Source organism: Lissotriton vulgaris, chromosome 11 (genome assembly GCF_964263255.1).
Source record: "Lissotriton vulgaris chromosome 11, aLisVul1.2, whole genome shotgun sequence".
Taxonomy (NCBI): domain Eukaryota; kingdom Metazoa; phylum Chordata; class Amphibia; order Caudata; family Salamandridae; genus Lissotriton; species Lissotriton vulgaris.
In genome coordinates this window covers 264,307,734-264,379,822 of record NC_141699.1, presented here as the reverse complement: position 1 = coordinate 264,379,822, position 72,089 = coordinate 264,307,734, and positions in this window count along the sequence as shown.

The following is a 72,089-nucleotide window of genomic DNA, read 5'->3' as shown; positions in this document are numbered from 1 at the left end:
TTAGGACTTCTGATTGTCTGATCAATGCTGTAGTTGTTGCCAGCACCAACCAACCCCTGAGGGGTGGATTACACTACCCAACACCCATCCAGCACAGTCATCACTTTACATGTGACCCTGGCAATAAAAGGTGCCGGGCGCACGTGCCCGTAGCCAGTTCCACAAATTATCTCAGTGTGTCTGTGTGGTCATTATATATGCATTGTGCTGTGTACAGTGGGTGCAACTTTGTCACCTCAGACAGTGGGGTAGACCTGGGACATGTAGCTGTGTCGGACCCCCTGTGGGCGTAAGGGAGTGGACCGGTGTACGTCATAGGGGTGTGGCCATTTGACACGTGGCTCTGGGCGGGTCTGAGTTTATGCCTTGACAAAGAGGCAACTGATGTGTGTATCTCTGGTGTAGTGTCTGCGACTACAATGTGCAACGGAGTGCGGCCTCGGACGAGGGGTACATGAGGGTGTACAACCCCACCCGGGTTCCTGGATCATACATGCCAACTGTTGTGTGTCGCTATTTCCGCAGCACGAGCCAAAGGTCTACCCTCAACCGCATGGCGAGTTCAGCCAGGCATGAACTCTACATCTGTGTCCGCTCTGTCCTTACCATAGGCCTACACACACGTGGCCGCCCACCTTCAGCGCACAAAATCACTGTGTCATTGTCAGGCTGTGGACAATCGCAGACAGGCATGGCCATGGTGTACCGTAGGGGTGCAAGTGATACAACTGCTCTGCGCTCAGTAGTGAATAGACTCGGCGGGAGGGGGGAGCAGCAGTGATGCTACCTAGTAGACATTGGTGGTGCTCATTTGCAACAAGCAGTACATTTCATACAGGAATCACAAAGTCACACATATCACACACCAATGAACCAGTGAGCCTGCCAACACATCATGCAGAACCAACAATTGACTTATGTTTCTCTGCACTGTCACAGGTGACCAGGGATATGCACTCTGCTCTTAGATGATGACAGCCCTCCGAACCCTGAACACACAGGCCATGAGGCAGTACAATGCTGCCCACAAACGCACCAGGGGCATCCTGGAATGCACATTTGACCTGTTGAAGTCACATTTCAGCTGCCTGGACGTCACAGGTGGAAGGCTCCTGTACAGCCCAGACATCGTGTGTAAAATAATCGTTGCATGCTGTGTGTTGCACAATATATGTGTATGCAGCAATGCACCATGGATACCAGTACCAGAAGCACTGGACGACGATGATGAAGATGAGGCAGGTCGACCACACCCCATTGCAGCCGCTGCAGGAATAGCCAGCAGGGACACCATCATTGCGAATTTCTTCAGATGATCATGTCACATTGTGACAGTCCTTGGCAATCATGGGACAGTACAAAATGACCACAGGCACAGCATGTGCAAATAATGCATTCCAAAATAGCATTCCCTAAGTGCATCTCACTCATCTGTACAGACACATCACTCAGACAAGTGTGGGTGCGACATCTATTGCTAGAGATTTTGTGACTTCTTCATGGATGGTGGGTGTTTCACCTCTGAGCAGGGAGGCTGTTTGTAGTGTCACGTATTGGACCTTCCAGTTCTGTGTGCCACAGTTAGTGGGATATCCCAATCTTCGGCGTTTCACATATGCCCGGGATCATTCCATTTGTGCTGTCATTTGTGACCAACAGGTGTCAACATGGCTCCTTTTGGGGTCAGTTATGTGCCACCATGATGCAGGGATGCCCCCTGTCACTCAGGTCCCACAACATGGGCAACATGTACGTAAACGAGAATCACTGCCCCAACATTCGTCCACGCTGTCATACTTGATTGATCATGGTCATGACACGTATGTGTGCAGGAGGGGTTGCTTGTCCATCTGCAATGTGACGGTGGGATGAGGTTTTGCAGTGTGTTCCAAGCATGTGTCAGCATTGGTGCCTTTCACATGCAGACTGCATTTCATTGTACATTGTGACTGTGATGAGATGCCTATGTGAGGCGTGACACTGGTCATTCGTTCTACATCACTGATGTGGGGTTGTGCTCGTACATTGTCATCTCATTGTTTTTGTACTCTGCTTCTATGTTGCTTTTTTTCCCCGCATGACGGGTGGGATTTGCTAGCCTGTCGCTGGTTTTCGCTTATTTTTGTATCGGGATTGGCCTCATCGCAACTTTTTTTGTGTTGGTGTTTCACATTTTTGATGGGTTGTATTGGTTTTAATGCTGTCATTTGATGCGTTATCGTGGGACTATCGCATAATGGCGCCGGCTTGAGAATACGACGTTGATACTGTGTTATTTTCCCGCAAAAGACTGCGATGTGAAGTGTGTCGTTCAGCTACTTTTGAGGTAGTTATCACACGATCTTGAGAATATCCCCCGTAAAGTTTTAACTAACATTATCAACTTACCATAACATCACTTTAATCTTTGTTTTTTCAGAATATATATATATTTATATATGAATATATGCACACACACACGCACACATACACACCTGTCCTGTGATCTCCTGTGCCTCATTACCAACTAATGTGCCCATATATTCTGCCTGGCAAGTTCTGTTCGTTTTGGTTCGATACCCACCCTGTATTGGAATGACTCTCAAATGGCCTCTCTTGGATTGGTGGAGTACATCCTACCCCACAGATTCAGAGCTGTCATCCCTCAATATATTTTCCCAACTTCCACTATGTCAGAAAGCTGTAAGTACCATTTCTGCAGTTTGCTGAAGGCCACAAGCCTGAGGTCTTCACAGCATGAAGCCAGTATTTCTGATTCCAGTTGAATAGCAAGTTTAGAGAGCCGCTCTCCCAGTGTATGACTGGCCATGTCCTCGTGCCATACTGCAAATGGAGACCAGATTCTCTGATGCTTTGTGAATTGTAGCAATGTCACCCAAAGAGCAGGCTCACAGGTTTGCGGTTCAGAACCAGACTTAGGGCCTTATTATGAATTTGGCAGTCCATAGGACTGCCAAACTCGTGCTAGCAGTCCGACCAACGGCACACTGCGGGCCCACCCAAAGCATTATGAGTGTGGCTGTCGAACTGTCACAGGACAGCTGGGTATCAAAGATCTCGTGGCTGTTGTGCATCTGTCAGGAGCACTAGCGGCACAGCCAAGCATATTAGGAGTTGCCTGTTCACTACTCTTTTCATGGTGGTGAAGAGGCAACTAAAGTTGCCCTAACAGGGTCCCTGATGCTATTTCACCTAGGGATGCATGTGGAGGGCACTACCTGGTTTTGCATTCCCAGTTCCTGCACAGTGTGGTATGTATGTCACACCATGCAGGAAGATGCAGTCAGCACTCTGAGAACAGTGGTCTGCATGTCAGGCGTTTCAATGAGCCTGACAGACCCCCACACCCCACCCGCCAGACCGGGATTTAATTCCTAATCTGGCAGGCGACATCACCACGGCTACGTCGGTCCTACAACAGATGGTGCATTCCATTGTCCGTTGTAGGACCGCCAAAGTCTTAATAAGGCCCTTAGCTTTCTCACTCTTTCTTTGCTGCATCCTTCCAGATCCCAACTACAGAGCCCTACAAATTTACCAACTTGGAATTCACCAAATACAAGAGAAAGAGTCGGAAAACACTACACACGTACTCAGGTTCCTCACTGCATCCACCATCATCCTTACATAGCAAATATATGTAAGCTAATACTGAAAACGGTGACATAGGAATGGGATAAGAGAGAAAATAGAGATATTGGATATCACCACTTTGACTCGTCTCTCTGTAGGTTGAGGTAGACATCTAAAGACAAAGAACATTATTTTAGCAGTCTATCATTAAAGAAGAGCATCTAACTCTAATAACAGATAGGTTATATTTTATGAGCATCTCTATGTAATGGAAACTGACATTTCTGAAACTGATTCAGTATCTCATGAATGTAGAATAGCCCTTCTCTATTGACAAAGTACAATCTTTTACTTCAAGAGTGTACACTCATAAAAGATAACAGAGTTAGTTTCATCCGGTTTGATTGTACATCTGTAAAATAATTATCATTCAGCAATATTATGTGATTCCTATTACTAGAAGGATACATATACATACATCAAGTGTAATTATACCTTGAAAATAATCATATATAAAGATCTTGAACAGTCAGGTGTCCATAGTGCAAATAAACTTTCCTTTTCATCACAAGAAGTGACCATGATTTCTTTTGAAACAGTCTTTCTCAAAGTCTATGCTTCTTAAATTGAAGGGTAAATAAATTCTAAGTTAATTTTCTTTCAACACAACTTGATTTCAGAAATCCCAGACTGTCCTTCAGTAGTTACTCATGATCACTGAGGTTTCAACAACAAGGTAGGATTCCAATCTTAAAGTTCCGGCTGCAGCAATATTGTAGCACAAATGACTAACAAAGATGCCATGAAATACATAGCATGTTGTACCCAATGATCCATAATTCAAAAAATCTCAAGGATACCTTAGAAATGTAGTTTTGATGTCAGTTGGTATTGCATAGCACAAAGTCTTTCATCAGTGAAAGACTGTTCAATGAGCATAGCTAACCATTGCTTCCTTTAAATGAACATCCGGTGAGTGTGTTTGAAGTATTACACCGCTGCACCCCTAAGCCCTGGTTGGTTAATTAGGCAAGCTCTCAGGTGGATTTTACAATTATAATATTCAGAGTCTATCAGCCAGATTCATCATTGAAAATTGTGCTCGCAAAGGGCCAGATTCTGAGAATCTGGCCCTTTGCAAGCGCAATTTTTGCATTTGGGATTCATCATCCCAAATGCAAAAATCACTAATAGCAAAATCGCAAAATTGCGAGGAATTGCATTTAAGGAATCTCTATTTGAGATTCCTTAAATGCAATTCATTAACCATTTTTAATTTGCGAATTCACAATTTTTGGCCGCTATTTACCGCGAAGTCTGACTTCATGGTAAATAGAGAAAACTTAGAAAAATGCACTTTAGTGCATTTTTCTAAGTTGTATGTTACACAAACACATGTCCTTTGGAGATGTGTGTGTGCAAAATCAGTCTACATTTTCATTTCAGGGGTGCTACAGGGTGTCCTTTGGACACCCCTGGCACCCTTGAAATCGCATCCTAATTTGCGATTAGCAAATTGCTAATCGCAAATAAGGAATAACTCCCCATTCATTCCTATGGGCAATAAGGAAGCTGTAGGAATCGCAATTTATTTTGCGATTCCTACATGAATTCCGTTTTGCAAGTCCTTAATAGCGATTCCTTAATAATCGCTATTAAGGACTCGCAAAACGGGACAAAGATGAATCTGGCTGCATTTCTTTTAAGTCACATTGCAAGGTGTAAGATTGGTTGCTACTGCATGTGTGTTTTCCCCAGCACCCATGTTCACGTGTTAAGTAGGTTGAATAAAAGGATAAATGGGAAGGCCCGTTAAAAACAGTTTTGTTCATTGAATGACACGCAATCAAGAATCCCAGAATTAGCCATTTTTACCAATGTTACTTCTGTCATTTTTGCCAACTTTACAGCTGAAAGTTGAATATCAACAGTATGACTTGGGAAGTAGAGTCTGAGAAACACTTTCGCCTATACTCCCCTGCCTACAATTATACTAAGGACACCTGACCCTAGAATCAGGCGCACCGAAAATGACATTTTCGCACATAAAACTGGAGAAAAACTGCACATTATCTGAGAAGCCCTACTAAAAACATCAGCTAGAGCAGCAAAATATACCTGCGTCAGGCACCAAAAAAGAGACATCGAACATAAAACATAGCAAGTGGAAATCATACAGTAAATATTTTGTAAAATGTAATGTATTCTACTTGTTTCTATTGGGAATTCGTCTGACTTGTCATGCCAACAAAGTACTTTGTATTGTTGTGCTGATCGCCGTAGATGCTGGAGAGTCAAGGGCCCCAGAAGAACCTTCATTTCACACGGATATTTATTGTGTGATTACTGTATCATATTATATCTGAGCTCCTTATCTTTATCACCAGCTTCAGTGAACCATTTCTTCTTGATGAGATTACTGTGGACTAATCCAGTACTTGTCCAACCCAAGTGAGTGCAGTAGTTTACTGGGTTCTGGAGCACTAGTGCTAACAGAATCTACTATTGGTGGGCAAGCCACTGAAAGCTTTGAGCCAAGCTTGAGCCAGAAGCCTGCCTCTGGCTCAGCTCGAGGTCCAGTTGGAAAATTGAGCCCTTTAACGAGACAAACTTTCATGTGGCTTCTGCCTGCCTTGGTGTATCCTGGATGTGGCCTTACGGCTATCGCTGTTGACTTTGATATGTGGGAATAAGATTTGAGTCATTGATTTGGCTCCTGTGATTCTGGGCAAATCTTTTAATCTCCTCATGCCTACAATGAATGGTGACCTTCTGTAATGTAAGTGGGGCTTCAGGTTAAGTTCACGCTATATAAAAATGGCAGAAAAATGCACAACTTGGTAAAAACAAACCATTAGCTAAAGGAAAGACAAATTGATGTCTATTTAGGGGCTAATTTGTACAAAGTGAAACCAGAAAAACCTGGATAAATAACAGCTTCCGCCACTTAATCTTTGTTTACAATGCATGCCAGACAATTCTGTCATTCCAACGACTGCGTTGTTATATCGCATACCATTACAATGCAAGTCGTTACAACGACTTAGTTTAGGGGGTCGCTGGATTTTGGAATAGTGTAATTTACTATTCCAACTTCCAGTCCGTGCAACAGTAGGGAAGGTGTTGGATTTTAAATCCAACACCTTTTGCCCCCTACAGCAAGTTGTTGTAACGAATTACGCTGTAATGGAATGCGATGTATCGCATTCGTTGTAAACAATGTTTACCATGATCTTACACAAATATTTTCTTTCAACTAATTGTCTACATTAATGCATGTTTTTTTCAATTTTTAAGAGACTGTAGTGTTTTGTGAGTTTTATGATTCAACTCTTTTTGGTTCATACCTTGCTACGTAGAGCTGTGATGTCAGTGTTAGAGCGGGACGCAATGAAAGCTTGGTTTAGAATGTTGGGTTTGCAGTTATACGCAGCAGAATAAAGATGTGTAATATTAAGCTGCTTGTGTGGGGTAGTCATTGGTGGGTACCAGTCGCTACAGAGACTTTATCATATTTGAGTGATGTTTGCTGTATGATTTACATTTTCAGGGCTCGGCTCATGCACAGGCTCTTAGATCTGAGTCAGACCCTTCGCTCTGCTCTCCATGTTAATTTGTTGGCCGCCCAGCTCAACTACCAACTCAGGATACTGCTGAATACCCTCATGCAGTCGCTGAAAAGTCTGACAAACAGACATTCTTTAATGTGAGCCATGTTTCCTGAATTGCACCATGCTTCGCCGAGTGCGAGCATTTCCATTCCTTACCGCTATGCTACCTGTAAGCCTGATTACAAAGTTATCTCAGGTGGCACAGGGCATCATGAGAAAAGAGGGAGGGCATGCAGCATTGTCAGCAAAAGCGTGTCCTAGTGGTAAAACTGTTGGACAAATCAGGTTATCTTTCCATGCCCCAATGCTTAATTTGAGCCAGTGGTTTCTGGGACTCTGCACTTATTTGTCAACACCGGAGCATTATACAGCCTGCAACATGACGACGGTGCTTAGGTAATTTGAGGAGGAGCACACCAAGGGTTGTTTAATCATTAAATATACAGTAGAAATTACTAATACCTGCAGCTCGAACCATTCTTATAGCTTTGAGGGTCTGGAATAGTCTGAACTGTCACACTTACAAAGGGGTGTGATGGTTAGTAGTAGTGTTGGTAGTGTCACTGGCAACACTGGCAAGGGCAATGGGTGCTGCAAGCTGCAGTGGCCTCCTGAAGAGAGTCTTGGCACTTATGTTTAAATTAACCCTGCAAAATTGAAAGAGTTTAGAATAAGGCCAAAGTCAAGTATTAAGCACTATATACAATGTGGTTAGTTCAATATATAGACACGAACGTTACAAACGTCCATGCACCTTGTACCAAGTGTTTAATAATATATTTAAAAATACAGTTTGTTTTTAGAATGCGTAACCACACAGCTGGAATAACCGGTTCCATTTGCAGGTCAATACAATATCTGGAACCTAAACCTTTATGTTGTATGCTATATGTAAATATATGGACGCTTTGTAACAGTGCAACACTGGCTTTGCATGAACACTGTGCAAAGGTCACTTGCTTTGTTTAATGTTCTTTGCAAGGATTAGACTTTTTCCTACGACCAGGGATTTGCACAACTCCTTCTCGGTGACTCAGTGAACAAGGGAGAGGTTGCAATCGACTGGCCTGAAGAGAGAAGCATCTTGTGCTTACATAGTTATTGTTGTCCCAATAAATTCAGCTCTCAGAGCAAATGGTATCCAGATGGAGTAGACCGAGGGTTCGTGACCTTTGATGTGACGTCCCCCATCACTCAGAAAAGGCCTGCCTGTGCGTGTTTAAGTTTAATCGGGCACCCAGTTTCCTTCTCTTAGGTGGCATTGCGCAACTTTGCGTGACGCACATCGACAAATGACATCAATCTTATCCAAAGCTTGACTTTCACAGGGGTTGCCCCTGAATGCTGACTTCCTCTCTGCAGCCCCGCGCCCAGGCGTAGCCTGGTAGGAGGGATTTTCCTCTGAATTGCTTCATAGTTCATACCCAGTTTAGAAAGAGAGTGGCAGCGGACAGAGACCACAGAACCACCTTGTTGACCTCTTTCCTTTCTGCTGCTGTAGTTCTGTAGAGTACTTCCCAGTATCTCCATTACATCTCAAAAAGTTCAAAATGCTTTAAAGGCCAGCAAAAAAACCCTCACCTGCATATTGAGAATATGCACAGGCCGATAATAAAACCTGAGCATCAGGCACCTAGAGGCACACTTAAGACTTTAACGCGAAACAATTTAACTCTCTGCAATCCTAATTGAATGACAATGTATTTGTATTTGTATTTGTATTTGTATGTGGATTTGTAGAGCGCCATTGCTGCCCGGGGGCGTCCAAGCGCTAAGAACCAACAGAGGGAGAGATGGTGCCGATGTGCCATTTCCAATATTAGGATAGCTGGTTGGCTTGTAGTCCATGTCAGTCTTTTTATAATGTCACGTGTGGTGCTCTCCTAAAAAAACATAGAAACATAGAATCTGACACAAGATTATGCCCAAATTAGATACTGGTAATCTTAATTCATCTTAGTCCTACTCATCCAAGTCGATACCTATGAAATAAGACTACCCCATGACAGGAAAAACTCCAGAAGCATACAATATATTTGTGGGCATTCCCCGCATCCTCTTGTCATATGCAACCCTCCAAAGGCTGCACCAGTCATGGGATTCAATGTAAGTGGGTATGAATACTTCAAGAATGAGCAGTAAAAGTAAAGATTATTGCAAGTAATTTGGGCATTACCTCTCCATCTCTCGTCCTTGTTCCATTCATTATTCATGAGGAAAACCAAAGCCCCATACAAGACCTTGGAGGATACCAGAAGGAAGGCACAGCAAGCCAACAGTGCCACAAATCCAGTGACTATACATTGAACAAAGAAGCAAAACATAACTGAACCGAGGGACCAACACCAAAGTTCAAACCATCAACAGCCAAACCCTCTGGGAGGGCTGATTACCACCTAAAATGCCTGCTTGATTACGAGCTCTTCACCCCATGTCCAAAATACTCAAGTTTCTGAGCAATATGCCCACGTTTGAGATTACACAAGAGGAGCTTTAGCTGCCAGAAGAGTCTCGCAACAGATCTGCATGAGGGACGATGTGGCTGCTTGCGGGAGCCCAGGTCACACTGTGCACTGCGGCCTGGTCTCGCGGGATACCTGTAACTGCAGCATGTGCACACTAACTAGATTCTTCCTGGTTTGTGCCAAGCATTTCGCTCAAGAACCATGCTGCAATGGGCTTTGATCTGTAGGCGTGAGAGACCTGTGGGTGTTACTGTCCCACTCTCCTGCTGCTTTTCCCACTACACCCTCCTTGCTCCACCAGGTTGAAAGACCCTGCTCTAAGGCCATGTGGCCTGCTGCTGCACCACCTGCCGGTGTATCAGATGGCCTCCATGGGCCAGGCTGGCTATTGTGGCATGAGACCCCCTAAATCCCCACAGCGCTGGGGCAGTGGGGGCTGAGGGCACGGTGAGCCTGTGTCATGCAACCACAATCACCCTACTACTTGGACTGGTCTCGTTGCGTGTCACTGGGCAGGGATGGTCTCCTTTTGCACAGCATCGGCCAACCGTCCACCGTACATTCTGGGTCTGGCAATCCTTATGGAGGAATAAAAGATGGATGCCATGAAAAAGTGCCTAGGTAAAAAAAGATAGCCCAGGCTGAAGCGCATTGCAGACGCTCACTACACAGTGCATATAAAACTCACTGCCAACAATGGACACTGAATTTAATGTACAGCCATCAGCATCCAAGATATAAAGCGCCACCTTTTGCCTGCTAAGTATCTGGCCTATATCTGGAACTCAACAATTCTCATAGAATGAAAATAGGCCTCAAGTGTATCTTACACTGGTGCCACAAGCATAGGGCCAGCTGTCCCATTAGACTCAATGAGAAGGTCAAATCATTGCACATTCCCATACTCCTGCCACTGCAACCAGCAAAATGGGGAAATCGGATGGTAGCAGGCATAGATATAATGTAATCAGAAAAGACCTTCGGAGTCATGCTTAAGACTACCTTTTCCATCTGTGGAACAAGTGATTAACACTACAGATGACATCACAGATGTAGATAGCAAATCCATTTTGCTACACTTGAAATCCAGAATGCATGCCATCAACATAAACATTGACCATCTCACTTCCAGGATAGACTTATCGGAAGATTGTTTGGTTAAGCACAGTGATGGCTCAATGAGGCCATACACAGAATATCAACCTTGGAAGACAACACCCCAGCACTCAAAAACACAGTAGCATCCATAGAACAAAACTTGGCCAAAATAGCTTCTTAAAACTGTGACTTGGAATCACGTTTCTGCAGAAACAATATCTGTATAACTGGAATACACATTAGCTAACCAGAGAAATTTCTTGAAACACTACTTTTAAATGTATTCAACTGATCAGGCCTCTCAGAATGCGTAATAGTGAAAATAGCAAAAAAAGAACAGATGACGGATGGAATGCTAAACCAATCAAACATTCACCGCAGACAGAGATCTGGGTTAAATCCATTGTTTTTTTGTTTGACCGTGCTCCACATGGGAACAGTCCAGCCCAAACTGCTTGTTTTGCATTTGTCACTCCAAGTGGGACAGGGATGCCCAGACATGGGTCCTGCGCTTGCCATGCCACTGTATTCAGGCTATCCTGGCTGATGAGGGGTAATATCCCGAAACTGGTGCTAGGATGCTTGTTCCTGGTCCAGGAATGACCTGGCCTGACATTTGTGGCTGAACTGTTCTCATAGGGACCAGGATCAAGATATATTTGCATATGAGTCGTCCAAACTGGTGTGGTGGGCAAAAGAAGATTGATTTAGGCCCAGATCTCTGTACTGGGGTGAGTGTTTGACATTGTTGAGCATTCCGTCCATCAATTTTTCTTTCTGCCTTAATAGTGAAAAGGGAGCTTAGGTCGTAGGGGCCGATGCTGCCCCTGTGGACCCTTCCTTGACCAACAATAGTTAGAATATTAAATTACTGTAACGTCTTATGCCTAGTCCAAGAACAAGAAAAAGGTCTACTGCAGTTCCAAGGAATAGAAACTTTGATGTTTCCAGACTTCATAATAACTGGGTAGGAGGTAGCCAGGAGGTCATAATGTAGTGTGAGAAAACTACTGAGTTCCCATGATATCAAATATGCCATGTTGTTTCCAGTCCACCTTTGTATGCAGTATAAGAACCAATCTCACATTTTAATAATTGTGACTGAAGCTATGACATTTGTTAAAACTGCTGATAAGAAGAGTAGAAACAGATATCTCTTCTACAGAAACTGAACCAGATGCTTAATTTCATTACATTGGACTCCAGAAGTTGTTGTAACTTTAGAATATCACTCTAAATTATTCTACACTACTATACTAAATAAGCTGCGACTGGTCTGTGTTATGTTTTGAATAATTGGCGCATTACGTGCCCCTCTATAGGCTCTCTTTATACTTGTACATTGAAGATGGGATTATTCTTGCTTAAAATTTGTTGTTTAAGTTGGCTATGTTCAATTTCCAGTCCCCTTGCTAAGGGCTATAGCCGCTTTTTTGCTTAATGTAGAAGTACTATAGAAAAAACATGGGGCTTCGGGGTGCTAAAAAACACCTATGCCTGACTACTTGGACCTTTTGTGCAGTTCTTCTGTTTTACTATGGGATTTTACAATGATTGTTTGGGGTTTCAGTGTGGGTGGGGTGACTGGATTAACTGTTGGTTTGCAGGCCATTACTCTGAAGTGACTCAACACGACTTAGAATCACCACAGAAAGGGTATCATTGTGACATGCATTCGATCTACCGGTGATAGTTCCAAAGGTTGTAGTATGAGAATACCTAAAATGATAACCTGGAACCCCAGGGCCTTGGCAATCCCAAGAAAAAAAGAATAATCCTGGGACATTTAGCGGGACATGGTATAGAAGTGGTTTTGTTACAAGAAACTCACATGAGATATCCTTCAGGCCACTTTGCCTCTAACTTGGGCTGAAATAGATTCTTTGCCTTCTCCAGTACAAACTCCATTGGTGTCACGATGTTGATAAAGTGTTCCATCTGTTTTAAACTTTCTTATGTACATGGGGACCCTCAGGGCAGGCTACTGCTGTGGACAGGAATCCTGCAAGACACTACTATCAACCTTATGAACACATATGCCTCAATTATCAATGCTTCAGAATTCTTCGCTTTGTATACAAGACTAGGCACAAAATATTATATGGGGTGGATATTTTAATTTAACCATTCAACCATCACAAGGTAATGCCAACTACCATATAAGGCTGACCTTGCTGGCTCTGTTAAAATGCTCCAACTCATATTGGATTGAGGTAGGCTAAAAGATGTTTGGCTCAAGAGGAGACACTCACTCCTGCATTGACTCTGGATAACATTTACTGATACACTACCATGGATAACAGACACAAAATACTTAAAGCATACTCTGTCTAACCACTCCCTGGTCGTTATCATGGTAGCATTGTCAGAGTCACTAGGGCAGCAGCGTGCCAGGTGTTCCCATTTGGTGCCCTCAGGGACTCAGACTTCAATTCCAAATTAAAATGAATTATACATTAATATATTTAATATACAATAAATTTGTTCTTTTACATTACTGTGGGGTCTGCGGAACAGTTTTCAACAGAGTGGGAAAAATGTAAGGAATACATAAGGGACTTCATGTTGGGCAAACAGCAGACTTTCTCATTCCCTGTGAGTGCAGCTGGCTACATTGGAGAAGACACCAACAGAAGTAGAAACTGATGAAATGCTGGGTCACAATCCTGCAACCCTCATAGCCATTAACGAGATTGTTATTGAGTACAGAGAGATGGCAGATAAAGAAAGATTTCACTTGAGGAAATAAGCCTGTGCATGCAGATCTGGGGGGGGGGGAGGGGGGGGGGGGGGGGAAGAGATGCAGCAGTATACCGGCTTTGGTAATTGGGAAAAATCAAAAACATGGTGTCATTCATACACTGAGGACAGCTGCTGGCCATGAAACAGGGGGCAATTTTGCTATTTTGCGGGTATTCAAAACCCCTTATGAAACCCAATACACTGCTTCTGGGACAGTAAGTCCACACAAGCTGTGAGTTACATGGAAAGAATAGCTTTTGCCTGGCTGAAGGGGAGTTCCTGCGCTTATCTTTAGGAGCCCATTGGTGCTGAGTAGGTTAAAACAGCCATTGAGGGAACACCTGGAAGAAAAGCACCAAGCTCTGAGATTGAGTTTTATAGGAAGTTCATTGCATCATTGGTTCCACAGCTGTAGTCCGCCTCCCACTACGAGACAAGATGTCAATACTACAATATTTAAGCCAGGTAAGAATAGTAAGGGTTGCAAATCATACCGCCCATTCATTCTTACGATCTTAGATATTAAAATTCTGGCCCAAGTGATTGCCAGCAGGTTCTCACCTCTCATGCTCAGCCTGATCCTGATGGAGCAATTGGGTTTTGTTTCTAGAATGGCTACATCTAACAATCTGCTACCCTTTTTGCTCAAATGCACAACATCAGACCAGAATCTAGAGCTCTCTTGGTGCTGAGAAGGCGTTCGATTCACTTGAATGGCCCTTTATGTTCATGGGTAGGCTGGGTATCAGTCCAAACCTCATCGACCTGATTGAGCTGCCTAATACTGAACCCACAACCCAAGTACGGATTATTGGCTACAACTCCCATGTCTTCAGGGTACACAGAGGCACAAACAGGGGTGCTATCTTACATCCCTCCACTTTGCCAAGCCATGGCACCGTTGGCATCCTTGCTAAGAGGCAAGCATTCACAAATTGCCTTTCCAGCTAGGCTAGCGTTACTGTCATTATAGAACACTATCATGCTCTTCGTAAAGAACCCACAGGAAAACCTGAATGAAGTCACTAATCCAGTTCTTGAATATCCAAGGTGCTAAAACTCTGTCAGATACTACGAAATCTTTATTAATCGAGACAAGCAGTCAGTGATTCAAGATAACTATGGTCCAGCAATTGACAAACTTGATAACCAAATTGACAGATGGATAAATCTGCCGTAATTGATGGTTGGCAGGATCTCCCTGATGAAAAAGACACTGCTTCCCAAATTTCTCTATTTACCCACCAATAAAAGCTTCTTTTTCATGCTACATTCTCATTTGATCAGCCTGGCATGAGGAGCTCAAAACTCAAGGCTAAAATGTGATCCTTCATATTACCATATGACAACTGTGGATTCTCTGTTTCAGACTTATAAACATACTATCATGCTGCACAGTCACACAATTCAAATATAGTGGTACAATAATAAAAACAATGTGCCACACATGCCATTTGAGAAGGACCAAGTTGATACTGGTGACGTGGGAAGCATCACCACGAAGCTGCGTAGGCTGACCCACCCCATATAAACCATTAGGTGCATTAGTTGGTCAATTTGGACTATTACTGGTATGGCAGACAGAGGCAACGTTATACCCCTGCCCTCCAGCTCACCAATGACCCAGGGATCTCCCACAGTAGATAACGTTGTAATTGCCTAGAGAAAGCAGATCTCAAGCAAACAGGTCAATTTTTTATTGAAGATAAGTTTCAGACATCGGATGAACTTAAAGGGAACATAAATTGTGACAGCACTTGATATCTGCACTTACTATCGAATACCACATGCCATCTGTGTGCAGTGGCCCTTGTTTCTAGATGAACCGGTAGAGTTTACTGCACTCACGTTGGACTACTAAACGAAAGCTGAATCCATTAATTACAGACAGAAGATCCTTCATTTCAAATTCTTCAACCTACAGTACTCTTCGCACACGCATTACACATAGTGAACCCTAACTGACCCTCAAATTGCAATAGTTCTAAATTACATCCCGTCGGTTTCTTCCATCTACATGTGAATGCCCTTCTGCCAGAGATTATTGGTCAGATATGGCACCTAAAATCAGAGAGAACAAAGAACTGCAAATTGAATGAACTCCTAAATTACTGCTACTGGGATTTACCAAATCTCCCTAAACCAGTAATGAGGTCGGCTGCAGTGTTGATAATGTTAGCCAAATGAAGATGAATCAGTGCTTGGATAAAAGGTCCCACTGTCGGGCAACTGGCTGCAAGAAGCTGCGCATAGTCTTGGTATTTACAGGATTGCGGCAGCTCCGATCTAGGCTAGGGGATATGTGGGGATCCCTTAAAACCTGCTTGGAAAAATTGGAAAACAGATTACATTAATCAGCCAAATACCTAAGGAGGTGTTTAATAGCCCCCGGGATTCTCCAGTTATTACTGTTTGGATCAGACTGGAGCCCAGCTTTGTTCAGAATGAGAAAACAAGCAAATCTATGTTTTTGGTACATTGCCTCAATGTCTCTAAAAGGACCATGTTATAATTCAGATACAATCATTGATGGGTCAGCTGCTTGGGATTCATGATATGTACGTTATTTAACCACCAATAGTCTGTATGTCACTTGACAACACTGAAGACGCTCATTGACATTGTGATATATCCTCTACTGCCTGCCTGACATATTTATTTTGTGTTTTACTGTCTATTTAGTTTAAATTTTCATTAAAAAATGAATGCACAGTAAAAGGGGTCTTAGCCGTACAAAGACACAATACCATGTGACTGCTCCCACAATTCATGTTGGAGTATATTAGAGCCGGAGTAATCCCTTCAGGATTAGGAGTAAAAAACTTCCCTGCACTGTTTGTGGAGATCTGCAAATTCCTAGAAAAATTGTCTCATACAGCAAACAGATGTGCAAGAGAATGCAGTTTAAGGCCCTATGTGTTAGTCATCGGATCACACAGGGGAAAGGCCCCGTTATCTGCAGAACCTGCTAACCTCATACAGTCAGTCAGTCAAAATACGTTGTTCGGTTTGTTTTAAAACCATAAAAGCATGCTACCAAAAAATAAATGTATATCAGGGAATTATGAAACCATAACTTACATATAAAAATATTAACAGTATACAGAAAATTTTAAATACACAATACATATAATCAAATTCATTTTGGGCAAATTTCATAAATCCACATTACTGAGCTGAGACAACCATACATTCAATTGATTCAGATGGTGCATTGGGACCGGTTATACATAGCTTATTTTTTTTCTTGATTCTAACGGCCACAGTGAGGAAACTAGCGACATTAAAAATTTCCCACGCGTTTGAGAATAACTGCAGATAAAAGAAGAGCTGACTTAACTTGCAAGAAGCCTTTGTTAGCTTGGATTGGGAGGATAAAACGCTTCCGAATAGCAATAAAGTGCTCACAGAAAAAAATAAAGTGTGTTGTGTCCTGTGCGGAAAATCATCTCACGAACAAACCCCCAGCTCTTCCACCCTCTTCCAGCCTGGTGAATCTGCAAGGAGGAAATTAACTTGGTTCAGCCTGAATCTGACCAGTAGGAATCGATGATTGGGGTTTGTAATGATAACCAAATATGGTTCAATAGTCATGGTGGTTTTCCGCAATTGATGAGCCCTTACCGTCGGCTTTGCCAACTCCCTATCTTCTCTAGCCATGGCAGCCATTAAGAGATATAAATCCTTAACCCATTTGACAACCCCTTCGGCCCAATTTCACTGTCAGGTTATAAACATATCGGAGCCAGGGGATACGATTCCCATGGTAGAGAGCCAGACAATCTTTAAAGATTTCCTGGTGTAGCTCTAGTTCCGGATTCAACCAGGTCAAGATCCATTTTAAAAGGGGTGGCATGGCTATTAAGTCCTCCACAAAACCAGCTCCACACTCCCGATGAACAATATAGCCAGCTGTAGATTGTGGGACAGACAAAATATTTCTAAAAAACTTATACTCAATGACCTAAATTACTTTCACATTCCTAATTCCCCAAATGTCAGCACCATACATTGCGAGGGAGACATATTTTGCACCGTATATTTTTAAAAGGGCTTGCATAGGTCTTTCCCCCAAATTACGTGCAAAGGCCAAAACTGCAGATGTCGATCTTGCAGGGCATTTCTTTTTGCTAGAATTTGTGGAGTCCAAGAGCCTTGGTCATCAAATATAGTTCCTAAATATGGGAAGGTAGAGACCCTAGATAATACGTTCCCCTCGCAGTGAAAGGTTTTAGCCCTTGTGGTCTTAGCACCAATTTTCATTATTTGGGACTTAGAAAAGTTGACACTAAGGTCTAGGGATTTCATAAAGGCCGCAAAGGAATTTAAAAGTAGTTGTAACCCCACTGCAGTTCGTGCTAAAAGAGCGGCATCATCCGCATAATGGAGTGCCGGGATCAGGCGTTTCCCAACACGCGGAATATCTTTACACGCATCGCATAGTACAGAGTCCAGATTATGAATGTAAAGAGTAAAAAGTAAGGGGGTCAAAATGCAGCCCTGGCTGACACCATTGGTAATTCGTATTCCTCCAGTACAGTTGCCCATCTGATCATAGCGCACGGTGGCAATTAAATCCTTATGCAGGTCTGAAAGGAAATAAACAATATTTCTGTCAACTCCTAATTTCTGGAGCATGACCCATAGTTTGGACCTATTCACTCGGTCAAAGGCCGAGGAAAGGTCCTTAAATGCCAGAAAGAGTGCTCCCTTCTTGGCAACTGTGTATTTCCCAATCAGTAGGTGTAAGTTGAGGCATTGATCTGAAGGGCCTCTGCACTTCCTGAAAACATATTGCAGATCTGAAAGGGTTTTCGTTTCCTCAAGCTATCCAGTGAGTTGACTGAGCACCACCTTTCCGAGCACCTTAACTGCGGAATCAATGAGGGAGATCGGACGGTAACAAGTAGGATCCCCTCTATAACCTTTTTTTAAAATGGGTAGTATTACGGACTCTGACCACGTGTTGGGTAGGCCTAATTGACAGGCCTTGTTAAAAACATTATACAATATTTTAGACCATGTCTTAATATCAGATTTAAAGAGGTCAGCCGGCACACCATCCGGTCCCGGAGCCTTATTACTCGTCATCTGTTTTATTGCCGCTGACACCTCTGATTCTGAAAAAGATAAGGTATAAGCCTCAGTCTTAAAATCTGGATTGACACAAATGTCATCCCTGTCATATACTGATTTAAAATGATTATGCCAGATCTGCTCCTGGAAGCTACAATCAAGCTGACTATTAGGAGACTCATGAAAGAAGGGCTTATTAACCACTTCCCAAAATTTAGCGCCATTTTTGATGACATCAGTGGATAATAACTCATTCCAAGCCTCCTTTCTGATCTCCTTTTTCCGGTATATTAGGGCCAATTTATAGGTTTTCCTTAATGCAGCTATTGTTGGCTTATCTAATAGATTAGATTTTAAAGCAGCCCACTGCTTCCTGTGGGCTACTGAACAGTTATGGTCAAAACATCTCTCCCCTACTATATCCTGTCCTTTACATGACCAATTGAGATCTGAGGCGATCTGAGTACAGATTTTAGTATAAGCGGCCAAACATCCTCATCCCCATTACATTCATTCATGCAAATAGACATCTCATGTAGCCAGCAGGTTGGCATGGAAATCCTGGGGTACCACTCGACACAATTTTATTCTACGGGTTTGGTCTGTGGGTCGTATATCTAATTTGCCCACCGTTGTGTTAGTTTTTTCCGGTTTCTTTAGATCATTTTTTTTTTTAATTTATTTATTTGACATTTATAGAGCGCACTGTTACCCGAAGGTGTCCTGGCGCTAAATGAAATACTCCGGAGGGGGGTGCACCAACGGGATTATTGAGTAAACAACCAGGTCTTAATGCCTTTCCTAAAGGTCATGAGATCAGGTGTGTTTCTCAAGGAAAAGGGCAGGGCGTTCCAGACCTTTGTCGCCCCCAGCACAAAGCTCCTACCCCCCCAACGTGCTTTCCACTATGGTCAGTGTAACAGGATTATGGTCACTAAATGTACACCAAGATACAGTATACGCACTTACCCTATTAATTAATACAGCGCTAATAAGAATGTAATCAATAATTGACCCAGTGCCGTTGCCCTTAAAGGTTGGAACCATCAAACCCCCATCAGTTGGCTTCGGACAAATCAGGTCATTTTCTGCCACCAGTTCCTCCAGGTAGAGTCCCTGTGAGGAATGTTCAAAATGGGTGTCTTCTTGGTCAGCCGGCCCCAAACTATCCCAAACATGGCATTTTTCATTCCAACAATGTATAGTAAAATCACCCAAAACAATAACCGAATAGGATTTAATGTTTATCTCGCTATATGAATCGAGAAAATGATATAGACGGTGAACAACACTTACAACGCAACTTTTACATCGCAGAGCCTTTACAACGCAACCATTACAACGCAAACTATTACAACACATTGCTCTGGGGGGCACTCTAGGATAGGGAATAGGTTAATTTACTATCCAATACCCTTCCCTAGTGTCCACGGGGACTGGAGTTGGAATAGTAAATTAAACTATTCACTATCCAGCGCCCCAAAGCAATATGCCTTGTAATGGACTGCGTTGTAATAATTGCGTTGTAAAGGCATGCGATGTAAATGCATGCGTTGTAACGTCATACATCCGATATAGACTGACTTAAATGTTCGGTATTAAAAGTTCTTTCAAAGCAATTATAAAAATGTATAATAATCCAGTTGCCAGCATCAGTGGACGCAATATGTACTGACAGACAGTGGGGTGAACCTGTCTCCAGTTTGGTGTGAGTACCAGCAATTTTCAAGGAATCAGTGTCAATAAACCACCCTTCGCCCTCCCCATGGGAGAAGTTGTTGCAGATGACCAGTAAGTTTTATAACCATCCAGGTTAAATGAATTATTGGTGTCCCAAGTTTCCTGTAACCCAATAATGTCAGACTCAGTTAGACAAGCCCTCCACCTAACATCATCACACTTATTCTTTAGCCACGCAATATTCCAACTAAGCATCCTCGTCCCTGCATGGATTTTCTTAATGGGGGTACCTGGCACTAGTATTTCCTTTTTGGAAACCGACCCACTATCTATGATGGTCTTCGTTGGTACTGAGGGGCACAGTCAATCAATCTCCTCTAGGCTAGTGAATGTCTCAAACCTATTATGGGTGGGGACATTGAACTCATAGATACCCCGGATGTGTGTTCTCTCTATTGGCTCGATCCTCCCTCTTACAGTTGGTAATGTGTTTCGGTAGAAGAACTTTAAGGGTAAAATACTAATACCGACCCCACTTAGGTTCCTAGTTCCAGCCCTCTCTAGGATCAATTTTTTTTTTTTTTTTTTTTAAACCTTTATTTACGAATGCACAATACACAGCGTCTGCCTACAACCCCGCAGGGCCGGCTCTAGGATCAATTTGACAATTTGCGGGGATCCAAAATTTAGTATCACGCAGTCGCCTCTACAAGTTTTGACTGAATCCCCTATCCAGGCAATCCTGCGCGTCATTTTAAACTCTCTAAATAAACAGCTGCCAGGTCCTGTTAAGTTATCCAGATGATGGAGGGCTTTATTCCTAAGGGAGATCCAATGTTCCTCCAATCCAGATTGCAGTGGGGGTACATTTGACAGGATGACAGTATAAGGAGTGGCCTCTGGTGGTAGGTTAAGCTGAATAGCTCTATTTTGTCGATGGTGTACTCCCTGGTCTACCCCTGAGACTTCACTTAAATCAGGCCTTCGCCTCTCATTAACATATGGGACAGATTTACTGTTTCTCACTACTGGAGAGGCTTGAGAACTAGTATTGCAGCCTCTACCCGGCACCCTGGCGGATCGTTTGGCGCAATAACTGGTTCCCTAATCCAATTAGTGGACCCATTCGGCCCTCCACCATCCATAATACATTAAGGCGAGAGTAGCTGGTTCTCAATTTTACTCAATCTACAGTCTATTTCAGCTAATTTAGTGGAAATAGGTTTAAGTAGGGACAGTAATTTTTCTTCAAGTTTTGCTACTATTCGGTCTTCCAGGTCAGAGTGCACCTGCCTAACAGAACCTTGTGAATTTACACTTATTCTTTTGGCGCAATAACTCGTTCCCTAATCCAATTAGTCGACCCATTTTGCCCTCCACCATCCATAATACATTGAGGCGAGAGTAGCTGGTTCTCAATTTTACTCAATCTACAGTCTATTTCAGCTAATTTAGTGGAAATAGGTTAAGTAGGGACAGTAATGTTTCTTCAGGTTTTCCTACTATTCGGTCTTCCAGGTCAGATTGCACCTGCTAAGAGAACCTTGTGAATTGACACTTATTGGACTAGGACAACAACCTCTTGCACACAGCCTTTCCGTCCACGGGGACCTCTGGTTTTTGGCACCTTACTAGCTTGATGTGAAGTAGCTGGGATACCCCCTGCCTTCCTTTTTCTTCCTGTGGCACTAACAAAGACAGCTTCCCCCCCTTTTTCTGCATGAACTAATCGTTGCTGGCGGGTTAAAATTTTGGAAGGAGAGGGTTGATTATGGACAGAAGTCTTGACTACATGGGATGAGTCATCTAATGCTGCAATCGGTGATACAATAGCCGGTTGGTGGATCTGAACCTCATGCACATACAATGTTTCTCTAGTATCCACTATTTCTGATGTCAGCAAGGGGCCAATTAAAGGGGCTCCAGCAGGGGCCCAATTAGGATCTAACGACAGCCTCTTTTGGGTCAACTCTATTTCATGGATTAGTGCCGATTCGGCAATAATGAGAAAAGCATCAAGAGTGCCCACCATCCCTGATACCCCAGCCCCCTTGCAATGACCCTTATTCATTTTTGACAAATATTCTGATCACAGATATTCAGAGGAAAATACAACACTTTTTAAAGTTCAAGTTTGAATACGCTGACCCAAGTCTTTCCAAAACGTGAAGGTCTTGATGAAAGGGGGTGGCCCAGCCACTTCCGGCCGCGGACGGGCCCGCCCTTGGCCCAAGCTTTGCCCGGGCACGCCGCGCCGTGGGAGGCGCAGCGCTGATTTAAGCGCCTCAGGGCGCCTTGGAACAGCGTTGTTGGTGTGCGCGACCAAGGGGGTGCTGGGGGATGAAGTCCCTGGTAACTGCAGTATCCTTCGGTCCGCCTACGCTGCAGCAAAAGTCCAGGGGAGTGGCAGCGTGGTTAGCAATTCCCCTGTGGCAGGTCACTGGCAAGTGGCAGAAAAAAGAAGTTTCCTGCGCCGCGGGAGGCGTAGCGCTGATTTAGGTGCCTCCGGGCACCTTGGAACAGCGTTGTAGGTGTGTGCGACCAAGGGGGCGCTGGGGGATGAAGTCCCTGGTAACTGCGGTATCCTTCAGGCCGCCTACGCTGCAGCAAAAGTCCAGAGGAGTGGCAGCGTGGTTAGCAATTCCCCCGTGGCAGGTCACTGGCAAGCGGCAGAAAAAAAAGTTTCCTGCGCCGCGGGAGGCGTAGCGCTGATTTAAGCACCTCCGGGTGCCTTGGAACAGCGTCATTGGTGTGCGCGACCAAGGGGGTGCTGGGGGATGAAGTCCCCGTAACTGCGGTATCCTTCGGGCCGCCTACGCTGCAGCAAAAGTCCAGGTGAGTGGCAGCGTGGTTAGCAATTCCCCCGTGGCAGGTCACTGGCAAGCGGCATAAAATCCGACCCGGAAATTGAGATCCAGCGGGGCGGGAAAGGTTAAGGTCCCTAAGATCAGAAGAGCGAGAATGGGAGGGCACTCGTTTCACTTTCTGGCAGCACAACTATGGAACAGATTACCTTTAACGCTCCGGTTGGAAACCTCAGAGCTGGTTATTTGTAAAGAGCTGAAAACCTACTTATATCCTAGAGGGTAGGCTGGAGAGGTTTTGTTCTGGGGAATGGGATATATGATGGCAAGGGAGGCTGTGTTAGGCGTGTACTATAGCGCGGGGACACACTGGTCAGTGTAACCATTCACTTTATAAGCTCAGTTTACTTACTTACTTACTTACTATTTTGATTCTGGTAACAGCTAGGAAAGTGGTGGTAGTTCTCAATCAGGAGATATTGGAGTTGGAAAAAAGTTAAGGAGTACAAATGTATTGGAAGAGGCATATTGGAGGAAATCAATGGGGGGCTCCATAAGTTTGAAGAATATTTGATAAAAAAAGACAGATACGTTGAAGAAAGACATCAGGTGGTACACACAAGAGAAAGCTTACCCATCTTTGTAATCAAATATTACCAAGAGTGGAACCAAGATGCAGGACATGGAGATCCGTACGCAAGGAAAAGAGGAGTAAAATTACAATTCGGATACATATTTCACTGACTCAGAATGAGACAGTTTGGGGACATCAGATGTAGCTAGGCCTCAGTCAACATCAGCTAGAGCCATTCAGGTAAAGAATTATTGCTACCCTTACCCTTCTCCTTTTTTAGCTCAAGGCCGGAGCAGAGGACGCAGTTGATTCCAAAGACAAGACAGTGGGAGGTTTTACCATCCAGATCCTCAACATCATTATTTGAAGACCAGGAGACAACAATACTGGAGACATTAAAGACATTGAAAGAGACGACCTATGAGGCTATTCTGATCTTCAACTTGTCATCTGAAAAGATTGGACAAGAAGAATGTGCATTGCTTATCAGAGAACTCTCCTTTGTACTGAGTACCAGAAATAACACCTTTAAGCTTAACCAAGATGTTTTCCAATTTTTCAGAACGATCAGGTTAAAATTAAGTTCACACCTACCCTCGATATGGTGGGCCCAGAAGCAGCTGTTTTCAAAAGAGCAGTATTGAAAGATCTCAACAATATTACCACATTCATTCCCCCTGTGCCACCAAATTTGACAAAAGGAGAGCTATCTGTGCTCAACAAATTGCAAGAAGACTCAAAAATCACAGTGAAACCGCGTGACAAGGGAGGAGGTATTGTTGTCATAGACACCAGACAATGCATTGACAAAATACATACAATGTTAGAGGTCCCGGGGGCACTCCCAAACGGTCAACCTTGGAGTATTCAATACCTTGAAAAATCGTATTGATCAAGTGACATCGAGAGCTATGCAGAATGGGGACATCTGCAAGAAGGAGTTTGAATACCTCAACATTCCTATCCTTCCAGCTCTATATGGAGTCCCAAAAATCCACAAGGAAAGAAATACCCCCCTCTCCGTCCCATCATTTCTTTGATCAACTCCATTACGGAGCCTCTTTCATAATATGTGGATATCTTTCTTTGCCCCATGATGAAATGCTATGCCTTATTTATCAGGTACACAGAAGATTTGATTTCAAAAATAAAAAATGTGCCCTTTAATCCCCATCAAGAGATTCTGGTAACTGATATTGAGGTGCTTTACACAAATACTCCACAGAAAGAGGTGCTAGAGGCAGTAGAAGCCCTCATGGAGAGAACACGTGAGGACAGACCAAACAGATTTATTTCAGAATGTCTGAAAATTGATCTTTTCAACAACTTTTTTGAATTCAACAAGAACATCAAACAGCAAATCAAGTATGGGGTCCTCTGTGCCCCCACTATATTGATTATCTATATGGGTCAATATGTGCGCAAACACATCTATAATAAGGGACAACCCTTTTTTGTGAACACAAAGTACTGGTCACGGTTTATTGACAATATATTCTTTGTATGGTCTGGGGAAGAAGAAGATCTCCATGAATTCATCTTGTGGCTCAATTCAGTAATAAGAAATTCCTAAGGATTAGATGCAATTGTTCTACAAGGGGGAACTTAATGCGGCACGTAGAGGAAGAGCTAAATACTATAATAAAGATGCCCTACTACAAGAAAAGACTACCAGGAAGGGAAAAAGACTAGTATGTTTCACTATTCACTCCAATATGAATTATAAAATAAAAAGAATCGTTGAATGCAACTGGAAAATACTCAATACCAATGAAGAATTCGTGAAATTGGAGAAGCCAATATTTGCATTCAGTTGCAAAGCAAATCTTTTGGAAAAATTGGTACACACCGAAATAAGACAAAACATAGAAAATCAACAAGGGGCCATGGATGGTACCACCTTGGTAACAGAAAGCCATCAGTGTGGCACATGCCATGCCTGTAGCACACCCTTGGTGACTGAACAATGGGAAGAATACAAAGGACACACCGGTCTCCTTAAAGGCTTGACCAATTGCAGAAACCGTAATGTTGTCTATCTCATTGTATGTCCATGTGGGCTTGGCTCCATCAGGGAAACAGGTAGATAGTTTAGGACCTGCTATGCAGAGCACAAGTCAGCAATTAGGATGAAAAAATTGTAGGCACCTATGGTCCAACACTGCTTGGAAGCTCAACACTCTGAGAATGACCTCAAGTGGCTCATACTGGAGAAAATTGAATAACAGCAGGGGCGCCAATTGATGGAAGTGCGAAAGGAAACCTTTTTGGATATTTTCACTCAATACAGTGAAAGAGGTTCTCAACAAGGAAATAGTATGGACTGTTACATAAGTATCAGATGTCAGCCCCACACACGGTTCTCACAGTATAAAAAATGGATCTCTTCTCTATTCATGATTAGGATGATCCTGATAGATTAACCTGGGGTCTCTGTATCTTTTGCCCATATACTATAAACAAGCCTATTTCCATATAGCATTTTACCTTCTAGTTTCTATTGATTTAGGCAATTTATCATTTAGCTCATCTTTTTAAAAATAGGTGGCCACTTATGCAGTGTTTTATAGAGGTAGATCCGATACACCATATTGTCACCTGGGCTCATACCTCTATTGGTCGCAGGAATGGCCCCATGCCGCTGTGGTTCTTCGACTTTTAGCCCTTTGACACACTAGGGCTTCCTTTACTAAATCTCATAATTTTTTTTTTTAAATCTTCTTTTTCGTAAGTGTATATCGTTATCTACCTGGATAACATACTTCAAAATGGCACAATATTCCATAGATACGATACACCACACTGTCACTAGGGCTCATACCTCCACTTACTGTAGTAACACCTTATTACCACTTTGGTGTCCCGGTGATAAAATTACTTATCCCTCTGGACATTTCGGGCCCCCGTTAATACATTTTATCAATTGTTTATTAGTGTAGATCATTATCATAGTCATTTTGAAGCCGGATAACACACTTCGCGATGGCGCCCAATCCCAAAGCCCCACTCATAGCAGGAGCAGCTTATTGTTGCTTTGGCGTGACACAGTTTCTCATTCCTCTTGACATGCTGGGCTCCCTTCAAGAAATGTCATCAATTTTTATTAGTGTAGATCCTTATCTTAGTTATTTTGAAGTTGGATAACGCACTCCAAGATGGCCCCTAATCTTATACCTGAGGATTTGTTTGATTCTTTAGCCCATCGTCATGCAGTGTAATTGAGATCAGGTGTGTCTGGCGTATTTAGAGAGACTAGTGGTTGGTGAGTGTAACTATGGTCAACCCTTTAGGCAATCCTTGGGGACCGTTACCATCTGTGGCATAACTAAGGGGGATTTTCAGCAGTGAAGGCACCCTGCCAGCAATTAGAGCTTCTGCTTTCTGCCTGCCAGATAACAGTCCGCATTTGTGAGCGACAGCCAATAGGGGGATACATGAGAGCCTGTACGGTAGGGCAGCCAGAGTGTGGGTGGGGTAACCAGGATAGGTTGTCAATGACAAGGATTATCTCCTGGTCGTACACTACACCTCTATCTAGTTGTAATTCTTCAGAGAGTGCCTTTTCAAAGTTTTTGGTTGGCTTGTACTAGTAATCACCAGCCATCTCAGTATACAGAACAATTCTGCCAGCTGACTGATGGTTATCCCCAGGGCACTTATCTGCTCAAGTTGAGACAAGAAGTGTTTCCTTCATGCTATTCATCCTTAGTGCTTTCTTTTCGCTGCCTGTCGGGTATTCCCTTCAGATATGTATTGTTTATGATATAGGTTCTAGTGACACTTAGCACTATATGTGTTCTCATCTAACTAGCCACCCAGTTAAGTAGGTTGTGAACTGGGTGTTAATATCCACATTTGCCTGCTCAGATTAAGACAAGAGTATCTCCTTATGTTTATCAAGCACAGTGCTGCCTTTTTGCTGCTTGTAGGGCATCATTAAGAGATTTTTGGAATATACGATAGAGGTCCCAGATACGTGTAGTGCCACATATGTTGTCATCCAAAAAGTAACCTAGTTTAGCAGGTTGAGAACAGCGTGTTTATATCAGGCTTTACAATTAGTGCTTTTCTCTCGCTGGTCACAGAGCGTCCTACAGATACGCGCAGAATGTACTAAAGAGTCTTGGGAGATGCACAGGACTATATAGTTCCATGTATTTGGTGCAATGAGAAATAAAGAGGTATCACACATGTATGCTTATTCCTATGTATATTATTCTAGGTATCATAATGGAGGGAAGTTTGACCCTTAGTTGTCATATGTTTCCATTTCCATCAGGATCTTTATGCACAACCACTGTCTCCATAGGATTCCAATAGGAGCAAGAGAATATTACCATTTATAATCTTTACACAGCACTTGGTATGAGATCCTGGACAGCGATGCGAGTGTTGGTTTAGAAATCTGATGAGTGGTCAAGAGGGCAGGTTTTCTGTACAAGGATGTACATGTGAGTGTTTGGTCCTTCTTCTTTCTATTTGTCTCTTATTCATTGGTATTTACGGTGTCACACATTTCATGGATGTATCTTTTCCTGCACACTGAATGCTCAGTTTCGGTATATAAGGTGCCATCAAAAGCTCTTGTGCACCTCAGTGTGAGCATGTGCCTATAACATCACGTTTCTGTTATTCTTTTATCACTTCTCTAAGGGTCTAGGCCCTAATGCAATGGGTTATAACAATTGAATTCTACCTTATTACATTTTTTTTAAAAATTGGTCTGACCACCATTTTTTGTATATCCAATTGCAGATAGTCCTCTATTTGCCACCTGAAGAAGGTGGATTAGAAAAACAAAATTCTCACCCACCGAAACATGAATTGACTGTTTTAGGAGCGATCCTAGCCTTCAACAAAACAACGGCTGAAATGGAAGATCTTTTCCAGTTGAAGCTTTGGTGTATGTGGGGTGTGGCTGGATTTGGTATGAGTGCTATGTAAGAGAGGTTGTGCTTCTTGCGTATGAATGAGTGGGTGGATTAGAGGATGGGGGAGAAAACAATCATACATGTTAAAAACCTCTTGTAATAATGTGCCTTATAAAAGTTTATTTATGGAGTACATTTTAAAGTAAGGTAAAAAGGCTTTGTAAAAGCATTGAAGTATATATTTATCAATGGAAAAAAGCAAATTAAAAAAAAAAAAAACAATACTTGAATGTGTTCAGCACTATATTGTTTGAATTAGTCTTTGGTCAGACCAAAGACCCTCGAGCACTGCAGCTCCTATAGATCTATGTCATTACTTTGGCTCTAGATCAATTGGGCATAATCACTGAAATCACCTGTTATGGTAAGCAATACACACAACAAAGATGAAAGAAATGTGGGCAAGCCAAATCCCCTCTCATATTTAGTACAGAAGCCACTCTCAGTAAAAAGTTTGGACAGGCCATAGAACCACCATGACCTCCAGAACATGAGGGAAGGTAGCACCTCACAATTGGATCTCCTACGTATGCTAGAAAGATGAGCAGTAGAGACAGCCCTCAACAGACTTCTGTCAGTGGAAGAAACACAGCCATAGAGGACAAGGCACCAAAGGAAGAACCTAAAGATCCAAAAGACCCAGTGAAAACTTAGAGAAATTAAAAGAGTGGACCTGTAGCCAGGCTAAGAAAACATTGCAAGAAGCAATAGTGAAGGCCATATCAATAAACATCCCCACCTCAAGAAGAAACCAGGCCCGAAAAGCGGTTTTAATCTCAACTGCAGAACAGTCAATTAGAAGGTGGAGAGGCACAGGGACCAAATATGAGTGGCTGGAATTGCCTTCTTCAGCCAGGGATCCGGACCAGGATCAACCCCTGAAAAAAGAAACAGAAGTAAAGAGAGGAAAATGCATGCCACCTACAAGCACAATTGAGCAGTCATCAAGCCTGAGAACTGTTGTGAGAGCTACTCCCCTATCCCAGCTAGTTCAGGAAGGCAACACCACCAGAAGCTAGACCACACTGAACAAAGATCTTAGGAAAGGAGCCTGAAAGAGCCACAGCACCCTCAAAACTGCAAACCAAATGCCAGCCTGACGAATGGAGGCTAGCCAGTTTTAAAAAAGACAAAAACTACAGATCAGTACTAAAAAGGCACCACACCATGGGCACAGATAGTGAATCCCCTGCTTTGGTATGGCGGTCAGCCAAGCAAGAAGTAACCACTACAGAGGCTGCAGCTGTTCACGAATCAGGGAGGCTAGAAGGCGATGGGGATGAGACAAGGCATGATGGAGGACAAGGAAGCCCCTAGAAAAGAGAACATCTAGAGCCTTTGTGACCCCAACCTACATTGTCAAGCTTGTGATTGCCTTGGAACGGTCAGACCCAGCTGAAGCTGCAGTGTGCAGGATTTCAGGAGACATAATAGGTACAGTACCATCAGAGAGTGAATCCTGAAGATGAACATGTACCATGCAGGGACCAACCAGCATATCAGAAGAAAAAATGAAGATGTATGGCTCCGAAGCCTTCATCAGATGAAATTAAATATTAACAATATCGATATTCAGTACTACAATCGAGGAATACCAGCAGTCACCCAATACCGCTGTACCACCAGAGCCCGCACACCATCACTAACCCATTTCTTATAGAGGCAATGAGGCCCTGAAGCTGCTTCCCTTCTGGGGGAAAGAGCGTCTCTCCAGCAAGGGGTCAGAGGCACCCCCATATAGGAGGCAGCCACACCCCATACCACAATCGCAAAACAGGAACCACTCAACATTCTGGAGGTGGTCAGTTCAGGATGGACTATTCCAATGAGGAGCATTGTGAGTCTCATAAGGCAGGCCTTTGTCTAGAGTGGCACAGCGGTCGATGGGTTGGAATTCTACCCTGAGCAATTGCCAGTGTTTTGTCTATGTGCAAGCATTCCCTCCATAAGCTTTTATATATTTGACTTCTCAACTTTAGCCCAGCTTAGTCTACTGCACCCATATGGAGAAAAAGCCACGTGGAAGAACTGGAGTAAGGCAGAGTAGAACCGGACCAACCCGCTCAGCATGTGGTACCACTGGGAGAGCAGGCAACACAAAGTCTGCACAGGACATTGTTGCCAGCAGTCAGAGCAATATAGCAACATAGCAAAACAGGCAACAGATGCAGACCTCTGAAGAGATAAACTGAGAATCAAAGCCTGTGTACCCAGAGGCAGTCTGGCCAAAATAAAATCATACCCATTAAGTCTGACAGGCCCAGTCATATACCCACAACGTACATGCACCAGCTCTGTATTCTACACACCATATTAGTCAAGAGAATAGTAACCTGGCAAACAACCCTGTCTGTGATCCAGGACCACCTGCTTCTGCAAGGCAAAGATCAGACAGAATTTAGTAAGAGAAAACTAATTCAAAATCTCTTCATTCAGTCAGAAACATTGATGTCTTCTTCCTCATGCCACAACAATTCAGGAACAAATGTGCCCACAGATTGAAATAATTATTATTATTATTATTAAAAAAATTTATAGAGCGCGTAGTCACCCTGAGGTATCCCAGCGCTAAAAATCCCTACACCAGTGGGGGCGGGGGTAAAAGAGGGGGACAGCAATTTAGAACAGAAGCAATTTTAATCAGTCAAAAGGTCACACAAACTACAATTTGTTCACCCCTGTGCCTGCGAGGAGGGTGGGGGGGGGGGCACCTGTCATGTAGGTGGATGCCAAGTTTCCACAGGTACCTTCCAGCACCTCTGTAGCTTCTTTTCTGCATCTGAGGCAGGAAAAAACACTAGGATGCTAGAAATATCAGTCCATTAGTGGCACCCAATAGGGTAAGTGTGGGTTATAGTTTGAGCATTTTCTACAATTTTGGCTAAGAGTATTGAAAGTGATTTTACAGTGCATGAGGAAATCCTGGAAATTTAGCTTAGAATGTGGAAAAAATACCTTACCATGCCAACATCAACTGGAATAGTTGTCAATATCGTCAGTATCTGGATTTCTGAACAACTTGATGTTCAACATTGGCGTATGATGGGCGGAGCCATGTCAGATCCTCAGGATAGCCTCATGACATAACTTTACATACAATGGAGGCGCCGAAGTGCCTGGCCCCAAGATGGGTGCACAGTAGTGAGGCACTGGGAGCTGGGTGACTGATCCGCCATCATCCGGCAGCTGATAAACATCAAATATGGGCAAATGAAGACTTTAATTAAATAAGGTAGGGAAAATGTTGATATTGGAATTAGAAGGTGAGGAGGCAAGCTTATACATAAACAGCGTAGTAGCCAGTGCCAAGGGCATTCCCAAGATACCGAACCTGGAGTAACTCACAGCTACGGTGAACAAGGAGATGGGAGGAGCATCCACACCATCGCCACTAAAGCAGAAAAGCGTGGTGAGAAAGCGATGGCTGGGCAGTGCATAGGCTGACTGAGAGGAGAGGCGCTGAGCGCCACAGCACCAAGCGTGGCCGGTGGGAAGGATCTGCTTAAAGACTGAAGGGCGATGACCACGAAGAAGAAATGAGGAGGCGAAAAGGGCTGCTGGTCACTTTGGTAAGGCATGCTTGAGCTCCCCAATGAAGGTGATCTCCCGGGGGCTCCACTGCCGCTGACGGCCATGTATGGCTCTGTGCGCCAACAGGGTGAATCCCAGTCCCTCACACTGCCATATATAGTGGGCCTCCAAGGATCTCTGCTTCCATCCGTAATCAAAGGCAAGTGACAATGGCAAATAGGCCACGGCTCAGCCTGTACAGTCCCCGTCACCCCCACCAGTGGAGATATAGGTAGGAAGACTTTTGTGCATGGCCCAGGGGAGAAGTGGGGTCCTTCCACCAGCCTTCACAGGACCGGCGTAAAGCCAAACAGCAGGTAAACTGAGAGCACCTCTTACTCGGGTCCTCTGGTACCAACCATGAGCTGGAAACATGGTGACCCCCCTTCTTCTATTCGTACAATACTAGGAAATAGCACCCACACTGCAACCACAGCTATAGCAGTTAACACTGGCCTGCAACGCCACCAGGGAAAGAGATCCAGTAGCTGTTGCCTCCCCGAGAGGCATTGGGGATAGTCTATCCCAGGTTAAGAGAGCGGCACCAGGACAGACAAGACTGTGCCCACAGGAGCAGGGCTGACTCTCAAAGCCTCTTACTTGGCATTCAGATAGCTGTGTGTTAGTGGGCACTTGCTGGATCACTACCTACTACTGGTACACGACACATACACATGAGGGGAAGAAACTGGAGGCTACCGGGGAGGGGTGTGGGGGGCAGAGCAGTCCCAACCTTATTGAGCATCATGGGGAAGGGGGATACAAACCAGGGAAAGATCCGATTTAAATCACGAAAGCCTGGTAGAGCGCACTTGACTGAAAGAGCACCAGCATCTAGTGAAGCAGCGCAGGAAACAAAGCACATAGATATTAGGATCCTGCTGCTACGGGTGCAAAAGAGTCTTTCATCAATAGACGGCAGGCTGGACACTCCCACCAACAGTGTGCATAAAATTACACCCACCCTTTAATAAACACGAAATATGGATCACAGCAGCTTAAACCTGCATCTCTGTCATCGAGGGTGACTCAATTGAACACTTTGAGAAAATCATTATTATGACAAAAGTACTGTAGGTTATAAGGCTAAAAGCAAAGACCTGGAGGTGTGATCCAGTTGAAATACCCTGCCAATAGTGGGGGACCCTGAATCCACAACTGTTGGCAATATGGTGGAATATGTTGAGACACACCTCAGAACTTTGTTCAGAGCGGACAGCTTCTCACCGCTCCTCACAGTTGAGCGTGCTCACAGATCGCTTGGACCTAAACCCGTGCCGGGAGCGCCAATCCCCCTACAATTTCAAGATTGCTCAACTTCAAAGATAGGAACATGGTACTGTAACTGGCACGGAATAAATAACCTTAACACATGAAGGCAACTCAATTGCACTCTTTCCTGACTTTACAATAGTGATTCAGAGGCGAGCCGTGAATACCTTCCCTTCAAGTGAATATTTAGATAAATGGGCATTCCATATGCTATGCTCTATCCGTTGAAGAATTCATTTTATGGAAATGCAATATTTAATGCTGTAGAAATCAAGCTTTCGCGAACATAGACCAATTTTATTTTTTATTTCATCTTGAAATGACGTCATACTTTACCACATGATCACTATTGCTGTTGTTCTCTTACTGTAATAATAAATTGCAAGCTTGTCCTTAGCTACCCCAAACTTGCTGTACCTAACCATGTACAAACTGGCTGTCTCGACCATCTTATATACTATGTTTCAACTCATGTTACCTGAGTATACTCTGAGAACTTCTGAATCAAATGTGAGTGTATTATGAGAGAATCTTCGAATGTATTCTGTAGTAAAATATTTCTTCTTGATTGTGTAGTAAATGTATGAAATAATTTGTCTAAAGTCCTATAAAACCTTTTCACTGTTAGGGAGACCCCTTTTTCCACACCTTTGAAGGCAAATCTATGCTGGATTTTTCTGAACTTTACTGAGTTCTTTGTACTTATGATTTGCATGTTTATCTGCTATCTTGCTCGTTGGCCCAGCTTTTTTATTTCTGCTTTTATATTTAACTTTTAAACTTTACACCATGCCTGTCATTCTCATTGAGAATGTCACAGCTTTGATCAGATGTAAGATCTACAAAGAGAGATGGGTCCAGTCAGGGAGCACCAAAGTCCATACAGGGACTACACCGCTCCTGGTCCGAGTAGTTGGCGCACTTTAAGTGATGAAAAGAGAAACGGTTTTGTGTGCTAACACTGATGTGTCTCAAAATCACACACAGGTACAAACCTCACGTCTTTCTCAGCCTACAGAGTGCCGCACAATTTGTAAAGTAGTGCCTCTTTACCTCCACTACTAATCCTGCCAGAAAACAGACTGAGGCAGATATAATCTCAGAGACAAGAAGTAGCAGCATAGCCCGGTCCAACCGCGACATGTTGCAAACTGCTTAAACTAAGAGGAATAAAGCTTAATCTACTGAGCTCATCAAGGGTGGCTCCATATGCCTGGAGACAATCCCCCTGGGACTATTTTGGAGCGGTATCCGGACACCCGATGAGGGGCTTCAAGCATGGTGGCAGCGCTATCAGAGTTGATGACTGTGACAATCCAAACTGAAGCCAGCTGTCAACTTTAAGACCACTATGTATGGCTACTTATCAACCCCAGAGATGGGCAGTGTAGTACAGCCAGCACTCCAGTCTACCCTTTGGGTGATCCCCTTACGGTTTGTTATGTTAGCGACATACGCTGTGTGCTGGTGTTGTTTCTGTTGGTTCAGTTGGGGTGGGGAAATTCGTTGGCTTGTTAGGGAGGCTGGTGTGGTAAGGGGAAGGGAAGTAGGCTACATAGACAACTATAAGCTATACCGAAAGCCCAAGGTCAACAAACTTGCACAGGTCAAATTTGGGACTACCACAACTCATTGTGATACTCCGGTCAGAACAGGTGGCCTCATGTATGCAGATGATGACACCCCTAATGCACAACCCACCACATGGTAATTAAGTTTATAACATGGAATGGTTAGAACAAAAATAATCTTCGAAAAGCAATGCACGTAGTGGCATATCTAGACCGGCACAAAGTTGATGTACCTCTCCTACACTGTAATAATACATTCCGAGCGCATGGATGCGAGTGGGTGACCCGCTTTGCACTTAAATGGAGCAGCCACAGAGCACTGACGACCTACTCCACATAATCCAAAGGGACCGCATTACAGGTTAGGCAAGGCACTCCATTGCAATTGTTAGGCAAATCCAACAATGCACAGTGAAGATATCCAGGAACTTGTAGGTGGGATGCTTAGTCCCATCATTAATAGCTATAGCCCCCAACACTAACAATCCCCATTTTTTGAGACACATTTGGGAAGAGTGCGATGTACTCTTCCCACATACGATTTTATGGGGGAGATTTTAATTTAGTGCTCGATAGACAACTAGACTATTCCCATGCCAAAATATGTACACATCACATGGCCGCCAAAGTGCTACAAGGCATAATATAAGATAAGGACATGGTGGACATATGGAGGCACAGGTATCCAGACGTACAAGAAGGTACACGTGTCTGAACTTTGCTTGGAATTTGAAATATTTGGATTATTGGGTAGGCACACAAGACATGGGCTGCTGGCCGGTCGGTATTTGTCATCTTCCACACACTTTATGAGATCACTTGCTGGTGTGCTTGGAGATGAAGTTCTCCGCATCCAGGCACAGGGTTTTCACATGGCTCCTATCCCCTCTGCCTTACCCGGTACGGTCTTCAGGGATGAGGTTAGAGCAGAAATTAATAAATACTTCCAGACCAACGAGAAATCAGTTGTATCAGTGGATACACTATGGGAGGCCTTTAAGGCATACATAAGATGAATGTCCATAGCCAAGCAATTTTGGGTTTGCTGCACCTCACTGGAATGACTAAACAAACTCAGGCAAGAACACTTCATGCTCGGACATGCATATATGTTCCAGAAAACCTCCTAATCCCTCGCACAGATGAGAAACTTGCTAACTGAATTCATGGAGACAGCAGAGTACTAGAACAAGCACACACACAAATATGCCTTGGCCCGAACATATTGGGAGGTAAGCAGACCAAGAAGAACTTTAGCATCCAAATAGTGATCTCGGCGATCCACACAGGAAGTCAGTGAATTGAGGGCCCCAGAAGACAGCTGGTGGAGGCATTCATTGCAATCGATGACATCACTGAGGGGATATCTATCCTTCCCAAGGCCAAAACCCTGGGGAATTACAGATTCCCTGTGAAATTTTATAAAGCTTACTCAGTAATATAAGCCCCCAGATTCCTAAAGGTGTACAAAGAGGCCCTGGCCCAAGGCACACTACCACCCTGATTCAGGGAAACTATATTGATTGACTTGCTGAAGCCCCACAAGCTTCCCATGCACTGTGACTCTTACTGTCCACTGTCCCTTATAAGTACAGGCACTCAGATATTCTCTAAAGTCCTGGCATACTGCTTACTCCTCCTGCTACCAGACCTGCTGCTGCCAGACCAGGCGGGATTTATACCAGGCCGATCCACAGCTCATAACCTGAGGAGAACATTTGCTGTCCTCTACCAATTGCAGCCAGACCTAGAAGCAGCAGCTGTTCTCCTAGAAGCCACCAAAGCATTCACCTCTTTTGAATGGGACTTCTTCTTTGTGGTCCTAACCAGAATTGGCATGTCGATAAACTTCACTAATGGAAAACAACTAGTATGCACGGGCCCTACTTCAAGGATCCGAATCAATTACATGGGAGAGACCGCGCCACAAACCTGAGCCCTGTGATATGTGGATTTTCTATATTTAGAGCATTGGCGGGAATAGTGATAAACTGGAATAAATCAATAATTTTTCCCACTGCCACGGGCAAAACAGATGTGGAGGTTGGATTCTCCCTACCGTGGTGCACAACTTTAGTTAAATACTTCGGGATATGTATAAGTCATGACAGAAACGTGGCCTTCACTGAAAATTACGAAAGGGCAATGTCACAAACTGAGGACCAAGTGAAGAGATGCAAACACCTCCCCCTATCCCTAATGGGAATGATAGCCCCATTGAAGATGGCAATCTTTTCCAAACTGCTTTTTTTGTTTATAAACATCCCATCATTTATTCAAACGCCTACATTTCACATAATCACATTTGCTTGTGTAGGCAAGCAACTTAGAGTATGCTGGGTAGCCATTACACTACTACACAAGCAGGGAGGGATGGCCGCACCAGACTTTGAATTTCATCACCATTGTGCCCAGGTGCACTTCGTCCATTATTGGCTAATCTCACTTCCAAATATTGCACTGCAGGTGGCCATAGGCTGAGACCGATTTGTAGCCGTTCAGATATTCACACTGTCACAAGCAGACAAGGGGCATGAGACTGGATTTGGAAAAGAATAAATCACCCAATCTTACACGCCCCAGACCAATGAATTATCTACCACCTGAGAGAGCGCAAAACTGTGTTAGAAATTGTAGGGGTGCATCATATTCACTAGTAATCCGCACCCGCATATTTAGAGGCTTATAATCACATTTGAGAAAGACACAGAGCTGTGAAACCATGTATCAGAATTATACACAGATATAACATGAAGTGTTTTTGAAATACTAATGCCATGTTAATCTAGAAATGTATTCGTGAAGTAATGCAAATTCAGTTAAAGGATGCTTAGATAGGCATTGATGTATTCTAAGGCATGTTTAGAAAATTACTATTGTATTTCATGTAACAACATAGAAGTGTTTAGTTAGAAAATGTATTCTTTCTTTTGCTATAATGATGTAGGCCTAACGAGCAAACTGTTTGCCAATGTTAGGGGGTGACATCTCGAAATGTGCAGAGGCCCAGGTGGGGATAGCGGACTGTGTAGGCCGAGCTAGGAATGTGTCTGTTAACGTTAAATCATGAAACTGCCTTTTTCCTGGAAGGTTGCCTTAAAGAATTAATTGCAAGTAGCATGTTGTTGCAAATCGATTTATGTGCGTTCCTTTGCAGGTGCAAGGTTAACCAAAGATAGTAGAGAAGGGCCCATTGTGCATGAGAGTCAGGATGGTAGTTACAGACCCAGAGGAGTGGCTGTGGAATTTTAGGGAAGCAACTTCAGTTTTTCAATGAACAAAGATGAAGACATCAAGAAGAAGACCCTTTGAAAACTAATACTTTGAGAGGGACCTCCCTTGGAGCTTGTCAACCGAATCAGGCCCGGACTGGCCGTTGAGGGCACCGGGAAATTCCCCGGTGGGACGCATGGTTGGGGGCTGGTTTTGGGCCCCTGGGGCCGTTTTTAGGTTTCCGCCCCCAGAGAAATCTCTAGTCTTCAGTAAGGGACTCTTGGAATACGCCCTTTGTTTCATTGGCTAGCTCCATAAATGGAGGCTAGCCATTGGAACAGAGAGGCGTCCGTCATGGCCGGACCAGATTCGGGGGCGTTCCCGAGAATTTTTGGCTTTTGGCTACGTCATGCTACGTCAGCCAAAAGCCGGGAACGCCCCCGAATCTGGTCCGGCCATGACGGACGCCTCTCTGTTCCAATGGCTAGCCCCCGAATCTGGTCCGGCATTGAGCCGGCACCCGCCTTCCTGCTTGCGTGAGTGCTTTGTTTTTTTTTGCCTTATGTCCGTGTGTGTCTGTTCCCGCTCCCCCCCCTCCGCTGTCAGTGTGTGGCCGTTCCCGCCCCTCCCCCCTCCCGCTTCCGTGTCTTTCCCGCCCCCCCCGCTTCCGTGTCTTTCCCGCCTCCCCCCCCTTCCGTGTCTTTCCCGCCAGCCAGCACTGCGCCCGATACGGGCAGCGAGCCTGCACCGATGTGGGCGGGCCAAAATCGCGGTCAGGGGTTTGGCATTCAAAGCTCCGATTCAAAGGCATACTAATCCAGCCTCCGTTGTTAAATTTAATGCCCACCACCCCTCCCTTTGAGCCGGTTCCTTTTTTATTTTTAACACTACTTCAGTTCCAAAGGAAGCCTGCGCTTGAACCAGAACTACCAATGCTTCTGCCCTCCTCCAGGATATTAAAAAGAACTGCGATTGTAACGCATAGCACCGAATTCCTTTCTGCAGGCTGTGGGGTATGGGTGTTACTTTTTTCAGGTTAACATACGTTTGCTTTTCTTGTATGAAGAACCTATTTACTTCCGGCACCTGTGTACGTAAAACCGAATTGTTATTTAGGCAGTGTACATGGTCAAACGAGAATTTGTGAATAAGGTTGCATAGCTTTGATAATAGTTGGTCAGGCAACCTCATGGTTAGTTTGGACCATCTGTGTTCCCACTTTCTTTTTTTTGGGTTAAGTTTTCTTTGATCTCAGCTCAAAATTGTAACTGATCATATCTTGTTTTGTTGTATTTATCTACTTCTTAATTTGTTTGGGATGGGGAGAAGGGCTGGAAATGTGCTTGTAGTTTTACAAGTGCCTATTGGCTAAATGTGAGTAGTTTTTTCGACTTCTTTTTGAAATGGGCCTTGATTGCCAGGCAACAATTTATGGAGTGTGTTCCAACGGAATTTATTTTTGTAACCAGGTGTGTACATTGGGGGAGAGGAGATTTAGCATGAAGCAAGCACAACATTAATCATGGAGCGATTTATTAAGGATTTCTTTAATCTGTCACTGATCAAGTTATAGTAGCTGCAGATTATTCAAAGCCTTAATTGTTTGTTAGAAGCTACTCTGTATTCTGATTCAAACCTTTTAAAGCAGGCCAAGCTAGTTTTAACCTTGCAAATCAGATGTGTCTTGCAGTGCCAACGGTGTTTGTGACATTGTTGTGTTTTTCTGTATGCAGTCACAAGGCAAAGAAAGGCCTGTTCGGAGGAAATAGGCATGTATTATAAATGTGTATTGGCAGATGTAGGATTTTCGGAGGGTATGAAAGAAATCACTTTCTAGCCTACTCGCCACCTCCTCCCTCTCAAAAAACGGACTGCCTCGTTGTTGGTGGCGTGGTTGAATATTTGTATTCTATTTAAGGCTTTTGAATAAAGGTATGCACATTCCTCTTCAAAACTGTTTGACGAGACAGAATCAGACTGGCAGTTTTTCAGTTTACCACTGACCTTTTGGTGGCATCCTGGATCGGTTCTCTAGATGCTCCAAAACTGAAGAGCTGTTTTTTGTTGTGTTTTAAGTAACTTGCCTTTTTTGTGGTGATGTTGGTCTGCACACATGCAAGTCTGTGCTTCCTGGGTAGAGGTTTAGTTGACTTGGAGAACTGGTTATTTGCTCATTTGAATAATGGTTTAGTAAACAGTCAGCCCTCCAACTGTTATCTGAACTTAATACAGTTATTGCTTTATCTATTGAACAGAGGCATAATTATTGAAGGGATGCAATATTTATTTCTAGAAACTTCTTGATTTCTAGATTGATCCCTCAAATGTTACTCTTAGTGTTAAGATTGTGAGATAGGCTTGAGCTGGGCCTGTGACCTAGCTGCAACGATTACTAGCTTTGAGATTCCTTGCCCCGCTTCCTGTGAGGGTGTGTCTAGTCATTGGTCTGCTTTCTTCTGTTTAATTTTTTTAACATTATTTGTGCGGGTAAAAGTATTTGAAGTCTGGGGTGGGGCAGGATAACTTGGGATACCTTGACAGTGCTGAAATCTGACGCTTGGTACTAGGAGATCAGTTTCAATGTGATGTTTTTATTTAAAAAAAAAACTATATATACATTCAAAAATATCGTGGATGGGGATGAAGTAAACCAGAGCTATGTTGGCCAAGTTTGTAAAATTTTAGATGCAGTCCTTGCGTTTGCTTTGAAATTTGTGTGCTAGTCTTTGTGATAGTTTTAAATTTCCCATTCTGTGGTCTGTGTACCTACAAAGAAAATAAAATTGCTTTGCTTTTATTAAAGCGTTTTTAAGGCCATGTACCAGCCCCAGAGCTTCTGTTTTATGTATGTGTACTCTTTGCTTGTATTTTGTATTAAAAAGAAAAGAGAAAAAAAAAAAAAAAAAAAAAAAGCTCCGTAGGAGATGCTGCCCAGCTTCCACTGTTGCACCACTTTCAGGGTTGGTGATGCTGTGGCCGTTCCCGCCCCTCCCCCCTCCCGCTTCCGTGTCTTTCCCGCCCCCCCCCCGCTTCCGTGTCTGTTTGGATGTCTGCTTCCTTCTGTCCCGTCCCTATTTCATTATTAGTGCATTGCGTGTTATAGAGTTGGTTCTTTTCCATTCTGTTGTGGTGTGTTCCCTGGCCCACAGTTGATGCATGTCTTGCTTGGAAAGGGATATCATGTCCCCTAGTTGAAGTATTGGTGTTCTCTGCACCATTGTCTTATTGCTCAAGTGTTTTTGCCTCAAATCAAAATCCTCCGCTTCTATTCAGTATTATCTGTTGTGTTCTCACTGATTTGTCAGGTCCTTGCTCATTCTCTGACGCAAAGTATGTGCCTCCTGTTCTATGATGGGTGTACCCCGGGACCTTTTGCTTTCTGTGTGTCTGTGTATTGCCTGTATATAAATCCATGTGCTTCTTCTCCCAGTGTAGGCATATCCCCTCTTCTATGTGCCATTGTCCATTTGTTCCCTGATCACGTGTAAGTGTATCCCTGTGTCCGGTCCCAATGTTAACTGCATGCCTGTTATCCTAGTCTCCATGTTAGTGTACCCCTGATCCTGGTATCAGTATATCATTGCCCCTCTGTTGCTGTACTGGCAACTCTAAAAAGTGTCAGTGTCCAATGTTAGGTCTCTTGTCACTTTATTAGTATATTATTGCCCCAGTGATGCTTTATTGACAAATCTTGTGTGCCTCAATATGTACATATAGAGCTACAATTAAAAGGCAGAATCTTGATTCTTATTCAAGGACACTTTTCACTAGATAAGACCTAGCAAAGTGTGTCCATGTAATATAGCCCTGAGTGTCGAAGGCAACTGCTGAAATGTAAAAATAACAATTTCAGCAATAACTCTAAAACCCTAAGGGCAGTCTCCTAATGGAAGGGTAACACCATAACCGGAAATTATCACACTCCATGCTTTCGGGATTTTCAGGTAAAATATTGCTGCATCAGGAGTGCCTTAAAAACTTAAGTGTGAGGGCTGTGACAGCTGTGAGGGCTGTGACAGCTGTGAGGGCTGTGACAGCAGTGAGGGCTGTGACAGCTGTGAGGGCTGTGACAGCTGTGAGGGCTGTGACAGCTGTGAGGGCTGTGACAGCTGTGAGAGCTGTGTGGGCTGTGAGAGCTGTGTGGACTGTGAGAGTTGTGTGGGCTGTGAGAGTTGTGTGGGCTGTGAGAGTTGTGTGGGCTGTGAGAGTTGTGTGGGCTGTGAGAGTTGTGTGGGCTGTGAGAGTTGTGTGGCTGTGAGTTGTGAGAGTTGTGTGGGCTGTGAGAGTTGTGTGGGCTGTAAGAGTTGTGTGGGCTGTGAGAGTTGTGTGGGCTGTGTGGGCTGTGAGGGCTGTGTGGGCTGTGAGGGCTGTGAGGGCTGTGTGGGCTGTGTGGGCTGTGTGGGCTGTGTGGGCTGTGTGGGCTGTGAGAGTTGTGTGGGCTGTGTGGGCTGTGAGAGCTGTTGGCAATGTAAATAACAATGCCATTTATTTATAAGTAAAAAAAAAAAAAAAGAAATGTCATGAGCAATGCCAATAACTCTAACTTTTCCAAAGGCGAAACCATTGCATTGCAAAGGCTTGTTGTTACAGGGCTGTTATGCTGCAAAAACGGCCCTGTAACAAAAACGGCCGAAAACCGGCCCTGTCACAGAGCGCGATCGCAACTCTCCCCCCTCCCCTCTCCTCCCGGAGGGGGGGAGGGTGGCCAGCCGAGCACTTTGCCAGGGCCGGTTCTGGTTCCCAGTCCGGCCCTGAACCGAATTGTGGGTTTCGTATTAGGGACAGCACCCCGGGAGGAGGGCAGAGTAGAAGCACACGAGGGCGAAGAAAGATGCTGGGTAGGCAGAGAGTTGCTGTGCGAGATGAGCTCAAGAGGCTAAGTCCGAACTGAGTGAGTGAACTTCTTTGAAAGTCACTACGGCTGACACCTTTTTGTTAGGAAAGAACCTGGTTGTAGGGATGACACTTAGTATAGTGTAGGGACAGACTTATCCTGATGTATTTCTTCTTTTCGTCCATGCCTACCAAGACCCAAATCATAGCAATCCTTGCAAGCCTGGTGGTCTTGGAAATTATATTAGTGCTGTTTCTCAGTCGTTTGAGACTTTTCCGTAGGATTATGTTTGTACTAGTACCTGTGTATTTGCTGAACCTTTTACTGAGGTGTTTATATACACAATTGCTTTTGGCTTTATAATAAATTTTCAAACTTGACCTTTTGTCAGTGGTTCTTTGGGGAAGGAAATGGAAGTGGTTCGAATTGATTTGTTAAAAAAGATTGCCTTCTACACTCTATGACAGGTACAAAGGTCTAATCGACCTGTGACGGGATTTTAGAGATCTGGTTCAAACTCTAGATTGAAATTTCCCGCCTTTCCAGTTGGTAGCAGAGTAGGATGGTTTATCTTCTAGAGTGAAGGTAATCCATATAGGTTAAGATTCTCCCCAAGGCCCATAGAGATCTGAAGATGTGCGTCCATAGAACTGCGGACGGAGAATGGCGATCCACGGAAGATGACGGAGAGTGACGGTACGGCAGAAAGCAGCAGGTCGTAAGAGTGTGAGTATAAAAAGGGTCATGCGTGTTAGATTGCGGTGTGTATTGTGTTGTCGTATTGTATTGTCTAGCGGAGTTGAGTGCCTGTAGTGTGAAAGGAGAACAGGTTGTGAGCGCGCGCAACCGGTGAAAATCTTAAGCTCAAGGAGAACTTAAGTGGTTCGGGTGTATCGAACACCCACAGTAATTGTCGACCATTGAAAGGGGATCATGAGGTACCATTGATCGCCCGCAGGACCGAGATAGGGGGAACGAATGTGTGAATGCGTGGGTAACGGACGCTAGTCGGAAGTTACCGTGTGTATGAAACCTATCAGAGAGGCGATTGTTTGATCGTTAATTGGACAGACATTTGCCAGTCGGTGACAATTACAGTCAGACTGTGGACGTACAATCGGAGAAGTGATTTCTTGGTCGGAAGTGATCATTTCAAAGCGTATGATTGGGACGCATGCATGACCGAGAGACGAGCGGAGAAAGGAGGGGAACTGCTGCAAACGGAGGAGAGTGACGTCAGGAAGCGCCGCGCTTGGATAGGACGGTTAGTGTGAAGCCGTGCTGAGATAGGGCGGTTAGCGGGAAGTGAGTGACGTCAGCGAAGAGCCGCGCTAGGATAGGACGGCCAGAGTGAAGCCGCGCTGGGATTGGTGGATTGCCATTGGGAAACGAACGAAAGTAATAAACAAGAAATTGTTGTGGGTATCATCATGAAATGTTTAAAAGGATTGCGAAGTTGTTTTTCTGGAGAAAAGAGGCTAGAACCTCGGGGTGGGGAAGAGGCTCCACCCGAGGATACGCCAGCCCATTACATGGCTACGAACGTTGGGTTACATACTATATTGTGGCTTGAGAACTGGTGTAAGATGACTGATGGGAATGAGGAACTGACGTTTCCTAAGTACGGGACATTCAGATTAGAGGTGTTGTACCAGCTAAAAGCGATTATGTCTTCTCTGCGACCTTTGCCTAGACCAACACAGTTTGAGGCTTTGAATGCGTGGATCAGGGCAGCCCACGAGAAGAATAGGGACAGAAGACAAGAAAGAGTGAACAGATCAGTTAGAGCAGTGCAGGACGCGAGGTGGGACGCACTAGCCAAGAGATGAAGAGTACAGACAATAGAAGGGGATAGGTTGTACCCATTGTTGGTTAGTGAAAGGGAAGCACAGAAAAAGAATACAGAAGACGATGACAGTGAAACGGAAAATAGTCTGATAGAGAGGCTGTTGTCGGACAGACCACCTCCATATAATCCAGAAATAGAAGGGACCTCACCACCACCAACAGAAAGGGGAACATCGGCGGTGGACGGTGGCATCCTAAGAGAGAGTGATTTAGGTCCGGTAGGGAACAGGGCCGTCTCAGTGGAAAGTGAGGTACCTCAACTGGCCCCGGAAGCAAGATTAGTGGGAAGATTCACTGTATAGAAGGTACACTGTGAAGAGGGGGCCAATGCTCAGAGGTTACCAGATGCCCTTACGGTACCTGTTACCATAGGTCCGATAGTGTCAGTATATAATCCAGAGCAAACACAACCCGAGGGTCTGCCACAGATGGACAGGGAAAGGAATACCAGTGAAGGTAGGAGTAATGTGGCAGACGAATGGAATCAATGGTCCAGACCGATAGAAAGGAGCACCCCTTTGGCAGCATCAGCAGATTCCTAAAGAGAACAGGGAGGCTTAAGAGGACCGATGGATCTGAGAGGACCACGGCCCCGGTCAATTAGAGAATTGAGGCCAGATTTGAGAACCTGGGAGACAGTTGCGGATAACCAGAGTGACAGGTCAAGAGACGATTGCAGACAGTGGGGTTCGGAGAACAGGGAAATATCCCATTGCAGGTCTAATGGAAGTAGACAAGAAGGGGACCGTGGGAGTGAGGAAAATAGGGGTAAGATTACCCCTGGAACTGCAGAAAGATGACAAGAGTGGGATTGTGAAAGATGGGCGAGAGGAAGTGTTCCCCATAACACCCCCGAGGAAGACAGAAGGGTGAGTCAGGAATGTAAAGGGAAAGAACTGAGTGAAACATCTAGTCAAGGCACATTGAGAGCGGTGATAAAGGCAAAGAGAATAGATGTGCTAAGACTCAAGTCAGAGGTAGAAGAGATAGTGGAAGGTACAATACCGTTGGAAAGAATAGAACTATACTAACCAGATGAACTGTTGTTTGTAGCGAAGGTTGTTACTCGTCGAGCTAGGGCAGCTCACGAGAAACTAACAGAATTAGCGAACAAATATTCAGTGGACTTGACCAGGACAAAGGCGTTCCAAGTAAGCATGGGCGAATTTTGCGGATCTCGCGTTCGCGAATTTTGCGGATTTGCGGATTCGCAATCCGCAAAATCCGCGAATTCCCGCGAATTTGCGGATTTTTTTTTTTTTTTGTGTTCGCCCGTGTTTCTGCCAGTTCGCGAGGGTTTTTACAATTTCGCAATTTGCGAACTTACCTGTCGGGTCGCAAGTTTTGCGAACTTGTTGTTTCTACATGTCCAGCCTGTTTGGGACACTCTTCTTCATCACTGCCACTCTCTGTCACCACTGCCACTCTCTGACTACTCATGCCACCCTCTGGCCCACCCATGCCACCCTCTGTTTCATCACCACACCCTCTGGTTGTCCAGTGTACATTATTTTCGGCAAAGCAAAGCACACCTTCCCTGCCTCAAGTGACCTGAATTAATTTGGGGCTGATTAATGTGTCACAGAATATTTTTTTAGCTGGCACCTGCTTCCTTAGTGCGCCCTGATTAGTGATCTTTTGCACTTGCTAAGTGCTTTCATTGTTGCAAAATTAGTTACAACACCTGCCCTGCCCCAACTGACAATAATGAATTAGGGGCTAATTAATGTGTCACTGAAAGAATTTAAAGTTCCAGCCTGGCACCTGCTTGTCTGCTCCTTTAGCTGTAAATCAGGACCTTTGTGGCATACAGTTAAGGTCAGAGCAGGGTCACACAATAGTTGCAAGCAGGCAACCGAATTCTGGAGGGCCCCCTCAGGAAGCAATACAAAGAATCGTTACAAATCATGAGGTTGACCTTTTGCACCTGCTCATTGCTTTTGCTTTTGCTGAAATCGTTTTGCGGTTTTTTTCGCGCTATTCGCGGGGCGCGGCGTCGTGCGAAACCGACCGCGGAAGCCGCCAATTCGTGCGAATGAGCATTTTATTTTTTTGCGGCTTGTTGTTTCGCGAGTTTTTTTGCAGTATTCGCGAGCCGCTTGCAGCGCAACACGCGAATTTACCCCAAGGTCGAGTACGGGCGCGGCCATTTTGTTTGCGTGACGTATTTCCGTTTCCGCCCGCTATGTATAATCTCGCGCAGTAAGCGCATTGCGAGTAGAGGTTCGCACGAGATCGCGCGGGAAATCTAGAGGTTCGCACGAGATCGCGAGGAAAATCTCGCGCGAACTGACTTTCGCGCTCGGAAACGGGCGCCGGCCATCTTGTTTTTCATTCATTTCCTGTGTCTGGGCATGGTGTTTAATCCTCTTGATATCTTTCCCATCCTTTGCTTGTTTTCAGTTTTTTTTTTACGATTTTGCTTCTTATCTATCCCTCTCTTTTCCTAGCTGTATATTTTTGTCTTTTCTGCTATTTTTCTTTACTTTTAAACTACTTTTGTAAACTCTTTTCTTTTCTTCTTCCCTATCCTATTCTTTCTTAATTTTCTACTTCTTCCTACCTTACCTGCCCAGACCATGGTCAAGCCAGGCGCCGTGAAGCTGCCCAGGCACTTGAGGGCCGCAGCGGCGGCGGGGAGTAGTGCTGGACCCAGTGGCAGGACAGCAGGCGTGAGATCGAGGGGGGAGCAGGTGACGCGCCGGGAGATATTCAGCCCGGAGGAAGTGGGCGCGCTGGTGTACTTTGTCCAGCGCCGCCTGCCCAGGACCATCGCGGGAGGCGGCAGGATCGCGGCCGGCGGCTATAACATGCGGGAGCGCCGGAAGCGGTGGGAGAAGGTGTGCTGGGCCATATCCCACCTCTACGGGGTCCAGCGCACCTACAGCCAGGTCACCCATCGCTGGACGGACCTCCTGGACCGCGAGCGCGACCTGCTGGACCAGCTCGGCTTGGAGATCCCCGGCCTTGGTGAGTAGTAGTAGCCATTGGCATTTAATCACTCACTACTATGATGTTTTCTCCTGCTCTGTGTTGTTGTATTGCAAATATTTGTTTTTTACATGGAGCAAGCCAATAATGCCGCTGATGACGATTACATTGTAGTTAAATTATATTTCAAAATCTTCTGTGCATTTCAGGTGCACTGCTCTCCTTCTCAGTGGGGTTGCTACTATGCTTATTTGTTTTCTATTTCGTGGTCTCATTGGCCTGAGTAACTATTATGTATGAGTGTACTTAACAGAACTGCGTAATGCTAGACACTAGGGGGCAGATTACATTTACAAGCCCCTTGCGCCACGTTTACGTTGCCTTGCGTGACGCAACAGCGGCGTAAACGTGCCGCATCCCTGCAAGTCATTTACAGCATGACGCATCTAGGGAGATGCGTCACGTTATAAAGCCATGGGCCTGCACCACAATGGGTGCGTTCCTAGTACGCAGGGTGGGCGGTCCAGCGGCTGTGCGCCTCGCAAAATTGCCTGCGTGAAATCTACAAGATTTAACGCAGGCACTTCTGCGCCGCTGCTACGTCAATTCAATTCCTTATGTCTGCTCGAAGCAGGCGAAAGGACTGACACAGCATGTAAAGTATTGGGTGGCCCTGAGCATTACTGGAGTTGCATTGCGTTGGCGACGTGACTCCAGCGATGCGCCGCTCTTACGTGACGAGATGCGTCACGCAAGTGCCTACCCTTGCGCCAGGGCGCGCCGCATTGTAAATGAGGCACATCTGCCGTGTCGCAAGGGTAGTTTTGCGTGACGCATTTGATCTGGCGCATCTCTGGAGATGCGCCAGAACGCGTAAGTAAGTATGCCCCTAAGGGGCAGAATTGCAATTACCGTCGCATCCCTGCAAAGTAGCAGGGATGCGCCATTAATTGTGCGGCCCGCTACCACCACCAAACATGGTGCGCCGTATTTGCAATGCGGCGGCGGCGCCCCATGGGCCCAAAACGTCACCGAAGCTTTACTGCTGGAGTTGCGTCGCAACGATGGCGCAGCTCCATCAATGCTCTGGGGTACCCTATCTCCCCAATGCTGGGTCAAGCCGTACGTCTGCTTCAAGCAGGTGCAGGGTTTGTGTGACGCATCATTGTCCTAAAGGTGACTGATTGATATTTTGTAGATTTCCCTCAGCCACTATTAGGATGTGTTCCAGCGCAGGAATGCCCTCCCTTGCGCCGGAACGCCCCCTGATGGCGCAGGGCTTTATAACGGGATGCATCTCCCAAATGCGTCACGTTGTTATAATATTATACGCCGCACCATGGCGCCCTTTTTTGTTTAGCTGCTGCGTCACAAAAGTCACGCAAGAACGGCGCAAAAGAGCCGCAAGGGCTTAAATCTGCCCCTTCCTTTGTAACCCTGACAATAAGAAAAATAGTGGCGGTGGATTGATAGTTTGAATATTTAAATGACTGGTAATGTAGCAGGCAACTGTTAGTGTTGTCACTGATCTGACTGAAATCACAATGGAGTTTGTCTGTCACTTTGCGTCTTGCCTGCGGACTGCTGCCTGCCAGTCCTAGGTGAACGTTTCAGTACTTTGTTTAGTGAGTTACGTGACTTTCGAAGTCACAGGTCCGCATATAAATGAAAAGTAACCATAATCAATATAATTTCGCAGAAATATTTTGTTATTGTTCTTTTGAAATGTTTGATTTGGTTGACATTGACAAGCAACAATCATCCATGTTTTCTGTTCTTTCTTTCATGTTGTACGTCAGCTCCCCCCAGGGGCGAGAGGAGGACACAGGAGCAGCAGGCGGCGGATGCTGTTCATCAACAGGGCCAGGATCGGGCAGGCGAGGGCTCCTCTGCTGGCCCCAGTAAGTTTTCATTTTAGACTAGTACCTATTTTTCCTAGCGTTCCTCATTTGACTTTTTTCAAAATTGTCTTTGCTCTTCTTGTAGACTGTATCTAAATTCTTATCCTGCCTCTACTATGACTCCCTGTGGTATTACTAGATTATTCTTATTAGTCTGTCTGTGTAGCTAACTAAGATTGCACGGTTGGCGAAACTCCCATGATTCTAGTCAGCAATAGCTCTATCAACTTAGTGCAGTCCTCTGGGATTGTCCATAATGTCTTTTGAAGTGTTCTATCTGGACTCATGCTTGCAAAAATTGCAAAACCTTTCGCTCAGTCACTCTAGTCTGGACCAAAAAACACAGATTGTATTTAAGTTTAAAAGCTTTATTAAAAGTAAACACATTTATTAAAATGAAGTCATAATAAAACTAAACGTTTAACTGATAATGGAAAAGTGGTTAGTGCTGACGATTAATTGAAGACATTTCTTGTGGTCGAGCCGAGCTCTCACCTGGTTTCAACTTGATCTTGTTGTTAGAAGTCCATCTTCTGTCTGTGTGGAGAAAAATGGTGCGTGTTAAAAAAACAGCCTTCATCAGTTGTGCCAAAAAGTGCAGCAAGACAACCTTCCCTGGAAAAAGGGACATTTTTTTTTTAACTTTAACGACAGTCACAAATTACATTGTTTTCACATGTCTTCATTCCTAGACCAAATACTAGTGACTGCTTTATTCTAACATTCTTAAATGTACTTTGTAGGTGGAACATCTGGTGGCGGGGCCAGTGTGGAGGTGGTGGTGCTCGACACCGAGGCGGAGGGCGAATCGGGCGATGCTTCAGGGGAGGAGGCGGCGGCGGCAGCTGTGAGAGTTGAGACGGTGGTGGTGGCGGCCAGAGGTAAGCTCTTATATATTCCTTACTTATTGAGATTGAAGACTAGCTGGGAAGGCAAGAATATGAGATGCATGGCTGGGTGAATGATGAAGCAATGATGGGTGGAAGGACAACAGCCTGGGTGGGTGACACAGAAACTGTATGTGTCCATATACCTGGATCATGCTACTATCTGACTCTTAGATAGCATATGTGTATCTAGAGCAGGGGTACTCCTAGTACGGCCCGCGGGCCGGTGGTGGCCCGGCAAGCCTTCGTTGGCGGTGCGCTGACCTTGCAGACAATCACTGCTCCCCCGGCCCCCACAGAGCAGAGGCTTTTTTGTATTTCACCTGTTAGCGCCCCTGCATCTCCACTCTGACAATCACTGCTCCCCCGGCCCCCACAGAGCAGAGTGGAGATGCAAGGCCACAAAGAGGTGAAATAGAACTAAGCCTCTGCTCTGTGGGGCCGGGCAAGCAGTGATTGTCAGGGTGGAGAAGCAGGGGCGCTAAAACAAACAAAGCCTCAATAATATGTTAATGGTCTTTTAAAGACCTGTTAAGTACTTTGGTGTTGTTGTCTGTGTGTGCGCGTTGAGGAAGCGGTCTCAACCCGGGCTGAAGGCTGACACAGATAGACACACACACAGTGAGATGACAGAGGGAGAGGGAGGGCAGGAGGGAGAGAGAGATGGAGGGAGGGCAGGAGGGACAGCAGGAGGGAGAGAGATGTATGTAAATGCTGGGTCTGGTGGCTCAGTGGATGAGGGCATCTGCTGCAGGGACCTGTGTGCAACCTCATGGTCACAAGTTATCGTTTTGCTTTAGCCCCGCCCCCTCTGACTCCGCCCCCACCAGTGCGGCCCTCGGCCCCAAACTACACTGTAAATGTAGCCCCTGAGAGAAAGTTTGTGAGTACCCATGATCTAGAGAGAGTAGACGGTCAGTGGATGAAGTAAGTGTAACTTTGAAGAGCATGTAACACTAACACTGCACCCGCACGTCCGTTCCAGTGTAGGAAAGGCAAGGAAAAGAACTTTTAATTTTGTCCAAATACTACCATAAATAGTAGCAGTAGTTTGTATTGCAAGCACTGCATAGATCCGGTTATTATGGTGGCCACTCCCTACCTCTCTTAATAAGTTTAGTAGTACTCAGTCATTCATGTGTGGATGTATCACTGCCTGTCACTCAATAAAAAGCAAAGCACCTAAAGTCATCCCATATATAAGCAAAAACATCCCATGTGAAGTGATAGATAATCAGATTATTTATCTTCTTCAATTTTCCATTTCTAGTACTCATTTCCACTGTAGGGTGAAAGTTAAATTAATTAAGCAGTAGCCCTTGAGTTGTAACAGAGTATTCTCAGTGCCACCCGTAATAGAAAAGTAAGAGATTCACCACCTGCATGTACTGGACGGGTACAGTAACGCAACGGCAACGCAAGTCTAGGTCACTCCTCATGGCGTGCGTCTCTTTTTCTCGGGTGCAAGTTTACCGCGCTGGCATTATGCCGGCTTGCAGAAAATAACGTACCAATTTTCCAAAACAAGAGACAAGAAGAAGAATAAGACTGGTGTACTTTCATAGTCGACTCCAATGGAAGTCCACAGTGCTCATAGAATTTGTTCCTTAAACTCCCACTAATGTTAGAGCAAGGATGAAGAAGTGTGAGGTTAGATAGATACTGGCCTCAATAGTTATGTAATGCGCTTGCAAGTTGCTAGTTGTACTGCAGCACACATTTCTGCTGAATGATTGAGTTAATCTTAAAGAGCATTGGTTACAGACTATGTCTTTCTTTCTTCATATAGGTTCTCCTTCCAAACGAACAAGGAGGAAGGAGCTGGCTAGAGCGGCCCGGCAACGGAGAATCGAGGCCACTGTTGCGGAATATCGGCGGCTGGTGGCCCTGGAGGACGTGGAAAGTGTGCGGTCGACAACAACGACAACGTCGTCCTCCGTGGCCTCACCGGCTGCCACCGTGACCCAGCACAGTGGTCCACCGAGACTGAGCCGGGCTGCCAAAGGCAAACGCCACCGCCGAGCAGCAAGGCCAACAGCTGCTTCTCACAGGCCTTGCACCTGCAAGGCAGTGAAGGCACGCCTGCGCCGCACCACCCTGATGGTGTCCCGCCTTCAGCAGGAGCTCGCCTTGCTCCGCGAGGAGCATGATGCCCTGGCCCAAAAAGTGAACAGCATCCACCCCTAGTGTCCCTTGCCCCTTTTTTAGAGACTTTTGGGGGGTGGGAATTGGGAGTTGGGTTTTTGGGGACTTTTGAAGGACAATCGTTGGGGTTAGGGAGGGTCTTGCGGGAGATTATTTTGTTAGGGATATAAATATACTTTTTCAAACTTTATCTGAGCATACCTGTTTTTTACTGCTTGCCTGGTGGGTGGGGGTTTAACGTTGACTGTTTTCCTGAAAGTTTAGTTCCATTTTCTTCCTTTAAGTGTAAATGCCCAAATGTTTTCAACACTAAGTGCCTCTCACAGACTAAGTGAAGTGAATCCAAGAGTCCTAGGACTTTAGTAGTACTACCTTCAGGCTCTCGTCTCTCGTACTAATACTCCATTATACCCCCAAACCACCAAACGCTTATCTTACCTGTAATTTGTGTTTGAAAGTAGGGCTAGGCCCAGGGCTGGCTCCACGGGAAACACCGAATAACGTTGGCAATCTTGGTCGGATAAAATTTCCTCATAGCGGTGGTAGTAGTGGTGTGCCACAGTGGCAGTTGCATGCCTATGAAAAAAAAGAAAATGAAATCTGGTTTGTCCTCCTGAGCAATTCAACGGTACAACTGAGAATATAGCAGGTGACAGAAGTACAGTAGAGCAGTGCCACATTGTAGCCTAACAAATGGTAAAGTATAACTACTAATTCGGTTGAAGTTCTTTCACATTAGCAATGGTTCTTTGTCAAGCAGAGTAAGAATATATCATCGACAACTGTGGAAAGAAAGAATGCGACAGTACAGGGCCTGTGTGGAATTATTGATAACTATATTCAACATAAGGTCTCTGTAGCCAGATACCCGAGAGCCTTGCTGGTCACTATAAATCCATTCACAACAACACTCAATGGGGTTGGTCTGGAAGGTGTCACGTTTACTCCCCGTGATCCAGTCGATGCAAATATGGTTCCACCTCCAAATGTCACCAACACCCAGAAGTGTAAACACAGGGTGTTCGAGGCATTAGGCGAGGGAGAAAAATAACAAACTAAAATAAAAAATGTGGGATGGGTAAAGGTAGGGTCAGCAGGGAAAGGATACCTGTAAGAGAAGACAAGACAGGCATCAGTGAAGTGATGTCCTAACATACAAGGGTACTCTCATATAGTCTCACTAAATAGTCTGCAAGTCTCCCGCCTACTCATGGGAAATGTAGTTTCATAGTACGGTAGGCGCTTAGGGGCTGCGTAACCTGACAGAAGGTATAGTAGATAGAAAAGGAGAAATTGCTTTTTTTCTAGGTGTCCCCTCACTCACCAGGGTTGCCCCTTGGTGACATGCTTCATCATTGGGGCCATCCCAGTCCTCTACGGCCTGGGGCGTGCTGCGACTTGCGAATTACGTAGGAGCACTTACAAATGACTATGTGTGGTGCAGATAGTGGAGTGGACTAAGTGATGTGTTAAGGGATCAATGTAGAAGCCGAGAGAGAGCAAAGAAATGCAGTCACAGTCAGAGAAAAAGGCAAGGGATACTGTATCTATGTGTGGTTGTAGTGGTCCTGTTGGAAGTGGTAAGTAAGTTGCCCGCAGAAAAAAAATCCTCCTATTAGCGGCACTCCTCCATTGCAGCCGACGCTTCGTCCACCGATGTTGGTCACCAGAAGACACCCTGTCCACTGCCTGCCTGATGCTGAATTGTGGCTCGCTACTGTGAAGCCTGACTCCATCCTTTTTTCCCCATTGCAGAGACTGAAACCCGGCCTGTAATTATTCAACGAAAAACAGGAAGTGATATAATATTACAACACCACTGATAAATAAATATAAGGTATGTAGGCTGTGGAGTGCAAAAAGTCACAATTTGTTTTTCCTAGTAGACAGACAGTACAATGTTTTTGAAAGTGCGTACTCTGAGTCACCTTTTGAAGGATAAGTAAGTATGGGCAAATTAATGTAGCGGATCTTGCCCCTCAAGCTAGGTGTACTGTAAACTGTGTTTTAGAACAAAAATAGATCTTCCTAGCAGTGCTCCCACCCAAAAAACGAGGCCTAGCAGAAAACTGGAGACAAAACTTACTTTGAAAGTAAAAGTAGGCCGAAGTACCCTAATTACCCATTACCCCCCGTGGATTGTATTCAAACCACTTGCAAGCAACCAAGCAAAAGTAGCCATAGCCAGCATCGCTCCAAGACTCGAAATCCCCCCCACTCAAACACATGCAATAGAAATACTGCTAACCCTAACGAACCCTAAGTTAAGAATAGTGGCAAAGGCTTTCTTTAACTATGCCAAATCCCCCCTTTCCCACCATGGATTTTCTTCAAATGACTTGCAACCAAAATTACACATTCTCACGAGTGCTCTAAGACCCCAGAACTCAGTTTGAAAAATCTAGAACACCCCGATACACATGCAATCCTGGTGCTAGGGCTAACCCTAACGAACCCTAAGTTACAAAAAGTGCCAAAACTAAAGGCTTTTCCGCGCGGATTTTGTCCCAACCACTTCTACCCGGTATTAGACCTTCCCAGGAATGCCCCAAGACCCGGCAACCCACCCGCCAAGAAGCATAACACCCCCAAACAGGCCAAAAGAAAAATCTCATACTTGCAATATTTCTGGGCCTTCGGTCCAAACGCGCTGCGTAGCTAGGCCATAAGTCGGGGTTGGCACGACGGATTTCCTGAAAAGCAAATGCAATCAAGATTAGAGTGTCCCAGCAGTGCTCCCAGACCACGAAACTCACCCGCAAACAGACGGAACCCCCCCTAAGAGCACCTCAAAGGCAAGCAAGTCATCAAAAACACAAAAAAAATTCCGCCTGGGATTTGGTCCAAAACACTTTTATCCGGTATTAGAGCTTCCCAGCAATGGCCCCAGAGCCGTCAACCCAGGAGAAAACGAGTAGAAGACCCCCAAACAGCCAAAGAGCAAAAGTACAAAAATGGGGACTTAGTCACTTTTTCACAAATTTCCCAAATCACTCCGCGCGCGCTCTGCAGCTAGGCCCTAAGTCCCCTCAGCCACCATGGATTTGCTTCAAACCTCTTGCAAAGTAAAGTATATATAGCCAGCAGTGCTCCCAGACCACGAAACTCACCCGCAAACACCAGCAAGCCCCCCAAACAGGCCCCCGAAAACGCTACATAGAGCAAAATGTCTGAAATAGCCCAAAAAAAAATCGGCCTGGATTTTGTCCCAACCACTTCTACCCGGTATTAGACCTTCCCAGGAATGCCCCAAGACCCGGCAACCCACCCGCCAAGAAGCATAACACCCCCAAACAGGCCAAAAGCAAAATCTCATACTTGCAATATTTCTGGGCCTTCGGTCCAAACGCGCTGCGTAGCTAGGCCATAAGTCGGGGTTGGCACGACGGATTTCCTGAAAAGCAAATGCAATCAAGATTAGAGTGTCCCAGCAGTGCTCCCAGACCACGAAACTCACCCGCAAACACCAGCAAGCCCCCCAAACAGGCCCCCGAAAACGCTACATAGAGCAAAATGTCTGAAATAGCCCAAAAAAAAATCGGCCTGGATTTTGTCCCAACCACTTCTACCCGGTATTAGACCTTCCCAGGAATGCCCCAAGACCCGGCAACCCACCCGCCAAGAAGCATAACACCCCCAAACAGGCCAAAAGCAAAATCTCATACTTGCAATATTTCTGGGCCTTCGGTCCAAACGCGCTGCGTAGCTAGGCCATAAGTCGGGGTTGGCACGACGGATTTCCTGAAAAGCAAATGCAATCAAGATTAGAGTGTCCCAGCAGTGCTCCCAGACCACGAAACTCACCCGCAAACACCAGCAAGCCCCCCAAACAGGCCCCCGAAAACGCTACATAGAGCAAAATGTCTGAAATAGCCCAAAAAAAAATCGGCCTGGATTTTGTCCCAACCACTTCTACCCGGTATTAGACCTTCCCAGGAATGCCCCAAGACCCGGCAACCCACCCGCCAAGAAGCATAACACCCCCAAACAGGCCAAAAGCAAAATCTCATACTTGCAATATTTCTGGGCCTTCGGTCCAAACGCGCTGCGTAGCTAGGCCATAAGTCGGGGTTGGCACGACGGATTTCCTGAAAAGCAAATGCAATCAAGATTAGAGTGTCCCAGCAATGCTCTCAGACCATGAAACTCACCCACAAACAGACGGAACCCCCCCTAAGAGCACCTCAAAGGCAAGCAAGTCATCAAAAACACAAAAAAATTTCCGCCTCGGATTTGGCACAAACCACTTTTAGTGCTTCCCAGCAATGGCCCCAGACCCGTCAACTCACCTGCAAAGAGGTAGAACAACACCCCCACAAGTGCTGAGTCTTTCTTCATTGGGCGTAAACCAGCCCTCTGCTTTGATGGAAATAGGAGTCTGGAGGAGGAGGATAGAGGAGCATGTTCTTCTGAACTTGTGAACCTGAGGAATGCAGACTGCGGCACCTTCAAATAAATTAGCAAACAAGTGAAGACAGTTCTGCTGATGGGCTTGTCTTTGTGATAATCTGATTAAAGTTTGAATTATATTAACTGTGCACAACAAAGAAAGACAGACACACAGGAATAAAAGTGAATAAGGATGAAAAAGAAAGTTATTGATTCGTTGTCTCATTTTCAGGGCTCGAAGTCGGAATCACGGTCCAGGAATAAGAATAAGGCTTCGTCATCATACTCTGCGAATTCAGCCCGGGTGAGGTCAGTGCCACCTGACAGAGTAGAAATTCCCTCATCTATGGTGCTGGCCACCTCCTCTTCATCCGGCACGCTCTCTCGTACTCTTATATCTGGTGGTATGAGGTGCTGATTCATCTTGATCATTGTTAACCTCTCCACATTTTTGGGCGAGAGGCGGCTCCGTTTGGGAGTTACAATCCCACCAGCCGCACTGAAAACCCGTTCAGAAGACACACTTGCGAGTGGGCAAGACAAGTAGTTTAAAGCCAGGTTGGTGAGCTGTGGCCACAATTCTTTTTTCCCATGCCAATACGCCAATGGGTCAGAATTAACATAGACCTCTGTGGAGTCATTCAGATAGTCCTTCACCATCGACTCAAGGTCCTCCTCCAAGGTTCCTCCACTTTGCGTAGCTCTTGCTGTGCCTCTGGCCTTTTGAGAACCAAACCCACGCAGAGCTAGCCAATCCTCTTCAGCCTCCAATGTTTCTGCTGTCTTTCGTGCAGATGATGCGGTTGCCGGTGTCTTTAACGGCTGAGAGGTCACTTGTGCCACAGCCACAGGTGCAGAAGTGGATTGTTTTGACTGGGGATGGCCTGCTGATGTACTGCCATTTCCTTCAATTTCCAGCCGTTCTGTTTCAAACTTCTTGGCTGACAAGGCTAGCCAACGTTTGTACTTTGTAACATCTTCATCAGCAAAAGCAAAGAATGCTCTGCCTGCCAGCGCCTTTTTGTAGCGTGGATCCAGAATAGTAGCACAAATGTAATGCTGTTCTGAGTGGATCTTTTGAAGACGTTCATCACCTTGTAGGAGCTCTAATAATTGCTCAGCCAGAAGCAAAGAAGAGCCTTTCTTTTTGTCATCTTTTCGAAACACAGAACACACCTCCTTCAGTTGGTCCTCCAGCATGTACAACAATGGGATAGCTTTTCCCAAATTAGAGTCCTCCTTGCTGACTGCACGCGTGAAGACCTCAAAAGGACGAAGCATGCGTGTTAGGCTTTCAACTATGTTCCATTGCGGCCCACCCATCCTCAGCTCCTCTATACCCTCTTTCAAGAAATATTGATCGAGTTGCGTATACTGCTCATACAGACGCTCAAGCATGTAGAAGGTTGAGTTCCAACGTGTTACCACCTCCTGGATGAGTGCTTTCACTGGCATTTGACATTGATATAGCATGCTCCTCAGCTGCTTGCGGGCCTTAAAAGAATGCCTGAAATGCTTGCAAATTTTTCGGCAGTTCTCCAATACACTGCACGCTGCACTGTCTTTATTACCCAAGAATTTTTGGACAACCAGGTTTATACAGTGCGCCAAACACGGCACTCTGAAATAGTAACCGTCCCTCATGGCCTTAACTATATTGGAGCCATTGTCCGTGGAAACATAACCAACCTTGCGTTTTAGTGGGGACAGACAGTTAAGGACCTTTGTGTTAAAGACATCCAAAATGTTTTCTGCTGTGTGACGTTTCTCCAAACCAAACATGGCTAGTGTTGCATGTTTCCGAGCACCTTTAAAAACAGTGTTAGTGTCAACACCTGAGTTTAGCTTTGCTTTAGCCCCTGAAAAAGAGACCCAGTGTGCAGTGATGCACATGTAATCAGCGCCTGCGCCACTGGTCCACATGTCTGTTGTCAGATGTATAGTGTGAACAGCACTCTTCTGCAAAGCTGCCCCAATCGCCTTCAGAACATCTTCATGTAGTGCTGGAACCGCAACTCGGGCAAAATAGAACCGGCTAGGAACCTTCCATTTAGGGCAGAGCACTGCCACTAATTCTAGAAAACCAACCCCTTCGACAAAAGAAAAAGGGAGAAGGTCCAGAGCTAGCATTTTAGCCAGCTTAGTGTTATACAGACGGGTCATTGGGTGGTTGCGTTCATATTGCGCTTCTGTAAACAACATCTTTTTAATGTTGCCCTGGACCAATGATTTACGGGATGATGATCTCTTCGACCCAGTTACGCTCGCTGATGAACTTTTCCGCATTGATGTCTCACTCTCTCCCACACTCTTAGTGTGGCTCCCATGGGGTGTGCTGCTGACATGGGAACTGGGTGTAAGTGAAGTGTTTGGATCGTCTTCTTCTACCTCCTCGTCATCAGCAGATGACAAATCAACGTTTTCATTACGTGCAATTCCGGCTTTCTTGACCGCCTCTAGGTGCGGAAACCATTCGAGAGGGTGCCTTCTCTCAAGATGACCTCTCTGGCCTCCGGTACCATAGTTAGAACCAAGCTTACCACGACTATATCGAAGCTTACAAAGGCTACAAATGGCTACGTTTGCCTTTTTTGGGCAAACACTAAAGAAGTCCCAAACTGGAGACTTGAAATGTCTTCGGGGGCCGCCGCCGGAGGAGGCGTCGATACTGGTGGTGGTGGTCCTGCTGCTAATGACAGATGAAGTGGAGGATGTGGATTGCCGAACTTCAGTACGTTTTGCACTTTCACCACCACGAATTGAGGTCGAGGACGAGGTGGGTACCTTCTTGCGAGGAAGAAATATGGAAGCGGTAGGTTTTGGTGTACTACTTAACTCCAAATCTAATGATTCCATTTCCATTGCCTCCTCGCCGACATCATCATCACGCTCAGCAGCTTCTCGGGATAGGGTCAAAATGTCTCTTTGCTGCATGCCCGGTGGGGCTGCAGTGACCTTTGTGATGACTGCCTCGTCGTCATCGTGAGAGGCTTCATCACCAGCAGTATCTGTCACTTCTTGTTGAGCCTCATCACACTCCATAGGTTTGAGTTTTTGGACGACCTTCCTTTTACGCTTAGGTACCGGTGGCAGATCATGGTGTGCCTCTGCCTCACTGTCAGACCGCAGTTGTCCTGGTTCCCAAGACAGATCACTTGCACCAGAACGAGGTGGGCTTGAAGAAGATGTAGACACCCCCCTTGATCTTTTCCTTGCTAGGGATGTGGAAGACAATGAATGATCATCAGGAGGAGTGGCTTCCAATGATACCTCAGCTTCATTGTCGATTTCCAAATGTGCCCCTACTTCGGGAGGAACAACTATTGTGGGCACTTGTGAACGTCCATGCACCTTTGCTTGCGCATCTCCTTTTGCTGCCTCTCCTTCCACATGTACTTGGGCGTGTACTTGCACATGGTGTTGTTGTTGCGGCTGTGGTTGTTCAACACTTGTCAGATGAGTTACAACAACCTGTGTTGATTCAGGGACATTGCTGCTACTTTCTTGCGATGAGCCAACATCACTGGTCGATGGTGATTGGAGAAGTACACTGACTGCCTCTGAAGCACTCAAGGGCTTTGACTTAAGTTGGCGTGGTGGTGGAGGCACTGAACCCAATGGAGCAGGGGTGCTGCTCTCAGGTTGGTCCCCAGCAGATCCTGCTGCTGCAGGCGTACTTTTTTTTTTGCTCCCAAAAAAAGTGGTGGGTGGCACACCAGCCTCCTTGGTAACTTGCTTCTTCTGCTCCTTACTAGCAACTTTCTTGCTAGAGGAGCTACGGAGAAGTTTCTTTGGGGCCATCTTCTTCAGAGCAGGTCAGACAGCAGGCCGCAGTTGCACGAATTGTAGAGTTGTCTGAGGCCAGACGTGACGTCGCGTGACGTTATGCTGCACACACACACCGCTGCAGGACTTCTTCCTGGCACTGGTGGTTCTCTTGAGTCTTGTGCACCTAAAAAAAATGGAAGACAGAGGAACATCAGTTCAGTTATAGAGCACAAAAAAATCGAAAAACACTGCAAAATCAGCACAATCCCAATCCATCCATGCCCTCCATAATGTTTAAATTCAAGACAACCCACAGAAAGACTAGGCCCATGCAAGACTCACTACCCCTGGGCATAAATAAAGGTTGAAAAGTAGGCAAAATGGTTGGAGGCCTAACAACAAAGCCTGCATTCAAAATGGCCACTTGCCTGCCAGCACATGGCCAGTGCCTGTAGCTGCACTCAAAATGGCCACCAGCCACATGGCATGTCCCTCCCCATGAACACCCCCAAAAATCGAAAAACACTGCAAAATCAGCACAATCCCATTCCATCCATGATGTTTAAATTCAAGACAGCCCACAGAAAGACTAGGCCCCATGCACCACTCACTACCCCTGGTCAAGGCCCCAACAACAGGTCAAAAATCGAAAAACACAAAATTTTACAAAAAAAAAAAATCGAAAAACACAGAAAAATCAGCACAATCCCAATTCATCTATGGCCTCCATGATGTTTAAATTCAAGACAACCCACAGAAATACTAGGCCCATGCAAGACTCACTACCCCTGGCATAAATAAAGGTTGAAAAGTAGGGGAAATGGTTGGAGGCCTAACAACAAAGCCTGCATTCAAAATGGCCACTTGCCTGCCAGCACATGGCAAGTGCCTGTAGCTGCACTCAAAATGGCCACCAGCCACATGGCATGTCCCTCCCCATGAACACCCCCAAAAATCGAAAAACACTGCAAAATCAGCACAATCCCATTCCATCCATGATGTTTAAATTCAAGACAGCCCACAGAAAGACTAGGCCCCATGCACCACTCACTACCCCTGGTCAAGGCCCCAACAACAGGTCAAAAATCGAAAAACACAAAATTTTACAAAAAAAAAAAATCGAAAAACACAGAAAAATCAGCACAATCCCAATTCATCTATGGCCTCCATGATGTTTAAATTCAAGACAACCCACAGAAATACTAGGCCCATGCAAGACTCACTACCCCTGGCATAAATAAAGGTTGAAAAGTAGGGGAAATGGTTGGAGGCCTAACAACAAAGCCTGCATTCAAAATGGCCACTTGCCTGCCAGCACATGGCAAGTGCCTGTAGCTGCACTCAAAATGGCCACCAGCCACATGGCATGTCCCTCCCCATGAACACCCCCAAAAATCGAAAAACACTGCAAAATCAGCACAATCCCATTCCATCCATGATGTTTAAATTCAAGACAGCCCACAGAAAGACTAGGCCCCATGCACCACTCACTACCCCTGGTCAAGGCCCCAACAACAGGTCAAAAATCGAAAAACACAAAATTTTACAAAAAAAAAAAATCGAAAAACACAGAAAAATCAGCACAATCCCAATTCATCTATGGCCTCCATGATGTTTAAATTCAAGACAACCCACAGAAATACTAGGCCCATGCAAGACTCACTACCCCTGGCATAAATAAAGGTTGAAAAGTAGGGGAAATGGTTGGAGGCCTAACAACAAAGCCTGCATTCAAAATGGCCACTTGCCTGCCAGCACATGGCAAGTGCCTGTAGCTGCACTCAAAATGGCCACCAGCCACATGGCATGTCCCTCCCCATGAACACCCCCAAAAATCGAAAAACACTGCAAAATCAGCACAATCCCATTCCATCCATGATGTTTAAATTCAAGACAGCCCACAGAAAGACTAGGCCCCATGCACCACTCACTACCCCTGGTCAAGGCCCCAACAACAGGTCAAAAATCGAAAAACACAAAATTTTACAAAAAAAAAAAATCGAAAAACACAGAAAAATCAGCACAATCCCAATTCATCTATGGCCTCCATGATGTTTAAATTCAAGACAACCCACAGAAATACTAGGCCCATGCAAGACTCACTACCCCTGGCATAAATAAAGGTTGAAAAGTAGGGAAAATGGTTGGAGGCCTAACAACAAAGCCTGCATTCAAAATGGCCACTTGCCTGCCAGCACATGGCAAGTGCCTGTAGCTGCACTCAAAATGGCCACCAGCCACATGGCATGTCCCTCCCCATGAACACCCCCAAAAATCGAAAAACACTGCAAAATCAGCACAATCCCATTCCATCCATGATGTTTAAATTCAAGACAGCCCACAGAAAGACTAGGCCCCATGCACCACTCACTACCCCTGGTCAAGGCCCCAACAACAGGTCAAAAATCGAAAAACACAAAATTTTACAAAAAAAAAAAATCGAAAAACACAGAAAAATCAGCACAATCCCAATTCATCTATGGCCTCCATGATGTTTAAATTCAAGACAACCCACAGAAATACTAGGCCCATGCAAGACTCACTACCCCTGGCATAAATAAAGGTTGAAAAGTAGGGAAAATGGTTGGAGGCCTAACAACAAAGCCTGCATTCAAAATGGCCACTTGCCTGCCAGCACATGGCAAGTGCCTGTAGCTGCACTCAAAATGGCCACCAGCCACATGGCATGTCCCTCCCCATGAACACCCCCAAAAATCGAAAAACACTGCAAAATCAGCACAATCCCATTCCATCCATGATGTTTAAATTCAAGACAGCCCACAGAAAGACTAGGCCCCATGCACCACTCACTACCCCTGGTCAAGGCCCCAACAACAGGTCAAAAATCGAAAAACACAAAATTTTACAAAAAAAAAAAATCGAAAAACACACAAAAATCAGCACAATCCCAATTCATCTATGGCCTCCATGATGTTTAAATTCAAGACAACCCACAGAAAGAATCAGTCCACCCACCACTGAGTACCCCTGGGAAAAGGCCCCAAAACAGCCCAAAAATCGAAAATCCCAAAATTTTAGTTGCAGCAACTGTAATGCCCCAAACAAACTTACTTGTAAAATTTCTAATCCAACAGTGATCCAAAGAAAGTCAAAAAGGCCTCAAATCCAAAGATCCAGCAGCATCCACAAAAGGTAATCCTTCCAGGTCCACATCCGAATGAAAAGTGACCAGGAGATGGACAAAGCACTGGGAGGAGCCTGCTGAACAGGAACAGGAAGTTGAAGACTATGGGGCACTTCCTTCCTCCCACCCCCCTGCCCCCCTCCCCAAAATGGACTCCTCGCTAAAAAAGTGCAGGCAAATGTCAAACTAAGGAGTTATTCACATAAAAATCATCATTTCTAGAAGGTTTATGCTGCTTGCTGGTGGATTTCTTGTGCAGAATTGCAAATTTATATTTTCGCGCGCCGCATCTCAAATCTCGCAATTTGCGAAGTACCGCGAGACGTGATCTCGCCGTACTCGCGTTGACAAACTCTCGCTGGCAAGCCGCGATGACGTAATCGCGCTCGCCAATTCCCGCGGGATCACACAGCAAGATCCAAAATGGCGCAGCACTCGCAAACTATCGAAAAAAACAACTCGGCAAACGATGATAAACGCCGCGCGCCGCAAAAATTGTATCACCAACGCCGCGCGCCGCCAAAAAAATCCGCTGCGTGCGAATTTGCGGATTTTGCGGGAAATCCGCAAATCTCGCGGATTGCGGATTTCCCGAAAATCCGCAAAATCCGCGAGCGGAACGGATTTTCCGCCCACGCTTAGTTCCAAGGTGGCCATAGGTTGCAGTATACAGACCAAGATCTTGACGAGAAGAGAGTGATCGGATTAAAAACCCACATCAGAGAACTAGTAGTGGGAATCCGAATATGGGTTCAATTGGACAAATGGGAGGAAAAGTGGTAAAAAAAAAAGTGTTAGACGGAGCACCATAGAGACGCCTCCAGGGACGGGGCTAATGCATGCAGAAGCATACCCCTTGAGAGAAGTAGCCCATGGAGGATATGTGCACGTACCCTGGAGCAGGGGATATTTGGCTGCCTTTACGAACACATTTCCAAAATTGAGGGAAAACCCAGTAGAATGGTACAAGCAGGTAGAGAGGTTTGTCCAAATCTCAAAAGTACTGTGGGTTGATCTGAACACACTGTTTGACATTGTGGTTCCGGGAGATCTGTGGGTAGCGTGTAAGGTCAGTGTCGAGTGGCCCACAGAGGAGCCAGAACGGGATGCACACATAAATGGACCTTCACCAAGAGTGATGGTAAAATATGAGCAAGTGATTACGTGGTTGAAAACCAAGGTGCCACCACAAGACATAGATTGGGTAAAAATAGATTGAACTAGACAAGAACCAAAGGAGACAGTTCATGAATATTACGAGAGATGGTTACAGATATTTAAGCAGTGCAGTGGTCTGGATGTGATGGATCCAAAGGACATGGGACCGTTTGTGTCCAAGTTTGTTTTGGGCTTGAGACCTGAGATCTGTCTAATGATACAGCAACATTTGATTTGTTGGCAAAACAAGCCTCTAGACGAGATCCTGAGGTACGCGAGATACTGCAGTGATGAGATAGATTCTAAGACTAAGAAGCTTAAAGATAAACTGATGCTAGTCCAAATGCAATCGGGAGGACAGGGTCAGTCAGGAAGTGGAACGTTGGTTAGAAGATCGAACAGCCAGAAAAGGGACAGTGAGGATGGCTCAAGGCCAAGGGTGGATCTGGCGCCTCTGAAAAAGACAACAAGGTGCCATCAGTGTCACGAGATCGGGCACTGGAGGCGTGAGTGTCCCCATAACCCAGAGAATCAAGTACGGGAGGAGGAAGAGGAGAGTCAGACTCTCCAAACTCCGAGATCAACAGTAGTCAAGCTCAAAGTGGCAAAAGGGGGGACTTCCGCTCCTAGAGCCCCCGTTCCCCAGCCACTGAAGATCGGAGCAGGAAATAGGATATACCAGCAGATGCCCCTCCTGATAGATGGAGATGAATACTATGCTTTTAATCCAGTGACAGGAAGGTGTCTGGACGAAGAGGAATGCACCTTAGGAGCAGCATTAGAGATAGATCAGAGAGGACCTTTTGTAGAAGCAGATGTAGCCGGACACCCCACTACCTTTCTGGTGGATACGGGTGCGACTCGTTCTACTGTACAGTCCGCAGTGGTCCCTAACCTGCCTCTGTCAGGACAGACCATTCAAGTTGTGGGTGTAGCAAATAGGAAAATGACGAATCCACTGACCGAGCCAGTCCCACTGAAAATAGGAAATTTCAGGGACAACCATCAATTTGTGGTATGCGATTTTAGTCCTGTGTGTCTGCTCGGAAGGGACCTGTTGTGTAAACTCAACTGCACCATCTATTGTACACCAAAGGGAGTAGAGTTGGAGACAAATGATGATGATGCTGCCTTTAAGGTTGCGAACACACGTCTGTGCATAGAATTGTATCCTGCACTAACAGTGGAGAAACTGCCCTGGGACTTAAGGGAGACAGTCAGACAAGAGGTTTGGGATTTCACAGGTGAAGAGATTGGACTAATCAAAGGTGTAGAGCCAGTCAAAATACAAGTAAGACACGATGCAGAATTTCCAAGAACACCCCAGTACAAGCTGACCCCAGAAACAATTGCGGGAATAAAACCTGTGATTGAGTACATGATTAAACAGGGAATCCTAAAAGAAATAATGGGCAGTCCGTGTAACTCTCCGATTATGGGCTTGCAAAAGCCTAGCGGGAAGTTCAGGATTGTGCAGGATTTACGAAAGGTAAACAACATTGTTGTTCCATGCTGTCCAGTGGTACCGAATCCATCAGTGATACTGTTTCAGATTCCAGCACAGGCTGAGTGGTTCACCGTGATTGATTTGTGTCAGGCCTTTTTCTCTATACCGTTACATGAGGAGAGCCAAGTCAAGTCAAGTCATAACATTTATATAGCGCACTACATACCCAGAGGGTTTCAAGGCGCTTAGGAAGGGGAGGAGGGTTATTTGTCAAATATCCACGTTTTAAGCTGCTTTCTGAACGCTAGGTGATTCTGGGTGAGGCGAAGGTAAGCGGGGAGTGAGTTCCATGTTTTGGCAGCCAGGTATGAGAAGGATCTGCCTCCCATGGTGGTCTTGTTGATGCGAGGTACAGTGGCGTAGGCTTGGCTGGAAGAGCGAAGTTGGCGGGAGGGGGTGTAGAAGGACAGTCGAGAGTTGAGGCAATCTGGTCCGATGTCGTAGAGTGATTTGTGTGCGTGGGTAAGCAGTCGGAAAGTGATTCTCTTATTGACGGGTAGCCAGTGGAGGTCTTTAAGGTGGCCAGAGATGTGTTCGTTGCGTGGGATGTCTAATATGAGCCTGGCTGAGGCGTTTTGGATTCGTTGTAGTTTCTTCGGGAGTTTAGCGGTGGTACCTGCGTAGAGGGTGTTTCCGTAGTCCAGTCGGCTCGTGACTAGAGCGTGGGTGACTGTTTTCCTTGTTTCGGAGGGGATCCAGCGAAATGTTTTTCTGAGCATGCGAAGAATGTTAAAGCAGGAGGAGGATACGGCGCTGACTTGTCTGTTCATTGAGAGTGAAGAATCCAGGATGACGCCAAGGTTCCGTGCGTGGTCTGTCGGGATGGGTGCATTTCCGAGGGCTTCCGGCCACCAGGAGTCGTCCCATGCAGAGGGGGATTTACCTAAGATGAGGACTTCTGTTTTGTCTGAGTTCAGTTTCAGACGGCTTTGTTTCATCCATTCGGCGACTTCTTTCATTCCTTCGTGTAGGTTAGTTTTGGCGGTGCTGGGGTCCTTGGTGAGAGATAGGATCAGTTGAGTGTCATCCGCGTAAGAGATGATGTTGAGGTAGTGTTGGCGGGCGATGGCTGCGAGGGGGCTCATGTATACGTTGAAGAGGGTGGGACTGAGTGAGGATCCTTGTGGTACGCCGCAGATGATTTCAGAGGCCTCGGACTTGAATGGTGGGAGGCGGACTCTCTGGGTTCTTCTGGTGAGGAACGAGGTGATCCATTCCAGTGCCTTTTCTTGGATTCCGATGTTTCTGAGGCGTTGTAAAAGGGTGTTGTGGCAGACTGTGTCGAAGGCTGCAGAGAGGTCGAGGAGGATGAGGGCGACTGTGTCTCCATTGTCCAGTAGAGTTCGAATGTCGTCTGTTGCTGCGATGAGGGCGGTCTCAGTGCTGTGTTTGGCTCGGAAGCCAGATTGTGAGGGGTCGAGTGATTTGTTGGCTTCGAGGAAGGTGGCGAGCTGGTTGTTGACAGCTTTCTCGATGACTTTGGCCGGGAATGGAAGAAGCGAGATGGGGCGGTAGTTTTTGAGTTCGGTGGGGTCTGCTGTTGGTTTTTTCAGAAGGGCGGTGAGTTCAGCGTGTTTCCAGTCTTCTGGGAAGGTAGCGGAGTTGAATGAGCAGTTGATGACGTCTCGGAGGTGCGGAGCTATGACGGAGTCTGCTTTGTTGAAGATGTGGTGAGGGCATGGGTCTGTGGGGGATCCAGAGTGGATGGAATTCATCAGGCGGATGGTGTCCTCAGTGGAGATTGGGTTCCAGGCGTTAAGGGTGTTAACGGGGGGAAGATGGTCAGCTGATGGTAGGGTGGGTTGGCTTCCGGGTTGGTTGTCAAAGCTGTTGTGGATGTCTGCAATCTTGTTGTGGAAAAAAGAGGCTAGGGAATCACAGAGGGTTTGAGAGGGGGTGATGTCGTTGGAGTTGGCCGAGGGGTTGGAAAATTCCTTGACGATGTTGAAAAGTTCCTTGCTGTTGTGGGCGTTGTTGTCAAGTCGATCCTTGAATGCTGTTTTCTTGGCTTTTCGGATCAGTTGGTGGTGAGTACGGATGGCGCTTTTGAAGGCGTTCTTGTTGCTGGTGGATGGGTCTTTTTTCCAGGCCTTCTCAAGGGAGCGGCACCGTTTCTTGGACTTCTTGAGGTCATCGTTGAACCATGAGGCCTTCTTGATGCCAAGTTTGTGTTGACGTTTTTTCAGTGGTGCTAAGGTGTCGGCGGTTTTGGATAACCAAAGGGTGAGGTTGGAGGCGGCTTCGTTGGCGTTAGAAGAGAGGGCTGGGGAGGTTTGAAGGAGTGATGTGGAGATCTGCTCTGTGGTGATTTTGTTCCAGTTTCTTTGTAGAGTTGGTTGGAGGTGGATGATGGGTTTCGGCTTGTTGTAGGTGAAGTGAACGCAGCTGTGGTCAGTCCAGAGGAGATCCGTAGTGTGGCTGAAGGAGACATGGTTGCTGGAGGTGAAGATGGGGTCGAGTGTGTGACCTGCGATGTGGGTGGGGGAAGTGACCAGTTGTTTAAGTCCGAGGTTGGCGAGGTTGTCCAAGAGGGTGGCGGTGTTGCGGTCGTTGATCTTTTCAAGGTGGAAGTTGAGGTCTCCCAGAAGGATGTAGTCTTTGGAGGGGAGCGCGTGTGGGGTGATGAAGTCCGTGATGTCTTCACTGAATTTTGCGCGTGGTCCTGGTGGTCTGTAGAGGAGGGTGCCTCTGAGTGTGGTCTTGGGGTCGATGTGGATCTGGAAGTGAAGGTGTTCGGAGTTAGCGAGGTTGGCGTCAGAGCTGGTTGAGATGCGGATTGATTTCTTATGGACGATAGCGATTCCACCTCCTGTATGGTCGGTGCGGTCCTTGCGTGTGATCTTATAGTCATCAGGGATAGCGATGGCGATGTCAGGGGCGGAGGAAGCGTTCATCCATGTTTCCGTTAGGAAGGCGACGTCTGGAGAGATGGTGTCTAGTAGGTTCCAAAGGTCAATGGCGTGCCTGTGGACCGAGCGGGTGTTGAGAAGGATGCATTCTAGGTGGTTGGGGTCGGGAGTCTGTGGTGTGGTCGTAGTGGAGATGTTGTCGGTGCCGCTAAATTTGCAGGAGAAGCAGGAGAACGGTCCATGGGTGCGTCCAGGAGCGGCTTGGACGCAGTTGGGGGCGCGACCGGGGTTAAGGGCTAGGAGGGTGGCGGCATCGTAGGTAACGCGGGGGGGCTGGGCAGCGTGAGGGGCAGGGGGCCTGGCGCTGGGCGCGGTCCAGGCGCGGACGGGCGTAGACGGGCTTACCTTTGGCGCACCTTCGGCGTGTCCGAAGCGCGTGGACGCTGCGCGTGGGGGCATTTGGCCTTAAATGGATGGTGGGGGGGCGGAGCGTGGGAGGGGCAGCTGGGAGGCGGTCTCGGGGAGGCGTGTCAGGGGAAAGGACAACAAACACACAAGATGGTGGTGGAGCCAAAATACGAAGCTGATCTAATTATCCCAGCAAGCACAGCCAGATTAGCGCTAACACAATAATCAATCTGCGGTCACAGAGCGCTCACAATACTGCACAGTTACAACTCGCTGCAGGCTCAATGCTAACAAAATGCTTAGCGCGCAGTTCCTAACGCTACAATACCACTCTCGAGATGATTAATGCCGAGGAGTCACGCTTCCAAATTCGTTTCAGCTGAGGGCTTTGGTCGCTGCAATTAGCTCGAGTCAGGGAGCGTGAGGGGGGAGCGGCCGTTCAGGACGAGGTCCAGGCGGTCACAATCTGCCTTGGGAGGACGGGAACCCTCTGTTCGTGGGTGGGAGGGGCAGCTGGGAGGCGGTCTCGGGGAGGCGTGTCAGGGGAAAGGACAACAAACACACAAGATGGTGGTGGAGCCAAAATACGAAGCTGATCTAATTATCCCAGCAAGCACAGCCAGATTAGCGCTAACACAATAATCAATCTGCGGTCACAGAGCGCTCACAATACTGCACAGTTACAACTCGCTGCAGGCTCAATGCTAACAAAATGCTTAGCGCGCAGTTCCTAACGCTACAATACCACTCTCGAGATGATTAATGCCGAGGAGTCACGCTTCCAAATTCGTTTCAGCTGAGGGCTTTGGTCGCTGCAATTAGCTCGAGTCAGGGAGCGTGAGGGGGGAGCGGCCGTTCAGGACGAGGTCCAGGCGGTCACAATCTGCCTTGGGAGGACGGGAACCCTTTGTTCGTGGGTGGGAGGGGCAGCTGGGAGGCGGTCTCGGGGAGGCGTGTCAGGGGAAAGGACAACAAACACACAAGATGGTGGTGGAGCCAAAATACGAAGCTGATCTAATTATCCCAGCAAGCACAGCCAGATTAGCGCTAACACAATAATCAATCTGCGGTCACAGAGCGCTCACAATACTGCACAGTTACAACTCGCTGCAGGCTCAATGCTAACAAAATGCTTAGCGCGCAGTTCCTAACGCTACAATACCACTCTCGAGATGATTAATGCCGAGGAGTCACGCTTCCAAATTCGTTTCAGCTGAGGGCTTTGGTCGCTGCAATTAGCTCGAGTCAGGGAGCGTGAGGGGGGAGCGGCCGTTCAGGACGAGGTCCAGGTCGCTTTTAAGCTGGAAAACTGTGTATTAACATGGTGTCGTATCCCACAGGGGTATACAGAAAGTCCATCGATCTTTAATCAATTATTGAAGAAGAATCTTGAAAGTCTAGTACTGCCCCAGAACTCGGTTCTTGTACAGTACATAGACGAGCTCCTTGTTGCGTCAGAGACAGAAGATGCCTGTAGAATAGACACCATCACTTTGTTGAACCATCTGGCAGAGAATGGTCACAAGGTATCTCCTAGTAAGTTACAATACTGTCTTCCTGAAGTACAGTATTTGGGACACAGAATAGAGAAGGGAATAAGAAAGGTGTCCCCAGACAGAATAGAGGCCATAATGAAAATGAAGGTGCCTACCACACAAAGAGAGGTTAGAATGTTCCTGGGAATGGTTGGCTACTGTCGCCAGTGGATTGCAAATTTCTCACTAAAAGCTAAACCTTTACAGAAACTGACGCTCAAGGACGTGAGTGATCCGGTACCATGGGACACAGACTGCATGATGGCTTTCCTAGTGTTGAGAGAAGACTTATGACAGGCTCCGGCCCTGGGAATGCCTGATTACACCAAACTGTTTTCATTGTTCTGCTGCGAGCGAGAGGGCTGCGCGTTAGCAGTTTTGACCCAAGATCACGGAGGTGCCCGTAGACCAGTTGCATATTTCTCGGCTACCTTAGATCCAGTAGCCGCATCATTGCCCGGATGTCTCAAATCCGTTGCTGCAACGGGTGTCAGCATTGAGCGTTGTGAGAGCATTGTAATGGGGCACCCATTGGTGGTACACGTCCCACATTCAGTAGAATTGTTAATGACAAGGACCAAAACGCAGCACCTGACTAACAACA